Source organism: Thamnophis sirtalis, unplaced genomic scaffold (genome assembly GCF_051295495.1).
Source record: "Thamnophis sirtalis isolate CommonGarterSnake01/CBP01778 unplaced genomic scaffold, rThaSir2_p1.2 scaffold_1, whole genome shotgun sequence".
Lineage (NCBI taxonomy): Eukaryota > Metazoa > Chordata > Lepidosauria > Squamata > Natricidae > Thamnophis > Thamnophis sirtalis.
In genome coordinates, this window is record NW_028261381.1 from 172739539 (window position 1) to 172811197 (window position 71659).

At 47.8% G+C, this 71659-nt stretch overlaps 1 protein-coding gene across 2 annotated transcripts; it reads right to left on the reverse strand.

Moving 5' to 3' along the window:
• Positions 1-23006: 23006 nt before the first annotated feature.
• Positions 23007-54247, reverse strand: TLE5 (TLE family member 5, transcriptional modulator). 2 transcript variants are annotated; one of them, XM_087703314.1, is made up of 7 exons: positions 53742-54247; positions 44510-44607; positions 41914-41977; positions 34969-35013; positions 31585-31647; positions 30007-30081; positions 23007-23723 (listed from the first exon to the last, which is right to left on the reverse strand). In XM_087703314.1, the coding sequence occupies exons 1-7, from the start codon at positions 53766-53768 to the stop codon at positions 23505-23507; spliced, it is 591 nt and encodes a 196-aa protein (XP_087559440.1). In that variant the 5' UTR covers positions 53769-54247; the 3' UTR covers positions 23007-23504. The 2 variants fall into 2 exon arrangements, with proteins under 2 accessions (XP_087559440.1, XP_087559439.1); XM_087703313.1 differs by having other exon boundaries at positions 23007-23726.
• Between the last annotated feature and the right edge of the window lie 17412 nt (positions 54248-71659).

The window sequence follows — 71659 nt, forward strand, 5'->3', positions numbered from 1 at the left end:
GCAGTTCAGCGGTTCTAATCTCACCGGCTCAAAGTTGACTCAGCCTTCCATCCTTCCGAGGTGGGTGAAATGAGGACCCGGATTGTTGGGGGCGACATGCTGACTCTGTAAACCGCTTAGAGAGGGCTGAAAGCCCTATGAAGCGGTATATAAGTCTAACTGCTATTGCTATTGCTATTGCTATTGTTCTCCCTGTCAGGAAATGTTTCTTTATACAGCTGAAAGGCATGGCTGTCTAAATCCATCTAATGTGAGCCAGAACCCCCTTTTTGCGATGCCCCCCAATCACAAAAAAGGGGGTTCCGGCTCCTCTCCTATTTGATAGATTTAGCAGGAGGCGAAATTCCCCGAAAATGGAGCAAATGCAGGAGGTGAGAGAACAGAACGAGGAAAACTGCTATGGAGAACTACGCTCCCCACAAGCCCTTGCGCGGCTGGAGCCGTGCCCCCGCCCCTCTCCCCCTCCCCTCCTCCCCGCGCTCCGCCCTGTCAATCAAAGTAACGTGGGCTCCCAAGTCTGCTCGCTCCTGATTGGCCGCTGCCTCTAATTGCAACCCATTGATCTCACCTAGGCGAGGTTCTCCTGTTGGCCATCAATCAAGCATTAGCGGGGAAAGGAGGGGAGGGGGGAGGAAGAGAGGAGCGGGCGGGGGGGGAGAGCAGACGGGCTGCCGATCAAAAGCCGGCGCTCTCCAGGGCTGCCTTCCAAAAAAAAAAAAAAACCTGCTTGGCTTCGCTTCGCCCGGGCCTGAAAGCCCAGAAGCAGACGCCGTTTTTTGCAAAAGGCCGCCCGGGGAAGCTGCAAAGCGGCGGGCGATCAGCGTTGCCTCTGAGCATGGACAGAGGGAGCATCGGTCTCCCGGGAAGGGCCACAGGCTGTGCGGGCGCGACCCGCTTGGCGGCCAGTCCGAAGACAGCGGGTGGGGTGGGGGGGAAGACTCGGGGGAGAAAGGTGTACGTGATACCTAAACCCGGGTTAAGGAAACGGGAGGGCTGCGTTCACGGAAGAAGCGAGGCAAGCAAGAGGGAGATCGGGTGGATTCCCACAGAGGAAGCAGGAGCCGTGTAAATCCAGTATTTCTCAGCTTTTGCAATCTGAAAGTGGGGTGTGTGGATTTCAACTCCCAGGATTCCCCAGCTAGCATTAGTGGACTTCAACTCCCAGGATTCCCTAGCCAACGTTTGTGACTATTAGCATTTCCCCAGCCAAAATTTGTGGACTTCAACTCCCAGGATTCCCCAGCCAACGTTTGTGACTATTAGCATTTCCCCAGCCAAAATTTGTGGACTTCAACTCCCAGGATTCCCCAGCCAACGTTGGTGACTATTAGCATTTCCCCAGCCAAAATTTGTGGACTTCAACTCCCAGGATTCCCCAGCCAGCATTAGTGGACTTCAACTCCCAGGATTCCCCAGCCAACGTTTGTGACTATTAGCATTTCCCCAGCCAAAATTTGTGGACTTCAACTCCCAGGATTCCCCAGCCAACGTTTGTGACTATTAGCATTTCCCCAGCCAAAATTTGTGGACTTCAACTCCCAGGATTCCCCAGCCAGCATTAGTGGACTTCAAAGTCCCAGGATTCCCCAGTCCCTCCTGCCAGTTACCTCCCTGAGACCTATTAGATCGCACAGACTAGGCCTCCTCCGGATTCCATCTGCTGGCCCCTGTCGGCTGGCGACTCCCCGGGGCAGGGCCTTCTCTGTTGCTGCTCCGACACTATGGAACGATCTCCCCCGTTGAGATCCGGACTCTCACTACCCTTCCGGCCTTCCGCAAAGCGATTAAGACCTGGCTGTTCCGGCAGGCCTGGGGCTGTTGAATTATCCAGCCCCATCTTGTGTTACGAATGTTGTTGAATTTTTTCACTGTTGTTTTTTATTCTTATATTCCCCTTTCCCTTTTTATTGTAAGCCGCCCTCGTGGCACGACAAAACCGCGCCCGTCAAAATAGCGGTGATAAAATCGCGTCGCTAAAGCCGCGACGTCATCACCACGCGTCATCACCGCCGCGACAACAGCGCGGCAACAGAAGGGCGCTTTAAAACGGCGCCGCGGCAGAAAGCCGATTTCATTTAAGGTAAGGGTTAGGATTAGGTTTAGGGGTTTGTTTTAGGGTTAGGTTTAGGGCAGTGGTGGGTTTCAAAAAAGTTTGGAACCTCTTCTGTAGGTGTGGCCTGCTTTCCGGATCCACTGGTGGAACCTCTTCTAACCGGTTCGGTAGATTTGACGAACCGGTTCTACCGAATAGGTGCGAACTGGTAGGAACCCACCTCTGGTTTAGGGTTAGGTTTAGGGTTAGGTTTAGGGTACTGAGTGCTTGGGAATGCGCGGATTTGCCCTCCGCAATTATGTCATCGCGGTAGGGTCGCGTTTTTCCTTAGCGCTTCGAACGGCGCAAATTAGTCTTCGCGCTTATGTCTCCGCGGATAAGGGCTTTGCGGATTTGTGGTGGAACCAGCCACCCTGAGTCTTCCGAGAGTGGGCGGCATACAAGTTGATTAAATAATAATAATAATAAAAATAAATAATAAAAGCCCGCATTAGTGGACTTCAACTCCCAGGATTCTCCAGCCGACATTAGTGGACTTCAACTCCCAGGATTCCCCAGCCAACGTTTGTGACTATTAGCATTTCCCCAGCCAAAATTTGTGGACTTCAACTCCCACAATACTGTTGAGAGTTCAGAAAAACTAGAGAATGGACCATGGACCATGATCCACTACTGGGCGGCAGCCTGTTCGGAAACAAGCCGTGGAAGGGACAGCTGAGTGTGCGCGTGTGTGTGCACTTGTGTGAAGCTCCATTCATGCAAGCTGCATTTGCAAATGTGTGTGTGCACGCGCATATCCATTCTCCCTCCCCCCCCCACTTGCTGGTTTGCAAAGCCGGAAACATTGGGGACAGAGTAATAGTAGTCGTTGACTTACAATGATTTGTTTAGTGACGGTTCCGCATTATGACTGCACTGAAAAAAGTGACTTACGGCCAGTCCTCCTGCTTATGACTCTGGCAGGATCCCAAATGGTGGGATAACTCCAGCTCTTTGCAACCGGCTTATATATTCATTTCTGCTGCTACATCTCCAGGTCCTGTGTCTACCTCCCAGCCGGCTTCCGCAAGCAAAGTCAACAGAGAAAAAAGTTGCGTTTTGCTTAACAACCACTCCACTTAACGACTGCAGGGATTGGTTTGAGAACGGTGGTCAAAAAGAGAAAATGGGGGGCAGCGCAATAACAAGATAAATTCTGGACGTTAAGGACCACCTGTAGGGTGAAGAGAGAGAAAAAAATTACACCTATGAACTACATTGTGGTTTAATTACCGTATTTTTCAGATTATAAAATGCACCAGAGTATAAGACGCACCAAGATTTTGAAAAGGCAAATTAAAAAAAAAAAAGGTTTTGCACTTCAGACCTCCCAAAAACGGCCCGTTTTTCGCAAAAATGGGCCCAATTTTGTCAAAAAAAGGGCGTGCAATGCCTTTAGGAGGCTTATAGAGTGCTCCTGGGGGCTGGGGGAACAAAAACAAGCAAAAAATGGCCCTTTTTCGCTCATTTTTGCCCTCCCCAGCCCCCAGGAGCACTCTGGAAGCCTCCTAAAGGCTATGCACGGCCATTTTTGCAAAGGGGACGGGGTTTCAGGAGGCCAAAAATGCTGTATTCAGTGTATAAGATGCACCCAGATTTTCACCCTCTTTTTTGAGGGAAAAAAGGTGCGTTTTATACTCCGAAAAATACGGTAACCGTAGGCTTGTGAATTGAGCGGCTGGGTGCATTTGCATAACCCAGATAGGCAAGTCGTATTCAGCGGTGGGTTTCACATTTTGTTACCACAGGCATGCCCGGTGCACATGCCCACTCGCTTCGTGTGTCCGGGCACGCTGTGTAGGCGCATGCGCCCCTTCCACGCATGCACCTGGCCTTCCACTCTCTGCTCCTTTCACACATGTGCCAAGCCTCAAAAACGTGCCTAAATAAGGTTGGCATAGAGCCAGGGCTGCAATTTCCGCTACCGGTTCAGGCAAAATGCTCCGAACCGGCTGAATCCCACTTCTGGTCGTATTTCAGAAATGTACAGGTAGTCCTCGACATACAACAGTTCATTTAGTGACCGTTCAAGGATACAACATCACTGAAAAAAGTAACCGATGACTGTTTTCCGCACTGAAGACCATTGCAGCATTTTCCATGGTCTTGTGATTTATATTTGGATGCTTAACAACTGACTCACATTTATGACGGTGGCAGTATCCCGGAATCATGTGGATCCCCTTTTGCGACCTACTCACAAGCAACGTGCATGGGGAAACCAGATTTACTTAACAACCATGTTATTAATTTAACAGCTGCAGTGATTCACTTAGCAAGAAATGGGGTAAAATTCACTTAACAAATTTCTCACTTAGATAGCAACATGAATTTTGCGTTTCCCCGAGTTTTTAATTTACAAATGAGCATTAGAATTACAGGTGCAGCTGTCTTTGGGGGGGGGGAATATCACAGGAAACTATTTTTCCCCTCTATAAACCCGATTAAGGGATGAAATTACCACTTTTCCCCACAATTTGTTTAAAGGGGAAGGCTGAGATGAACTCAGCTATTTTTGTAAGGCACTCTCTAAACACGGTCGTTAAGTGAATCTTGCTTCCCCATTGACTTGGCTTGTCAGAAGGTCACAAAAAGGGATCATGTGACCCCGGGAACATTGCAGCCGTCATAAATATGAGTCAGTTGCCAAGTATCTGAATTTTGATCACGTCTTATCAACTGCCGTGATTCACTTAACAAGTGTGGCCAAAAGGGGGGGGGGAGGTGTGAAACTCACATAACGAATGCCTTACTTAGTGACAGAAATCTTGGCAGCAATTGTGGTCGTAAGTCGAAGATAACCTGTACATATGCTGCCTTGAGCCGAAGAAAATAAGGCCAGGTAAAAATGAAAAGAATATATGAAAATGACATTGGCAGTGGCCACTGCCTAATTTTTTATTTCATTTCATATTTTATTTTATTATTTTATTATTTTATTTTATGCTATTTTATTATTTTATTTTATTATTATTTTATTTCATTATTTCATTATTTTATTTTATTCTATTTTATTAGTTTATTTTATTATTTCATTATTTTATTTTATTATTTCTTTATTTTATTTTATTTTATTATTTCATTATTTTATTTTATTATTTCATTATTTTATTTTATTATTTCATTATTTTATTTTATTCTATTTTATTATTTTATTTTATTCTATTTTATTATTTTATTTTATTTTATTATTATTTTATTTTATTATTTCATTATTTTATTTTATTCTATTTTATTATTTTATTTTATTATTATTTTATTTTAATATTTCATTATTTTATTTTATTCTATTTTATTATTTTATTTTATTATTATTTTATTTTATTATTTCATTATTTTATTTTATTCTATTTTATTATTCTATTTTATTATTATTTTATTTTATTATTTTATTTTTTATTATTTTATTATTATTTATTATTATTTTATTATTATTTTTTATTTTTTATTTTATTTTATTATTTTATTTATTATTTTATTTATTATTTTATTATTTTATTTTTATTTTATTTTATTTTTATTTTATTATTTTATTTTATTTATTTTAATATTATTTTATTTCAATACCATTTTATTGATTATTTGCCCCCTTGTTCATTGCAGGATGAAAAAAATAATAGGGTTCCGAGGAAGCGGTGACAGCCACCATCTTGACCTTTTTGACCTGCCCTGCAGTCAGCCCTGCTGAATTTGCTTCCTTTGCCTGGAAGCAGCCTGAACCAACAGCACAGACGGCGGCCACACAACATGCTCGCTTGAAAACGGGTTGCCTGCCTTGGTGCAATTGTGGAAACACACACACACACACACACACACACACACACACACACACACACACAGAGACCCCTCCCTAAAAGCCAGTTGTCTGCATTCTCCAAAGCAGCTGCACGGGCTAAATATTTCATAGCTCGTGTTTCCTCCTAATCTTTTATTAATTCCGTTAGTTGCGGTTGCCAAAACTGGCAGCTCGCGTGGGAGGTGAGTGTATGAAAAAAAAAAAAAACGATCCCGAAAGCTCATCCCCCCTCCTCCCCCCCCCTCAAATCCAGGGGTGAAATCCAACAGGTTCTGACAGGTTCTGGAGAACCGGTAGCGGAAATTTTGAGTAGTTTGGAGAACCGGCAAATGCCACCTCTGGCTGGCACCAGAATGGGGCGGGAAAGGAGATTTTGCAGTATCTTTCCCTTGCCACGCACACCAAGCCACGCCCACAGAACCGGTAGTAAAAAAAAATTGAATTTCACCACTGCTTAAATCCTTCCCCCCACCCCCCATGGATCTGAGTATCTTGAGGTATGGACTTCAACTCCCAGAATCCCCTCAGGCAGCCGAGGAAGATGGCGCAGTTCGCCTCTTAGGGAATGGGGACTGTGCAGAATCATTTAAAAGCTGGAGTAGATGACTAGGAAAATCCGTCTCTTTCCAAGGCCAGATATCACACACACACACACGTTTCATATTTGCAAGTTTCATCTACATCGTTGTCCCCAAGGACTATGGGAAATCTTCGATGTACGACCAAGGTTGGAACCAGAATCTCTGTGGCTGAGCAAGGTCATTGTGCTCGATTTTCTAACCTTTTCTCGGCCACCATGAAGCGGATCACTGCAGGTGTTAAGCGAATCGTGCGGTCGTTAAACAAATCCAGCTTCCCTCACGGATCTTGCCTGTTGGAAGCTGGCTGGGGAGGTCGCAAACGGCAATCATGGGACAAACTGGGATGCTGCCACTGTCTCAAATACAGAGTGGAGTAGGTCCCCTGCTTGGGCAGGGGGTCAGACTAGATGACCTACAACAGTGATGGCGAACATTTTTTGGCTCGCGTGCCAAAAGTGGGGGGAGCCCAGAGGGGTTGTGCGCCGGCGTGCCACACCCGTAATGCTATGGGCACAACCCCAGTGCGTATGCACGCACGACCAGCCTTCCCCCCCCCCCATTTTTTGCATGCTTTTTTCACCCTCCCCAGGCTCCAGAGGCTTTATAGGAGCCTGGGAAGGGCGAAAACAGCCTCTCCCCCCCCACACACACTGAAGGTTCCTCTGGAGGCTTCAGGAGCTTCACTGGGCGAAAAACCGGCCGTACGGGCAAACCGGAAGTTCAGGAATGGACTTCCGGTTTGTTCGTAGGGCCGGTTTTGGCCCTATGGAGCCTTTAGGAGCCTTCCCTGAAGGCTCCGGAGGGCAAAAAACGGTGACCTGACAAAAGCGCACTGACAAAAGCGCGTCGCTAAAACCGCAACATCATCAACGCGCCGACAACAGCGTGTCGACAGAAGGGCGATTTAAGGACGATTTAAGTTAAGGTAAGCGCGTCGACAGAAGGGTGATTTAAGGGCGTTTTAAGTTAAGGTAAGGGTTAGGTTTAGGGTTAGGTTTAGGTTCACAGCGCACTTCTGTCGCCGCGCTGTTGTCGGCGCGATTCAGCGAGTTAAATCTGAGTTAAATGGAGGCTGGCAAGTGAGTGGCTTATTGAATGGTAGGCCTCAATTTATGACATATTGAGCCCAACATTTCTGTTGCTGAGACAGTTGCTAAGTGAGTTTTGCCCACTTTTACGACCTTTCTTGCCACAGTGGTTAATTGAATCGTTGCAGTTGTTAAGTTAGCAACACGGTCTTTACGTGAAGCTGGCTTCTCTCTTGACTTTGCTTGTCAGAAGGGCGCAAAAGGGGATCATATGTGACCCCCGGACACTGCAATGGTTATAAGTACGAGAAAGTTGCCAAGCATCTAAATTTTGATCATGTGGTTGCTGCAGCAGTTGTGGGTGTGGAAAACTGATCTTATGTCACTTTTTTCAGCGCCATTGTAACTTTGAACCAGGGGTGGGTTCCTGCCAGTTCTAACCTCTTCTATAGAAGAGGTTCCACAAATCTACCGTGCCATTTAGAACCGGTTCCAGCTCCCTCCCCCTCGGCCCGTCCGCACATCATCAAGATGAAGAGCGAGAGGAGGAATTCTGGGAGTTGAAGTCCACAAGTCTTAAAGCTGTCAAGTTTGAACACCCCTGGGGATTTTTTTCCTAAAGGGTTAGGGATGCAAGGGTCTTGTAACTTGACAGCTTTAAGACTTGCACACTTCAATGCCAGAGTTTCTGAGCCAACATTTTGGTTGCTAAGCAAGAGGGTTGTTAAGTGAGTTTCATCACATTTTACAAGTTGGCCACACCGACCCAGGCACATGGCTAGCAAGCCACTCCCACACGGTTACATGGCTGGCAAGCCACTCCCACACGGTCACATGGCTGGCAAGCCACTCCCACAAAGCACGCCACACCTACAGAAGAGGTTCTAAAAAAATTTGAAACCCACCACTGCTTTGAACGGTCACTAAATGAATCATCGTAAGTCGAGGACTACCTGTATTTATTTACTTGCATCCCACCTTTTTTATTTCTACAAATAATGCAAAACCTTTTTGCAACAATCACCACCAGTGCGCCTTGTTTAAATTTCAGGCGTTGTACAAATCCAGCCAGGAAAACCGACCCACTGCTGTTTTTAAGCCCCATACGTGGCTTGTGTTATTTGCAACTCCCCCTAACTTGGAGGTGCAATGCCTTGGGGTGACAGGGGTTCCCACATCAGGCTAAGTAACAACCCGCCTTCCCTGGTTTGTGCTTGGCAGGCGGTGGAAAGCAGCTGCTGTGGTTGATAAGCCTTCGTTTGTGGTTTCCCACAAGGAGACCTCCGGCCAAGGTCACCAGTGTTGTCCAACTCAAACCAACTGTGGTTTATCAACTGTGGAGATGGTTAGAGGCATCACATTTCTGGATGTGCAGCTAACAAGTAGGCTGGCTTGGCTGCTCAACATCGAGACGCTGGTGAAGTGGGCACAGCAACACGTGCATTTTCTGCAGCGCATGAGAAAAGCACCTCTTCGTCCCCCTGTCCTCACCACTTTCTATAGAGCAGGGATGTCAAACTCGATTTCATTGAGGACCACATCAGGGCTGTGTTTGATCTTGAGGGGTGGGTATGGCCAGGGTGGGCTTGCCCAGCTCGACGTTATTCGTGTCAGGGGGGTGCCTATGGTGGCACAAGTGCTCTGCCAGCGAAAATGGAGCTCTTTCCTTTGGTCCTTTGCTGTCTCAAGGGCAGCCCTACGGGCCTCATCTAAACACCCGTTGGCCAGTTTGACACACCTGCTGCAGAGGGACGATCGTGAGTATCCTGTCATATTGCATGACAGTCTGGTTTGGAAGCATTACTGCCTCGGACGGAAAGAGCAGAGAGTGGTGAGGACAGCAGAAAAGATCATTGGCAGTTCGCTCCCTTCTATCCAGGACGTGGCATATAAGCGATGCTTGAAGAGGGTCCACAGGATTGTCTGGGATGCTACACATCCTCTTCACGACCTGCTGACCTTCTGAGAGGAAGTACTTCGTGGTACCCGAAGCAGAATATCTAGAATTCAGTCACAGTTTTGTTCCATATACCATCCAACCTTGTGAACTCTCAAGTTTCCTCTTTCCACTATGCATTCAAGATGAACGCTGATTAACATTTATATGTTAGGATATAGTATATACATTAGGAGGGTAGCAGTTATCCCGTTTGCCTCACATGCGAAAGGTCCCAGCTTCAAACACTTTGGTTTTCCTGCTTGAGCAAGGGGCTAGACTAGAAGACCTCCAAGATCCCTTCCAACTCTTCTATTCTGTTCTGTTCTAATTCCTATTCCTATTCTATTTTATTCTATTTAACTATTCTACACCTGTGGCAAGAATAGAATTAGAATAGAATTAGAATATAATATAATAAGAATTAGAATAGAATTAAAATAAAATAAAATAGAATTAGAATAGAATAGAATAAGAATTAGAATAGAATTAGAATAAAATAAAATAGAATTAGGATAGAATAAAATTAGAATTAGAATAGAATTAGAATAAAATAGAATTAGAATAGAATTAGAATTAGAATAGAATTAGAATTAGAATAGAGTTAGAATAGAATTAGAATAGAATTAGAATTAGAATAGAATTAGAATAGAATTAGAGTAGAGCAGAGCAGAATAGAATAACAGAGTTTGAAGGGACCTTGGAGATCTTCTAGTCCAATCCTCTGCCTAGGCAGGAAACCCTAAACCACTTCAGACAAATGGTCATCCTCCAACATCATCTTAAAAACCTCCAGTGTTGGGGCATTCACAACTTCTGGAGGCAAGTTGTTCCACTGATTAATTGTTCCCACTGTCAGGAAATCTCTCCTCAGTTCTAAGTTGCTTCTCTCCTTGATTAGTTTCCACCCATTGCCTCTTCTCCTGCTCTCAGATGCTTTGGAGAATAGTCTGACTCCCCTATTCTTTGGAAAATTTATAAATCGGAGCAAAATCCGCTTACCAAATGTCTCACTTAGCAACATACATTTTGGGCTGAAATGTGGTCAAGGACCACCTGTATTTGCATAACAAAATAGTTCACAGGGAAAAAAACCCAATAAGAATGAACATATTCTATAAAAGCGCAAAAGTAATAAAAACAGTGAACAAGTGGTAAGAGAAAGACAAGATTGAAATCCCAAAACCTTATCTAAACCCACGGAAGAGCACTGGGCAAATCAACTGTAATACTCTTTTTCCGTGGATAACTTAGCAGCTCGGCAAAATTTAAGAGTTTGCAACAAAAGGGGACAGAAGGAGATAGAAGCTTGGGGGCGATGTTTTGCTTAGTCCTAATAATTCTGTGCCCATATATCTTTTTTCTATTTTTAAATCCCCTCCATTTGAAAGACTCCAAGAAGTCTGCTGGTAAAATATTGCAATATTATCTCAATCTCTGAGAAGGCTGGTGCCTGGCGTTCCAGCCAAACTTGCATCCCCCTGGACATTTCGATTTAATCCCCTCTCCAAATCTGCTTCTCCTTGATTAGAAATCAATTTTCTAAGTCACCAAGTGTGCTGAGCCTATATTGTGTGTGTGTGTGTGTGTGTGTGTGTGTGTGTGTGTGTATGTATGTATGTATGTATGTATGTATGTGGGTATATATATTTAAAGTCACAAATACAACATATATATGTGTGTGTGTGTGTGTGTGTTGTATTTGTGCTGATAAATAAATAAAGGGAGACTAGTATAGATCTATTTCAAGCTATTTAGCTCTCATCAGCTAGCCATACCCTTACTGGGATTCGAACCTGGGCTGTATTACATATTAGGCAGATGTGTTAACCACTAAGCCACAGGCTCTCCTCCGTTATCAGCTGAGCCAGGGAGAAAGGTATATATTTAAAGTCACAACCCCTGGTATGCCCAAATATATATATATATAACTTTTTCCTCTCCCTTTTAAAAAGATTTCTCTAGTTGCTGGAAATCTGTTCCTCCAAATGAGCACTCACCAACTGGTGGTCCACAAGAAAATTTTGGTGGTCTGCAGAAAAATTATTTGCATTTTTTATATTGCACTAAATCAGGGCTCCTCAAATTACGACCGATGGGATGGATGCATGCAATGAACGCTTGGGTGGCTGCAGAGAGTCTCCCCCTTTGGGGTCTTTTTGTGCGGGGGGGTGGTGGTGGTGGCAGAAATTCTGACTTGGGCTCTGCTTCAACCTCCTGGTGGGGGGGGGGCTTTGGGCGAAGGCTGGAGGGAGGCGCCGCTGATGGAAAAGAGCCGGAGGGCCTCGTTCCAGTGGGACTGCATCATGGGCTGGAACTGGCTGACCATCTCAGCCTGCTGATCCTCCAGGTGCCCGTAGTTGGCCTTGCACTCCCGCAGGTTTTCCCTCTGCTTGGAAACCATATGCTCCTAGTCCTCAGTGAGGTGCTTCTGCTGAGCCTCCTTCTTGGTTAGATCCAATTTGAACTCAGCTGTTTTGCCAACTCTTTCTCGTGGGGGCTGCTTAGCTCCAGCAACTGCTTCCTGTTGGGACCTTAAGGAGCCCAGGAGGGCAGGTGAGAAGTGGCTGGGAGGGGAGGGGCGAGTAGAGACTGGCAAGGCGCCGCTCGACGTGAGTGACATTGAGTTGGCCACACCCATCCAGTCACATGCCCATCTAGCCACGCCCACCCAGCCGGTCATTAGGCAGATCGTATTAGTGCTCTGCGGAATTTGAAATTTGAATTCAGTGGTCCCTGAGATCTGAAAGGTTGGGGATCCCTGGACTAGAAGACCTCCAAGGTCCAGTAGTGGATTCTGGGCAGTACGGTCCGGTACGGGTGTACCAGTAGCCGCTGGGAGCAACGGCCACCGTACCGAAACGATGACTCGTTGGGCCCACCTGCCCGCTCATGTTCCTTACTGGTTTTTGGAGAGAAACGGGCCAATTGCGCATGAGTGCATAGCGTACGGCGCCTGTGCGACCTCGCCAAGCAGCTGGGGCATCGCAAGGCAGTGGCGTGCGCGTGCGTGCGCATGCCCGAGGTGGACGTCTGGCCCCATCGCAGCATACCAATTGCGATAGGATCCAGAACCCACAACTGCCAAGGTCCCTTCCAACTCTGTTATTCCGTCTCTTCCTGATTTGACACTCATAACAAATGCTCCTTTCCCCAAAGAACTGCGCAGGGAAATCCTTCCTGGCGGGCCGGGAAGACACAACCCAGATCTGGTCCTTTATCCACCGACGCCAGCCGAAAAGCCGGCCGTGAATCTTGCCGGCGTGCCTAAGCTTCCTTGCCGGCGTACCTAAAGCAGTGGCTCGGCCTTCGGAGATGCCATGGGCCTGCCTGCTTGTGCCGAGGATAGATTTGCGAAAATTGTTCACAACGCTTGAGAGAGAGGCTGGCTCGGCGCCCGTCAGGAGTCCTGCTCCCGAGTTGGCAAAGGCAATTGGCAATTTATCTTGCCTCGCTCCCCACCTCGGCGCTGCTGCGAAGGCCTCTTGAGTGGGGTTTCAATTATTGATGATCCCTGCCTTGCTGCCTCCCCCCCCCCTCCCCGTTTTTCCCCAGCCAGCATTTGCATTAGCCACGTTGGGAGAGAGGAAGGAAACGAGGCCGGCCTGCGTTTATTTCAAGCCAAAGTTCCCCCCGTCGCCTTGCTTCCAGAAATGCCCCCCCTCACTCCCCCCCCCCCACATCAAGCCATCAAGGCAGGGCACAAATCCAGGAGGAAGAAAATATTTTGCAAGCGGCTGGATAGTTTTCAGATGTGCATCCTTGGTCCAAGAGGGATAGCCGAGCCTTTGTCTTCATGGCCTTCCTAGGGCCCAGAGACCTGTGCTTGGCTACACTTTGTGTCAAAATAGCAATAGCAATAGCAGTAGACTTATATACCGCTTCATAGGCCTTTCAGGCCTCTCTAAGCGGTTTACAGAGAGTCAGCATATTGCCCCCAACAATCCGGGTCCTCATTTTACCCACCTCGGAAGGATGGAAGGCTGAGTCAACCCTGAGCCGGTGAGATTTGAACCGCTGACCTGCTGATCTAGCAGTAGCCTGCAGTGCTGCATTTAACCACTGCGCCACCTTGGCTCTTGGGGTCACCCTTGCAGACAAATGCTGGGATCATTGCTTGCTTGGATCAATCACAAAGGGGTTTTTCTTTCCCTGATGATTTTTGTTACGATTTTTTTGTCCGACTGTTGTTACTTTAGAAGTTACTCGAGGTGGTAAATGTGCTATAATACTCCTTCCTCCTCCTCTAGAGCCGAGGTGGCGCAGTGGTTAGGGTGCAGTACTGCAGGCCACTTCAGCTGACTGCTATCTGCAGTTCGGTGGTTCAAATCTCACCGGCTCAAGGTTGACTCAGCCTTCCATCCTTCCATGAAGGTGGGTAAAATGAGGACCCAGACTGTGGGGGCGATATGCTGACTCTGTAAACCGCTTAGAGAGGGCTGAAAGCCCTATGAAGCAGTATATAAGTCTAACTGCTATTGCTATTGCTCTTTTCCCCATAACAACAATCTTGCCAGTAGGGTTGGGCTGGGAGAGAGAGGGATTGGCCCAAAGTCGCCCAACCAGCTTTCATGGCTAAGGAAGGATTAGAACTCCCAGTCTCCTAGTGATTGGCCCAAAGACTCAGGCCAGCTTCCATGCTTAAAGTGGGACTAGAACTCCCAGTCTCCTGGCAATTCGCCCAAAGTCACTAACTGGTTTTCATGCCTACAGTCGGATTTGAACTCACCATCTCCTGTGATTTGGCCCAAAATCACCCCACTGGTTTTCATGTCTACGATGGGACTAGAACTCCCAGTCTCCTGGCGATTGGCCCAAAGTCATTAACTGGTTTTCATGCCTAAGGTGGGGCTAGAACTCACCGTCACCTGGTGAGTGGCCCAAAGACACCCAATTGGTTTTCATGCCTGCGGTGGGACTAGAACTCCCAGTCTCCTGGCAATTGGCCCAAAGTCATTAACTGGTTTTCATGCCTAAAGTGAGACTATATAATTCACCGTCACCTGGTGATTGGCCCAAAGACATCAGGCCAGCTTTCATACCTAATGTAGAACTAGAACTCCTGGTCTCCTGGCGATTGGCCCAAAGACATCAGGCCAGCTTTCATACCCAAGGTAGGACTAGAACTCTCGTTCTCCTGGCGATTGGCCAAAGATATCAGGCCAGCTTTCATGCCTAAAGTGGGACTAAAACTTCCAGTCTCCTGGCAATTCTCCCAAAGCCATTAAATGGTTTTCATACTTAAGATGGGACTGGAACTCACCATCGCTTGGTGATTGGTTCAACGTCACCCAACTGGTTTTCATGCCTACGGTGGGACTACAACTCCCAGTTCTCCTGGTGATTGGCCCAAAGACATCAGGCCAGCTTTCATACCCAAGGTAGGACTAGAACTCTCGGTCTCCTGGCGATTGGCCCAAAGACATCAGGCCAGCTTTCATGCCTAAAGTGGGACTAGTACTCCCAATCTCCTGGCAATTCTCCCAAAGCCATTAACTGGTTTCCATCCTTAAGGTTGGGCTGGAACTCACCATCGCTTGGTGATTGGTTCAAAGTCACCCAGCTGGTTTTCATGCCTACGGTGGGACTACAACTCCCAGCTCTCCTGGTGATTGGCCCAAAGACATCAGGCCAGCTTTCATACACAAGGTAGGACTAGAACTCTCGGTCTCCTGGCGATTGGCCCAAAGACATCAGGCCAGCTTTCATGCCTAAAGTGGGACTAGAACTCCCAATCTCCTGGCAATTCTCCCAAAGCCATTAACTGGTTTCCATCCTTAAGGTGGGACTGGAACTCACCATCGCTTGGTGATTGGTTCAAAGTCACCCAGCTGGTTTTCATGCCTACGGTGGGACTACAACTCCCAGTTCTCCTGGTGATTGGCCCAAAGACATCAGGCCGGCTTCCAAGACTAAAACAAAAATTTGAACACACCATCTCTCGGTTTCTAGGTTAGCCGCTTAAGCTGTACAACTAATTCATTGATTTCACAGCTTCTTTGGTCTACCCCGGCAAGCATTTTAAATATTCCTGACAAAATTGGGCTGCGGGGGAGCAGAAAATGTTAAAAATAACTGGAACGCTAAGACGCAATTAATGAATAATGAAATTTTGCCTTTAGTCTCCGTCTGAAGGGACAACTCTTGAATTGATTATTATTCCCTAAGTCCCTCTTGACCTTCTCTCCCCTAAGCAGGATTGCTGGAAACAGATTCTCTTGAGCTGTAGGCAGATGAAAACTATAGCATGATAGAGCCAAGGTGGCACAGTGGTTAGGGTGGAGTACTGCAGGGCCACTTCAGCTGACTGTTATCTGCAGTTCAGCGGTTCAAATCTCACTGGCTCAGGGTTGACTCAGCCTTCCATCCTTCCGAGGTGGGTGAAATGAGGACCCAGACTGTGGGGGCAATATGCTGACTCTGTAAACCGCTTAGAGAGGGCTGAAAGCCCTATGAAGCAGTATATAAGTCTAACTGCTATTGCTATTGCTATCTTTAGGTAGGAGAATATAGGTACTCAAGTTATAGCCACCTTTCTTGGGCCTCAGGCTGATTTTTGACCAAAACAGGACACAGAATTCCAGATGTAGCCTCACTAGTGCAACATAGACCAAATTAACAGAGTTGGAAGGGACCTTCAAGGTCATCTAGTCGAACCCCCTGCCCAAGCAGGAGACCCTATACCAGTGTTTCTCAACCTTGGAGACTTGAAGTCCTGTGGACTTCAACTCCCAGAATCCCCCAGCCAGCTGAAGCTGTGCTGGCTGGGGGATTCTGGGAGTTGAAGTCCACAGGACTTCAAGTCTCCAAGGTTGAGAAACACTGCCCTATACCAATTCTGACAGGTGGAAGTCCTGTCTCTTCTTGAAAGTCTCTGACAACTTCCGAAGGCCACTTCTGTTCCATGGGTTGATTGTTCCTTGTCAGAAAATTTCTTATTTCTAGGTTGAATCTCTCCTTGACCAGTTTCCATCCATTATTCCTTCTCTGGCCTTCAGGGGCTTTGGAAAATAGCTTGAGCCCCCTCCTCTCTGGGGCAGCCTCTCAGACCAGTACTATCGTTTACTAACTCATGCCCTCGTGACCTCAAGACTGGACTACTGCAACGCGCTCTACATGGGGCAGCCCTTGAAGAGTATTCGGAGACTCCAGCTCGTCCAGAATGCAGCCGCGCGAACGATTGTGGGTGCACCTCGGTACACCCACGTTACACCTATCCTCCGCGAGCTGCACTGGTTACTGATTGGTCTCCGGATACGCTTCAAGGCGCTAGTCGTCACTTATAAAGCCCTTCATGGTATTGGACCTGGGTACTTGAGAGACCGCCTGCTGCCAATTACCTCCCAAAGACCCATTAGATCCCACAGATTAGGCCTCCTCCGGGTTCCATCTACTGGCCAATGTCATCTGGCTACTACCCGGGGGAGGGCCTTCTCTGTGGCAGCTCCGGCCCTTTGGAATGAACTCCCCGCAGAGATTCGGACCCTCACCTCTCTCCAGGCCTTCCGAAAAGCCGTTAAAACCTGGCTGTGTCGGCAGGCCTGGGTCAATGAGTTCCCTTCCCCTCTCGAATCGTGTGGCTGTTGGTTGTTTTTAAATGCCCTGTACTTCTGTAGTTTTTGTGTTTTTCCCTTCCCCTCCTTGAGTTTGTGCGCCGCCCTGAGTCCCGCCGGGAATAGGGCGGCATATAAATAAAATGAAACTCGAAAGTCGTTTCCTGTTACTCTGGAACTACCCCTTTGTTGATGCAATCTAGGATTAGCATTAGCTTTTTATTTGAGGCCTCTAGCATATTGCTGGCTCATATTTAAGCAGGGCTTCACTAGGACTAGGGGACGCAGTGGCTCAGTGGCTAAGCTTGTCGATCACAAGGTCGGCAGTTCGAATCCCTAGCGCCACGTAATTGCGTGAGCTCCTGTGACTTGTCCCAGCTTCTAGCAGTTCAAAAGCATGTAAAAATGCAAGTAGAAAAATAGGGACCACCTTTGGTGGGAAGGTAACAGCGTTCCGTGCGCCTTCGGCGTTGAGTCATGGCGGCCACGTGACCACAGAGATATCTTCGGACAGCGCTGGCTCTTCGGCTTTGAAACAGAGATGAGCATCGCCCCCTAGAATCGAGAACGACTAGCACCTCTATGCGAGGGAAACATTTACCTGTACCTGCTACATTTCTGAGTTACTATAGTTGAGCTAGGTACCACATATAATGTACCTGTGCTTTTGGTTATTCTTCCCCAAGTGTAAAACCTGACTTTTCTAACCACCAAATTTCATTTTGCTGGATAAGAGTCCAGCGTTCAAGTCTGTTGAGATCCATCTAAATCTTCTGGGGTGTTGGGTGTCCCTGCCAGGATGGTGTCTGCAAATTTGATGATTTCTTCTATCCCCTCAACTAAATTGTTTATGAAGGTGATGAGTAGTGGGCCTGAGACAGAATTTTGCTTCTTTCTATGTAGATATTGTTGTGGACAACCATTTAAATATGAGCCAGCTGTGTACAGCAGCTGCCAAAAAAGCCAACACAGTTCTAAGCTGCATAAACAAAACTGCATCCAGTTTTGCTCGCCACAATGTAAAAAAGATGTGGAGACTCTAGAAAGAGTGCAGAGAAGAGCAACAAAGATGATTTAGGGAGTGGAGGCTGAACCACAATGTAAAAAAGATGTGGAGACTCTAGAAAGAGTGCAGAGATGAGCAACAAAGAGGATTAGGGGACTGGAGGCTGAAACATATGAAGAACGGTTGCAGGAACTGGGTATGTCTAGTTTAATAGAAAGAAGGACTAGGGGAGACATGATAGCAGGGTTCCAATATCTCAGGGGCTGCCACAAAGAAGAGGGAGTCCAGGCTTCAGACCCGGTTACAGCACTGAAACCGCTTTGGTCGCATTGACTGATGATCTCTGGAGAGCCAGAGATGGAGGACATTCCTCCATCCTGGTTCTCCTTGACCTCTCAGCGGCTTTCGATACCATCGACCATGGTATCCTTCTGCGACGACTGCGGGAGGTGGGGGTGGGAGGCACCGTGTTGCGGTGGTTCTCTTCCTACCTCTCGGACAGGTCGCAGTCGGTGTTAGTGGGGGGGCAGAGATCGTCCCCTAGGCCCCTAACATATGGGGTGCCTCAGGGTTCGGTCTTATCCCCCCTACTATTCAACATCTACATGAAACCGCTGGGAGAGATCATCCGCAGGCACGGGATCAGATACCATCAATATGCGGACGATACCCAACTGTATCTGTCCGCCCCGTGCCAACTCAATGAAGCGGCAGACGTGATGAACCGGGGCCTGGAGGCGGTTATGGACTGGATGAGGGCTAACAAGCTTGTGCTCAACCCAGAAAAGACCGAGTGGCTGTTGTGTTTCCCTCCCAAGGACTCCACCAATATTCCATCTCTCAGGCTGGGGGGGTCAAACTCTATACCCCTCAGAGAGGGTCCGCAACTTGGGAGTCCTCCTAGATCCACAGCTATCATTCGACCACCATTTGACGGCTGTGGCTAGGGGGGCATTCGCCCAGGTACGCCTGGTGCGCCAGTTGCGACCCTACCTGAATCGGGAGGCACTCACAACAGTCACTCGGGCCCTCGTGACCTCTAGGCTGGAATACTGCAATGTGCTCTACATGGGGCTGCCCTTGAAGAGCATCCGGCGTCTTCAGCTAGTACAGAACGCAGCCGCGCGAGCGATTGTGGGTGCACCGCGGTTCACCCACATTACACCTATCCTCCGCGAGCTGCGCTGGCTACCTGTCGATTTCCGGATGCGCTTCAAGGTGCTGTTAATCACCCATAAAGCCCTACATGGCAGTGGATCTGGATACTTGAGAGACCGCCTTCTGCCAATTACCTCCCTGCGACCAATAAGATCACACAGATTGGGCCTCCTCCGTATTCCATCGGCCAGCCAGTGTCGGCTGGCAACTACAAGGAGGAGGGCCTTCTCAGTAGTCGCCCCGACCCTTTGGAACGAACTCCCCGTGGAGATTCGTACCCTCACCACCGTCCAGGCCTTCCGCACAGCCTTGAAGAACTGGCTAGCCCGTCAGGCCTGGGGATGAAGATAGTTGCCCCTCCCGAATGATGAATGCATGTTGGTTACTGTTTTTTATTATATGTGTCTTTGTTATTGTCTGTATTTTCCCTTCCCCGATTTTGTGTGAGCCGCCCTGAGTCCCCTCAGGGAAAAGGGCGGCCTACAAATCTCAATAAAATCACAAAATCACAAAAACTATTCTCCAGGGCACCTGAGGGTAGAATAAGAAGCAATGGGTGGAAACTAATCAAGGAGAGAAGCAACTTAGAACTGAGGAGAAACTTCCAAACATTGAGGACAATTAACCAGTGGAAGTTTGTAAATGCTCCAACACTGGAGGTTTTCAAGATGTTGGATAACCATTTGTCTGAAATGGTGCAGGGTTTCCTGCCTGAGCAGGGGGTTGGACTAGAAGACCTCCAAGGCCCCTTCCAACTCTGTTATTGAAAGATGTAGTTCCATCGAGGACTAGTTATCCCAAGTGAAAAGTTTGATGTGTGGAACAAACCTGGTTAGACCTGTTGTCTATAAAACTACGAACCCCATTGGCTCTTTGGTACCACCCGACCACTGATCTGACTGCAGTACCAGCCCCTGCCAACAGAGGCACTCACACAGAACACGTGCTAAAGCCACAGTGCCCTCTAATGGTGTCAATAGTCATAGAGGATTCCAAACACTGGATCTTTATGCGAGTTTTTTCTTCCACTGGAGACTTTTAACCGATATATTTCAACCATCATTTTTATTTTCAGCCGCAGAGGGTTTTGCGTGCTGTGGCCAAAGTAAACAAAACCGAAGGAAATGAAGGAATCTACAAAGGCAATAATGAAGCGGCCACAGTTTAACCAACAATCTGATTTCTTTTATTTGAAAAGGCACAGCTATTACATTTTCAATACAGAATTTGTCTCAGTTCCTCTTAATATAGGGTCAAGTGATTAATAAACACACGGAGCCAACAAGATTTTTCTCTTCTCTCTTCTCTATCTCTAAAGGAATATATACAAACACGAAAAAAAAAACAATTCTCTTTGTCGTAAAATTTTATTCGGGGAATCGGAGGGGTGGGGGAAGAAGTCGAGAACTAGCATTACGGAAAGATAGAATAGCTGCAGGATCCTTGGGGGGGGGGGTTGTTTTTAAGAAATGGGAAGGGGCATCCAGGAGCCCCCTTCACATCCTTTTCCACCACCCTCCACCCCCTCAACCCCCTGAATTTCAAACCATCCGGCTGAGAAAAAAGGGAGCCGAGCCATCGTTGGGAGATAAAAAAGTTTCCAAATTCCAGGTTTTCTTAACCCGAAAAAAAATTAAAAAGGGCAGGGAAAGGAAACAGCAAGGCAGGTTAAAAAAACAACACGCCATTGAGAGGTTCACCCAGAGGCAGAGATACCCAACTAATATATTTATATATTTATATATATTTATATATATATGTATATATATAAAATTTTTGCTTCTGTGCTACCTTAAAAACGAGACATGCATAATGACAAAGGTGCTTGCTTAGCTAAAACAGTGCTGGTGGGAGCAGAGGAGGGCCAGCGAGAGAGGAGTCGAGCGGGGCGGGAGTTGGGGGGCTGGGGGGGGGGGGCTTTGCAAAGCCCAGATGCTGCTTGCTAGTGTTTGGGGGGCGGGGGGGTGTCAGTGGCGATATGGAGCAAATTTAAAGCAAAAAAGTTCTGTAGAGAAGGAGTCATCCCCCCACAAATCGGCAGATGTGAGCTAAGTGCCGCCAAGGAGGGAGAAAAGCAAATGAAAATTACCGACGTGGAATCCGGTGGGATCTGGCGGTTTGCAAATTATCCAATGCGGAGGTAGTCCGACAGGGTCGGCCCCAACCAGAACCCTTGTAACCCCCCAAGGAATCAATCGGGCTTGCTTTTCAAGGGAAGTATCGGTGGGACGTTATCCATTCACGTCTAGCTGCTTATGTGACCGCCCCAAATTCAAAACAGAGAACCTTGCAGTGCGGGACAAGTGTTTTAAAAGGTTTATCCCATTGAGCGCAGGTGGTACGTACGGCCACAATGGAGGACAGAACTTCCACAGCTAAGTGAGACAGGGAGGGGTTAAGGGGGGGGGACGCACCCCATGTTATTTACCCGTTTGCCGTTGTTGTTAAGCAAATCACCGCGGGGTTCTTAAGCGAATCCGGCTTTCCTTATTGGGTTTGCTGGTCGGATGTCAGCTGGGAAGGTCGCAAACGGGGATCACGTGATCCCCGTGGGCGCTGCAAACTTCATAAATACACGCCCGTTAACACAGCGCCCGGATTCTGATCACGTGACCACAGGGATGGCTGCGATGGCGGTTGTGAGTGGGAGGGCTGGTTAGGTTAAGTTTTTCCAGTGCCGTTGCCATTCGGAATGGTCACTAAATGAACGATTTTAAGTCGAGGACCAGCTGTAATATGAGTTTCCTGGCTGGACGTAGCTGCTGAGGACTTGCAAGTAAGGGTGAGTTAATGGATCTAGATTTTGCTTTTGTTAAAGAGGGGGGGGGGGTCACAAGGGGTCTAATCCACATGGGGAAGTTGTGCTGTTGGGCGAGTGAGCTTGGCCCTTTATGGGACCTCCGCTAGAATACAGGTAGTCCTCGACTTGCGATGGTAATTGAGTTCCGCATTTGTTGTTAAGTGAGACATTTGTTACATGAGGCCTGCCCCATTTTACGACCTTTCCTAGCCACACTGCAACTGTCAGAAATACGAACCAGTTGCCAAGCGCCTAAATTTTCATCACGTGACGTTGGAGATGCCGCAGCGGTTGTTAACTGTGAAAAATGGCCATAAGCCACTTTTTTCCCAATGCTGCTATACCTTCAAACGGTCACTAAATGAACTGTTGTAATTCGAGGACTACCTGAAGATTGGGGAACGGAAATGTGGGGGTGGGGAGACCTTTGTTCTTTGCATTTCAGCCATTTCTCTCTGTTTGGGGGGCATTTTTAAGAGGTTGGCAGGTATCAGAAAGTTTGCCAACCCATTTTGTACCTCGCTCTGTCGGAGTGCCCTCCGCCAATGGGGTCTGGCCTTGCCCACTGGGAGAGGGCTGCCCTCCATGAGCACAAAACTGTGGTGCCGCCGTGCCAGGGAGCTGAAATCAGACGGGGAAGGTCAGAATTATGGTTTTCTTGGCGCTGTTTTTCAACGGCAGCCATTTTAAGACGTGCGGACTTCAACTCCCAGCATTCCCCCCCCCTCCAGCGGTGACTGGATTAGCAGCCGCGGGGCAAAACAGTTCATCAGGCGCGAGTCACTTAGCAAAGGGACATTGGATCCATCAGTCGACAAAAACCTGTACACAACCATCTTAACAACCTCCACACTATCCACCTAGGGGGGTCACGATTGAGTCAAGGGAGGGATTCTGGGAGTTGAAGTCCACCCGTTTTAAAGCAGCTGGGAGGGTGCCAGTGACTGGTCCTCCCCCAGCTGTGGATGAAAACTTTCCAGCTGTTGGATGGGGATTTTCCAGGATCTCTGGTTTTCCCACAAATCTAGGATCGGGCAAACCCACATCCTTTCTTCCCCCCCCCTTGGATAACTAACCCAGTTTGTTAGTTTTTTGTGCGACAGGGCCAAGCAATCGCAAAAAAAAAAAGCCTGGGAAAGGATGGATGGATGGATGCACGGAGGGGAGGAACCCAGTTTAACAATGCATCGTGGATATTCTGATGCTGGCTTAACCCTTTGGAATTAATTTAAAGGGAAGAGGGGAGATAGAAGAGGGTGGGGGAGGTCAAACCCCTTCCTCACCTGAACCCCCCTCCCCAACATGCATGCAAAAGGCCCCCCCAATTGCTTGGGGAAAACCGTTCCTGCCTGCTATCGAGCTGGAATGAAGGAAGGGCAGGAAAAGAGGGGGGGGCTAAAATGTTATTGCTGCAATTTTGTCTCGCCCCTCGTGCCCCACTGAAGAACCATGGTTTGCCTGCCAGCCCCGGAATTGGATTAAATGCGGCATCTTCTGCCCCCACCGCCAGGATCGCCTCCCGCTGCACCCCCCCCCCCCCAACCCGAGATCCACCTAGTCGGATTTTTCCCCGTCGTCTTCTTGGTGGGCGTCTCCGTCGTGACCGTTCTTGTCTTCCTTGCAGAGGTGGGCCTGGGAGCCCAGCGCCGAGAGGGAGAGCAGGCCGGTACTGGCGCTCACGGCGGGCAGGGAGGGGGCCTGCAGGCCCACGGAGAGCGGGGTGAGGGGCAAGGCCAGTGCCTGCAGCTGAGAGAGCTGGTGGGCTTGGAGTTGCTGCTGTAGGGGAAACCCGGGAGAGAAAAAACAGACGAGAAATAAAAATAAGACACTTCCATTCCCCACCTAGGCAGTCCTCGACTTACGACCGTTTGTTAAGTGGCCGTATGGTTACAACGGTACTGAAAATAGCAACAGGAATAGCACTTGTATACCATTTCACAAGGCTTTACATCCCTCCTCTCTTAAGCGGTTTACAGAGTCAGCCTCTTACCCCTAAGAATATGGGTCCTCATTTTACCGACCTTGGAAGGCTGAGTCAACCCTGAGCCAGTCAGGATCGAACTGATGGCAGTGGGCAGTCACCCTGCAATATTGCATTCTCACCACTGTGCCATCATGATCCGTCCTTCCTTCCTTCCCTCCCCCCCTCCCACTTAACACTTATTTTACAGCCCTCTCTACAGAGTCATCCTATTGCCCCCAACAATCTGGGTCCTCATTTTACCGACCTCGGAGGGACAAAAGGCTGAGTCAATCTTGAGCCTGGTGAGATCCGAACTGCCAAATTGCAGGCAGCCAGCAGCCAGAAATAGCCTGCAGTAGTGCACTCTAACCACTGCGCCACATGGCTCATAGAAAGTGTGACATAACGACCGTTTTTCATACTTATGACTGTTGCAGCAACCCCAATCCTCAAAATTCAAGTCCACATCTTAAAAGCACTTAAAGGTAGTCCTTGACTTACAACAGTTCATTTAGTGACCATTCAAAGTAAAAGCAACCCCACAACAGAGAAACATCCACCGGCTGCTTAAGATCGAACGCTTAACCTTCTGAGTGCGAGGTTGAGTGTCTTCAATTCTAGGCCAACACACTACTCAATATCGAAATACATATAATTATATAATATACAATTATTAAGTTTGCATGCTCAGATGTGGTTCTTGCCCAGTAAAGTAATATATTTGTTGATATGGCTGGACACATCAATCAAATTAAATTTGGAGTTTCCCACCTAATCACCCGCTTCCATCCAATTCTGTTCTCCGTTTTTAAATACCGTGTTTCTCTAACAAGCATATATTTTAATTTTAATTTTCTCTCTCTCTTTTTCCTTCCGGAAAATCCACAACTGCGTCTGTTTCTCATCTTGTCGCCCATTGTTCGCCTTAGAGAAGCTGTGTCTGGCCATGATCATAATATGGATTACTTCTCTTTGTAAAATTGGGAGAGGAGTTCAAATCCTGTATGGAGAACTCCAGAAATTAGGAGACAGGAGACAGGCCTAGATTTTTATCTAACAAGCATATATTTTAATTTTCTCTCTCTCTTTTTTTCCTTCCAGTATTACGAGATGTCCTATGGCCTCAACATCGAAATGCATAAGCAGGTGAAATTTTAAGATTATTCTTCTTTCTTCTGGGGGCTTTTAAGGCCGCCTCACACAGGTAGTCCTCGACTTACGACCACAATTGAGCCCAAGAACTCTGTTGCCAAATGAGACATTTGTTAAGTGAGTTTGACCCCACTTTACGACCTTTCTTGCCACTGTTGTTAAGCGAATCGCTGCCATTGTTAAACTAGTCGGTGGCTCAATGAATCTAACTCCCCCCCATTGACTTTGCTAGTCAGAAAGTCGCAAAAAGGGATCGCGTGACCCCAGGACACTGCAGCTGTCATAAATATGAGTCAGTTACCAAACGTCTTCGGTTTTGATCACGTGACCATGGAGATGTGGTCGTTAAGTGGGGGAAAGGACCGTAAGTCACTTGGCCTTATTTTCGGGGAGGTCTTATTTTAACGCATGCGCTCAAAAGCCCGAATGGGCTTATTATCCAGGGAGGTCTTATTTTCGGGGAAACAGGGTAGGCACTGCTGAACATAAAACTCCCTTTTTCCTCCACGGAGAAATTCAACAGCATTCCCGATTCTTTGCTATCGTGCTCACAACAGCCCTGTAAAGTAGGCCAATCCACGCAGGAAAGCATTCTGATTTGGAGGTCAGCAAGATGCTGTCAGTATTTCTCAATCTCGAGTCCTTTAAAACAGGGGTCTCCAACCTTGGCAACTTTAAGGCCTGTGGACTTCAACTCCCAGAATTCCTCAGCCAGCTTTGAGGGCCACAGGCCTTGAAAGTTGCCAAGGTTGGAGACCCCTGCTTTAAAAAATGCGCGGACTTCAATTTTCTCCCTTAGTCCGGGGGAATTCTGGGAATTGAAGTCCACACATCTTAAAGCCGACAAATCTATGGAGACTCTCAGTCATCCAGGTCATGGGTTTTCTCAAAGATGCTGCCAACTTCGAATTGGATTGGGCCTGCTGCAGCCATTTTCCTCCGTTTTTCAGCTTGTCCCACTTTTGTGGGGGGAAAGGGAGTTTAGGAATGTCAGACCAGATATCAACAACTAACTATCTCGTGGGAACCAAGGTCATCCCACCAGGTGCTGGCCAGAGATTGGAAGCAGTTACCAAGGAGATGCAAAAAACACCTAATTGGACAAAGTGACTTGCGACGATAGAGGGAGGAAGGGAGGGAGCTATATAATCTTTAATTTACAATGGCAGAGTTGGAAGGGACCTTGGAGGTCTTCTAGTCCAACCCCCTGCCCAGGCAGGAAAACCTATACCGTTTCAGACAAATGGCTATCCAACATCTTCTTAAAGACTTCCAGTGTTGGGGCATTCACAACTTCTGGAGGCAACTTCTGTTCCACTGATTAATTGTTTTAACTGTCAGGAAATTCCTCCTCAGTTCCAAGTTGCTTCTCTCCTTGGTTAGTTTCCACCCATTGCTTCTTGTTCTACCCTCAGGTGCCTTGGAGAATAGTTTGTCTCACAACTCTTCTTTGTGGCAACCCCTGAGATATTGGAAGACTGCTATCATGTCTCTCCTAGTCCTTCTTTTCATTAAACTAGACATACCCAGTTCCTGCAACCGTTCTTCATATGTTTGAGCCTCCAGTCCCCTAATCCAGTCCCCTGAGTCCCCTTCGGGGAAAAGGGTGGCATATAAATGTAATCAATCAATCAATCCTCTTTGTTGCTCTTCTCTGCACTCTTTCTAGAGTCTCCACATCTTTTCTACATCGTGGCGACCAAAACTGGATGCCGTATTCCAAGTGTGGCCTTACCAAAGCCTTATAAAGTGGCATTAACCCTTCATGTGATCTTGATTCTACTCCTCTGTTTATGCAGCCTAGAACTGTGTTGGCTTTTTGGCAGCTGCTGCACACTGCTAAAATTTGTCAAAACCATATTTTTAAAAAGAAAAATATACTTGGCTTTTAATTACACTGAAAAAGTGGGGGAAATAGCCAGAGCTGGGTTACATGTCAAATGTGCTGAAGAGATGTATTCAATAAAGTAGTTATTTGAGAAAGCCGAAAGTCTCAAGAGTTGCTGGGATTGGTTTGGGTTCATTACGTGATAGGTGCTTTTTCAAAATGGACACCTAAAAGTGACATCAAAAATCCACGACAAAGAATGTTTTTTCTGCGCCAACTCAGGAAGCTCAAATTGCCCAACAGAGCTGCTGATTCTGTTCCACGGAGGAATTATTATTGCACCTCTATAACTGTTTGGTTTGGTTCTGCAACCCAACAAGACAGACACTGACTTCAACGGATAATCAGAACTGCAGAAAAAACAATGGCTACCAACCTGCCTTCCACTGAGGACATGTATATTTGCACGAGTTAAAAAGAGGGCTGTGAAAATATTTATAGACCCCCTCGCATCCTGGACATAAATTGTTTCAACTCCTACCCTCAAAACGACTGCACACCAAGACAACTAGACACAAGGACAGTTTTTTTCCCCCAACGCCATGACTCTACTAAACAAAAAAAATTCCCTCGCCACTGTCAAACTATTCACTAAGCCTGCGTTACTATTACTATTAATCTTCTCATCGTTCCTATCACCCATCTCCTCCCACTTATGACTGTAACTTCTTTGCTTGTATCCTCACAATTTATATTGTTTCCTAGTATGATTTGATTGCTTATTTGTACCCTATGACTATCATTAAGCGTTGTATCTTATGATTCGTGACAAATGTATATTTTCTTTTATGTACACTGAGAGCTTATGCACCAAAGACAAATTCCTTGTGTGTCCAATCACTTGGCCAATAAAGAATTCTATTCTATTCTATTTGTTTTTTCCTTATCAGATATTTCGCTTCTCATCCAAGAAGCTTCTTCAGTTCTTACTGAGTGGTGGAAGTTGGAAGGACTATTTCTTGCAGTCACCTGGCCATTATCACTCTTTCTGAGTGTCGTTGAGGTCACTTGGGACGTTCACTTGTGCCCTCGAGATCACCTGAGTAGTGCAAATGGATGTGGAGCCTTCTTGGAACTGGTCTGTGTTGTAAACAGGAGAATCCCTCCCCCTCTGTGGAGAGAGGGCTGTTGACCTCTTTCAAACCAGTGGTCATCTCTGTCCAGAATATGACTTTGTCTACCTTGAAAGAGGAGTCAAGAGGCCCTCTATGTCAAAATTGACTAGCCCTCCCTCAACAGAGGGGGAGGGATATGACACCACCTTAGCAATAGCCCTTAGACTTTTATAATACAATACAATAGCAGAGTTGGGATATTGGAGGTCTTCTAGTCCAACCCCCTGCCTAGGCAGGAAACCCTATACCGTTCCAGACAAATGGCTATCCAACATCTTCTTAAAGACTTCCAGTGTTGGGGCCTTCACAACTTCTGGAGGCAACTTCTGTTCCACTGATTGTTCTAAATGTCAGGAAATTTCTCCTCAGTTCTAAGTTGCTTCTCTCCTTGATTAGTTTCCACCCATTGCTTCTTGTTCTACCCTCAGGAGCCTCGAAGAATAGTTTGACTCCCTCTTCTTTGTGGCAGCCACTGAGATATTGGAAGACTGCTATCATGTCTCCCCTAGTCCTTCTTTTCATTAAACTAGACATACCCAATTCCTGCAACCGTTCTTCATATGTTTTAGTCTCCAGTCCCCTAATCATTTTTGTTGCTCTTCTCTGCACTCTTTCTAGAGTCTCCACATATTTTCTACATCGTGGCAACCAAAACTGGATGCCGTATTCCAAGTGTGGCCTTACCAAGGCATTATAAAGTATTAACACTTCCCGTGATCTTGATTCTATCCCTGTTTATGTAGCCTAGAACTGTGTTGACTTTTTTGCAGCTGCTGCACATGGCTGGCTCATATTTAAATGGTTGTCCACTAGGACTCCAAGATCCCTCTCACAGTTACTACTACTGAACAAGGTACCACCTACACTGTACCTGTGCATTTCGTTTTTCTTGCCTAAATGTAGAACCGTACTCTTTCCACCATTGAATTTAATTTTATTAGATAGTGCCCAATGTTCAAGTTTGTCAAGATCCTTCTGTACCTTAAGCCTGCCTTCTGGAGTGTTGGCTATTCCTGCCAGCTTGGTGTCATCTGCAAATTTGATGAGTTCCCCATTTATTCCCTCATCCACATCATTGATGTTGAAGAGTACTGGGCCCAAAACAGAGCCTTGGGGTACTCCACTGCATACTTCCCTCCATGTAGATGCAGTTCCGTTGAGGACTACATGTTGAGTGCGGTTGGTCAGCCAGTTACGAATCCATCTGGTGGTGTTGTTGTCTAACCTGTCTAAGTGCTTTACAGCTCTTTCTAAGCGGTTTAGAGTCAACCTATTGCCCCCAACAATCGGGTCCTCATTTTACCAAGGATAGAAGGCCGAGTCAACCTTGAGCCTGGTGAGACTTGAACTGCCAAATTGCAGGCAGGCAGAAGTCAGCAGAAGTAGCCTGCAGTACTGCACTCTAACCACTGCGCCACCAAGGCTTATCTCCTATTTACGACGTTCCCTATCGACTTGGCTTGTCAGAAGGTCACAAAAGGAGATCACATGATCCTGGGACATTGCAACCATCCTAAATACGCGTCGGTTGTCAATCATCCGAATATAAATCACATGAGCATGGGGATGCTGTTAAAAGCTGCGTGAAAAATGGTCGCAAGGCACTGTTTTCAGCGCTGTTGTAACCTCGGTCACTAAGCGAACTGTTGTTAAGTCGAGGACTATCTATACACAAGGGGGTCTCCAAACGTGGCTACTTTTAAGACTTGCGGGCTTCAACTTCCAGAATTCCACACTGGCTGGGGACTTCTGGGAGTTGGAAGTCCACAAGTCTTATAAAGTGGCCAAGTTTGGTTCTCCCCCCCCCGCCGCTCTAAATTAACAAAGCCACGTGCCCATCAAACTTAAAAGATGTATGAAAATGGGGAGCGCTCCTAATGGTTATATGCCCAAGACCCCCCCCCTCCCATCAATTCTAACAAAAAGAGCATCACAGACCCGGATGATGGAATTCAGTTCGGGGGCTGTCACTTGTTTGGCCCGCTCAATGGCTCCCAGGACCTGCTGTTGGTGCTGGGGGGGCAAAGGAGGGGGGGGAGGGGAAGGAGGAGAAAAAGAAGAAAATTAGAAGATGATACGAACCAATCTGCAGGAGGATGAACGACAGGGTGGGGAGGGGGAGAAGGCAGTGCGGTTAGATGAGCCAATTTGTGCCAGAAAACGTCATTTCCATTATTATAAGATGTTATCCAGATGTTCGGACTGGATTTGGCACTTTTGGTCCACCTCTGGAGTCCTTCCCCAAGGACCTGGGATAGGCAGATGGGGAATGTTGGATGGTGTTGAAAGTCGGATGTTTCGCAATTGACAGATGGGGATGTTGTCAATGCCGATGATGGTCAAGAGATATTCCGGGATGCATCCAAAATGGTAGGTCCTATCTTTGCTTTGTAGCATTATTATTCTGCCAATTCTCCCTTGCTCACCTCCACCAGAAGGTCCCAGGAAGCACCATTATCTTTGGTCCTCAAGAGGGACCCTGCTTGAACCCACCTCCCAAAACGCCTGCCATTATAATCCGAGAACTTCTCAACTTCACACCCTACACTCCTCACCTGAAGCAGGGAATGTGGGAGGATCTGAAGGGGTGAAGGTTCAGATAGTGGGGCAAACAAGTCCCTCAATCAAGGCAAGCAGAGATACCTGGTTTTTCAAAGCCAAATTAGGCATGAAAGGTGGCTGGGTGATGCTGAGCCAATCGCCAGGAGACCGTGAATTCTAGTTTCACCTTAGGCATTAAAGCCAGCTGGGTGATTTTGGACTGTCCACCTGGAAATAGTGAGTTCTAGTTCTACACTTAGGCATGAAAGCCAGCTGGGTTATTTTGTACTGTCCACCAGGAGAGAGTGAGTTCTAGTTCCACATTTAGGCATTAAAGCCAGCTGGGTGATTTTGGACAGTCCACCTGGAAATAGTGAGTTCTAGTTCCACATTTAGGCATGAAAGCCACCTGGGTCTCTTTGAGCCAATCATTAGGAGTCTGTGAGTTCTAGTCCTGCCTTAAGCCATGAAAGCTGCTGGGTGAAGTTAGGCTAATCGCCGGGAGAAGGTGAATTCTAGTGCCGCCTTAGGCATGAAAGCTGCTGGGTGACTTTAGGCCAATCATTGGAAAACTGTGAGTCCTAGTACTGCCTTAGCATTAAAACTGGCTGGGTGACTTTAGGCCGTTCAGTAGGAGACAGTGAATTCTAGTCCTCTGCCTTAGGCATGAATGCCCACTGGGTGATTCTGGCCCGATCACCAGGAGACTGTGAGTTCTAGGCATGAGAGCCCATTGGGTGGCTTTGAGCCAATCATTAGGAGACTGAATTCTAATCCCGCCTTAGGCATGAAAGGCAGGGTGAACTTGGGACACTCATGTTTCCTGTTTTGGGGAAAACCAAAAGAAGGAGGGATGCTGGATATTTTTGCTGCCTTGAGTTATTTGTAAAAACAATGAAGACGGGGTGTAAATGAATAAAAATCAAAGGAATAAAAGGAAAAGTTCCAGAGGAAAGGAAAGGGAATTTACCGTACCTCTTGCGACAGATAGGGCAAAACCTGGGCGCAAATGCCATTCAACCGCTTGACAATTTCAGCCTGAAATGGAAGATTACACACAAGGTTAACCCGGAGAAGTGTACTCCAATCAGCAGCTTGGCAAGAGGAGACAAAAACACGATGTGCAAGTGCGTTTATGTGGTAGCAACCACCCAAACTCCAAAGCCAATTACATCACTGCAGCCTTTTGCCAGGGACATCATTAACAGGCTGCAAATGACCCAAAAAATGTGCATCTTTTGCATGGTGCGAAGGTGACACACGCTTCCTGCCCGAACGTTGGACAACGTTTCTGCCTTAGTACACTGTTCAAAGACGCATCAGGGGGATTCATCGGATTTGTGGTTTTCACACAATACTTCGAGCTATCACCCAATTCGCAGAGGCTGGATTGTGTGAATGCATGCAGGCCCGTGGGCTATGTGGTCTGTTGTGGCCCAGCAGGCGCCGTTGGAGCTGCTGATGGACTCCGATAGCGAGGACTCCTATGAGTCTGCTATGGAAGATGTGGAGGACCCTGGGCAGGGTTCAGACTCAGAGCAGGGACCAGAGAGGCTGGTTGGCCACCAGGAGGGGCCTGAGGCATGGAGCAGTGGGGAAGATCAAAGGGAGTTTGTCCCTGATGCCAGGCAACAGTGGGCAGAGAAACGGAGGCAACAGTTACGGAGACAGACTCGTAAGAGATAATCAAGCCCAGGTGGTTGTGGCTTGGCCCCTCCCAAGAGAGTATATAAGAGGAGACTTTGGGAGGAGTCCTTTTGCAGGACACAACCGTTCGTAATAATCTGGAGAACTCCTTGTCTGGTCTGCCTTGTGTTCCCGTGTCTGTTGGGAGTCTGGGTTGCTGCCAACGTCTTGTCAGTGAGCCGTGTTTGGGCTTTCAGCCAACAGGATTATAATTGCTGTGAATAAAGAGTGGCAAACAGCTAAGCCTGTGTCTGCGTTCATTACCGGATGGAGGGGAGCCAGAACAGTGGACCACGCCAGTTTTAAACCGAATGAAAACAACTGGAGGTAAAAATGAGCAAAAGCCAAAGAAAAGGTGGGAATTATGTAGCCATTCTCAAATTGGTGGTTTTAAGATGGGTGGACTAACTCCCAGAATCACAGTCAGCCATTTTGGCCAGGGAATTCTGGGAGCTGAAGTCCAGCTACTTTTAAGGCATACCAGCTCGGGCATTTTGGGAATTGAAATCCCCCCATTTTAAAGCATACTCGCTGGGGAGTTCTGGGAGTTGAAGTCCACCCATCTTAAAGTCACCATTTTGAAAAACACTGATGCAGTTAATGACAAGTGTAATTTGCCAGCGTTCCCAATGAAAAGGGGAAATGAGTCTTTGGGGGATTCTGGTTCTCCTAAGAATGGGGTATGGGAATTGTAATTGTTACTTCACACAAATTCAACTTCACGGTAATTTCTCAAAAAAAAATATGCAGTCAGCTTCGTGGTTTAACAACAGATGTTACAAGAGCTGGCAGAAGTTTACTAGGCTACACCAGTTGTGGGTAACTATGGCCCTTTCACAAGTAATGAGCATAACTCCCAGAATTCCTGAGCCAGCACGATGTGGACTTCAACTCCCAGAATTCCTGAGCCAGCACGATGTGGACTTCAACTCCCAGAATTCCTGAGCCAGCATGATGTGGACTTCAACTCCCAGAATTCCTGAGCCAGCATGATGTGGACTTCAACTCCCAGAATTCCTGAGCCAGCATGATGTGGACTTCAACTCCCAGAATTCCTGAGCCAGCATGATGTGGACTTCAACTCCCAGAATTCCTGAGCCAGCATGATGTGGACTTCAACTCCCAGAATTCCTGAGCCAGCATGATGTGGACTTCAACTCCCAGAATTCCTGAGCCAGCATGGCTGACTCAGGAATTCTGGGAGTTGAAGTCCAGAGGTCTTAAAGGAGCCATAGTTAATCATCCTGGAGCTGCACAGTAGCCTAAAATTGCATTTCAATCAAAATAATAACAATATTAAGACAAGAATAAGGAAACGAGCTGGGTGGAGCTAATAAACCTGGCTTTTAATTAAATTTGTTTGCCTTTAGCACGGCATCTTGACAAGAACCAGGTGCGGCCTGCAGAGTTTTTGCAAAAGGAAGTCAGAACAGGTAGATGATGAACACGCAGGAGGAACAAATCGGATTAAGCTGCAATTTAATTTAAATGTCGTTTAAATGAAATTTCAATTATATTTAGCGAGTGTCTGGCAGACACGCCCGATTGCTTGTAAGGGCTCTGCTTGGTGGAAGGGGTGGGGCAGCGGCCCTGGATATAATCTAAAACAGCCCGTAGCGGATGACCTGAAATGCTCCTCGAAGCATAAGGTAAGAAAAACCCACTCCGGCTTCAGCTCCAGGTACAGAAGTGGTGGGTTGCAGGCGGTACACCCCGGTACGGGCCTACCGGAGCCTGCCCGTAGCAACGGGTACCGTTCCAGTACGGTGCTCCGGAGGGCCCACCCGCCCGCCCTTCTTACCTGTCGTTTAAAGCCTTTGGTGCTTCCGCGCACGCCGTGCACGGCGTCCATGCAACGCTCCGCTGAGCAGCTGGAGCGTCGCGGAGGCGCCAGTGGCAGGTTATGACGCATGCACGCTTTCGTGTGGAGGACGCCGGGCCCCGTTGCAACCGATCCGGAACCCACCCCTGAGATACAGGCAGTCCTCGACTTACAACAGTTTATTTTATAGGAGCCGAGGTGGCGCAGGGGTTAGGGTGCAGTACTGCAGGCCACTTCAGCTATCTGCAGTTCAGCGGTTCTAATCTCACCGGCTCAAGGTTGATTCAGCCTTTCATCCTTCCGAGGTGGGTAAAATGAGGACCCGGATTGTTGTTGGGGGCAATATGCTGACTCTGTAAACCGCTTAGAGAGGGCTGAAAGCCCTATGAAGCGGTATATAAGTCTAACTGCTATTGCTATTGCTATTTAATGACCGTTCAGAATTACCACGGTATTGAAAAAAAAAAAAGCGACTTACGGCCCCTTTTTCCCACTTAACGACCACATCTCCATGATCACGTGATCAAAACTGAAGACGTTTGGTAACTGACTCGTATTTATGACAACTGCAGTGTCCTGGGGTCACGTGATCCCTTTTTGCGACCTTCTGACTAGCAAAGTCAATGGGGGAGTTAGATTCATTTTGCCACTGGTTGACTAGTTTAACAACGGCAGCGATTCGCTTAACAACAGTGGCAAGAAAGGTCGTAAAATGGGGGCAAACTCACTTAACAAATGTCTCATCTGGCAACAGAGTTCTTGGGCTCAATTGTGGTCGTAAGTCGAGGACCACCTGTGTGAGGCACCCTTAAAAGCCCCCAGAAGAAAGAATAATAATCTTGAAATCTCACCTGCTTATGCATTTCGATGTTGAGGCCATAGGACATCTCGTAATACTGGAAGGAAAAAAAGAGAGAGAGAAAATTAAAATATATGCTTGTTAGATGAAATCTAGGCCTGTCTCCTGTCTCCTAATTTCTGGAGTTCTCCATGCAGGATTTGAACTCATCTCCCAATTTTACAAAGAGAAATAATCCATATTATGATCATGGCCAGACACAGCTTCTCGAAGGCGAACAATGGCCCCCTGCGCGACAAGATTAGAAACAGACGCAGTTGTGGATTTTCCGTCTCCGGAGGATTTTAAGATTCCATGATTGCAAAGGGCTAGAGTAGATGACCCTTGGTGGTCCCTTCCCAGTTCCCAATTCTGACAGTAACCATCTTTCCTGCTCATTGCAAAGGGGTGGATTAGATGACCCTTGGAAGCCCCTTCACAATTCTTGACAGGACACTTTCTGATTTTCCTGCCCGTTGGCAAAGCGGTGGAATATAGATGACCTTTAGGGGTCCCTTCCCATTCCACAATTCTGGCACTAACTGGTTTTCCTGCCCACTGCAAAGGGCTGGACTAGATGGCCCTTGGAAGTCCCTTCCCACTCCACCATTCTGGAGCTAACTGGTTTTCCAGGCCACTGGCAAAGGGCTGGACTAGATGGCCCTTGGAAGTCCCTTCCCACTCCACCATTCTGATGCTAACTGGTTTTCCAGCCCACTGGCAAAGGGCTGGACTAGATGAACCTTGGAAGTCCCTTCCCACTCCACCATTCTGACGCTAACTGGTTTTCCAGCCCACTGGCAAAGGGCTGGACTAGATGACTCTTGGAAGTCCCTTCCTACTTAATGATTCTATGATTCTAAGCAACATGAAACAAAACACCACCTTTTGAATTTTGGAAGAGTAACAGCACACAATACAATTTCTCTGCCCTTTCTACACGCCTGCAATTTTGCCACACCCACAATTAAAATTCCTTCCTGGCACGGGATTTAAATCAAAGCTCCCCAGTGTGGCCAGCAAATTATTATTATTATTAAAATAGTTTTACTGTAAAGAGCGTCGGGGCAAGAGAGGATGCGGAAGTGGGAAAAGGAGAAACAAGATTTACGAGGAAAAGAAATGGGTGAACCAAAAAATAATAATTGCCTAGTTAATCCTCACAACAGTTCATTTAAAGTTTCAGCTGCATTGAAAAAAGGGACCGTTTCTCACACTTACGACTAGCACCCCTGTTTTCATGTGATAAAAATTAGTGTGCTTAGCAACTGGCATGTATTTTATCTTTGCAGGGGCCCAAGGACATAGATGGCAAATCTAGACAGCCTACTAAAAACCAGAGACATCTCCCTGCCAACAAAAGTGTGTCTAGTCGAGGCTCTGGTTTTCCCAGTTGCAATGGATGGCTGTGGAAGTTGGACCATAAAGAAGGCTGAACGCCAAAGAATGGAGGCCTTTCAACTCTGGTGCTGGAGAAGAAGACTTCTGCTCTGAGTCCCTCGGACTGCAAGGCCATCCAACCAGTCAGTCCTAGAGGAGATCAACCCTGACGGCTCTTTAGAAGGCCAGATCCTGAAGAGGAAACGCAAAGACTTTGGCCACCTAATGAGAAGGAAGGACTCCCTGAAGAAGAGCCTCATGCTGGGAACAATGGAGGGCAAAAGAAGAAGGGGACGACAGAGAATTAGGAGGCTGGATGGAGTCACTGAAGCAGTCGGCCTGAGCTAAAATGGACTCCAGAGGACGGTGGAGGACAGGAAGGCCTGGAGGAACGTTGTCCATGGGGTTGCAATGGGTCGGAAATGACTTCACAACTAACAATTATAAGGGACGTGATCATCAGTCAGATTTACTTAAAAGCCACGTTACTAACTTAATAACTGCAGTGATTCACTTAACAACTGTGGCAAGAAGGATCATAAAACGGGGCAAAATTCACTTAACAAACTATCTTGTTTACCAACAGAAATCTTGGGCTTGATTGTGGTGGTAAGTCAAGGATAACCTGTATATAATGCGTGCATTATTGATTTTGGCCACACTGGCTCCTGGCCCCACCCACTTTGACTTTGGCCCCACCCACTTTGACCCCACCCACAAGCCAGCTTTTGCTTTAAGAGAAGGCAATTTCCTCCTTTCTCCCAAAATTGCATTTGGGAAAGGGAATTAAGATGTCAAGATCACGTGTTAATATCACTTTATAATGCCTTGGTAAGGCCACGCTTGGAATACTGCATTCAGTTTTGGTCGCCACGATGTAGAAAAGATGTGGAGACTCTAGAAAGAGTGCAGAGAAGAGCAACAAAGAGGATTAGGGGACTGGAGAATAAAACATATGAAGAACGGTTGCAGGAACTGGGTATGTCTAGTTTAATGAAAAGAAGGACAAGGGGAGACATGACAGCAGTCTTCCAATATCTCAGAGGTTTCCACCATGAAGAGGGAGTCCAGCTATTCTCCAAAGCACCTGAAGGCGGGAGAAAAAGCAATGGGTGGAAACTAATCAAGGAGAGAAGCAACTTAGAACTAAGGAGAAATTTCCTGAGTGCTAGAACAATGAATCAGTGGAACAGCTTGCCTCCAGAAGTTGTAAATGCTCCAACACTGGAAGTTTTTAAGAAGATATTTTATAACTATTTGTCTGAAATGGTGTGGGGGTTCCTGCCTAGGCAGGGGGTTGGACTAGAAGACCTCCAAGGCCCCTCCCAACTCTGTTATTCTATATGTTCTATACATAATTTTGCAGATCCTGCCGGAGGGCTTCCAACCAAGTTAAGACCAAGCCATGATTTTAGACACAACCAGGATGAATTCGGTTTGATCATATCTCTGCCTTCCAAAGCAAACCAAAAAGAAATTTAAGTCATTAAAAAAAACCTTTTCTCTACCCAAAACCTCTGTTGCATTCATTTACTGAGAATATTTTCTCTGCTTTCCATTAAATCGTTCCTTGCACAACCTACACATTTAAGCAAGAAAACAAAATCACCAGCAACAGATGATCAAAATTCACATACCACTAGTCCTTGACTTATGTCCACTCACAGTGACTATTCAGGCCCCCCCGCAACCAGGCTGAATTTATGGCCATTTGTAGCCTCCTGGGCTCACACAACTATTTCTTGTGACGTTTTTGGCAAAACACCGCATTTTCTTCTGATTTTTGGCAAAACCAAAAACCAGAGTGAATCATTAGTTCCTTTCATGACTGTGACCTTCATTTAATGACTGCAGTGCTTCGCTTAATGACATCACAGGAAAGGTGTTGAAATCATGAAATAACACAACCCATTTGTTTTACTGCCACAAGTTATGACTGTGGTGGGCAAGCTCCATTAGTACAGAATAGCATTTATTGTCATTGTGTATCACGTATACGATGAAATTGCTTACAATTTCATTACCATCGCAACTCAAGGGGTTGCCTTCACGGTCGTAGATCACATGGAGAAATATTAATTCCAAAATCTTGTGCCCAGAAAATTCAGGTTTTGTAGTCGAAAAGCTTGAATAGCAATAGCAGTTAGACTTATATACCGCTTCATAGGGCTTTCAGCCCTCTCTAAGCGGTTTACAGAGTCAGCATATCGCCCCCACAGTCTGGGTCCTCATTTCACCCACCTCGGAAGGATGGAAGGCTGAGTCAACCTTGAGCCGGTGAGATTTGAACCGCCGAACTGCAGATAGCAGTCATGAATGTATCCCTTCTACAGGTAAGTCCTCAACTTACAACTATTTGCTTAGTGACCATTCAAAATTAAGACACCACTGAAAAAAAGTAATTTATGAGATTTTCACCCTTAAAGCTAACATCCCCGCGGGAACTTGGCAACTGACTCGCATTTATGACAGCTGCAGAGTCCCTGGGTCATATATGATCCCCTTTTGCGACCTTCTGACAAGCAAAGTCAATGGGGAAACCAGATTCATTTAACAACCATGTTACTAACTTAACAACTGCAGTGATTCACTTAACTCTGGCCAGAAAGGTCAACTGTCTTGTTTAGCAACGGAAATTTTGGGTTTGACGGTGATCGTAAATAGAGGACCAACTTAGTAGATTGGTGTTTGTTATATGGTTTGAGGAGCCCGGAACAGCTCCCAAAATTCATTTTTTGCGGGGGGGGGGGGGGGGGGCACAAAGTTAAAATGGTTTGCTGGATATTAAAAATATTGTAAAAATATTAAATGTCATCAGCCTTTTCATTGGTTTTTTTTAAAAACTAATGGGTTTTTTTCACGAGAAATATTTTATTGATGCCAACCTCCAATGAGTTTCATATTTGTAGTTTTAAGCCGATTCAATAAATAGTTTTTCTACAAATGGGTCCATTTAAATTTTTAATACTGTAAATATAGCCTATGCCAACAAAAGCTCTGTTTGGGGTCCTCCATGACTTTCAAAATTGGGAAGGGGGCCCAAGAGCAGAAACGCTGACCTAGATTAAAATTAAAACTGCAATCCCGCACATTTTAATCCTCTTAAGATCAGAGGGAGCCAAAATCTCTCTCTCTCCCCCTCCCCCCCCCCCCCCCCCCCGCTCCTTGCAACCACACACATTTATTTGAGTTGCCACCAGGCTGATTTGGAGCTTCTGGAATTATCTTGAGGAAGGGATAAAGGAAAACAAAAAACAAAAATGAATTCAATAATTCCGGCCCACTTTAACTGCTCTTGGAGGCCTCGGGAGAATTCAAAAACGCTCCTTGTTAAGGACTAGAAACTTGGCAAGGCGGAGGGCTTGGCTCCCTGGGGGGGTTCTGCCTTCTAAATGGAAGATGTGGGCGCCGGAGGTGGTTTGTGGCTTTCCTTGACTCTCACGAAAGGTTAGTATGTGCTTACAAGAACTTTTCTTTTCTTTTTTTTGCCCTTTTAATTTTAATTGAATTTCCTAGGAAATACAAAGCATTTTTATGCCTTATCGCTGTGCGCCAGAGGAGGTGCGGCAGCCTCTCTCTGGAAGGCCTGGGAACTGGTTTCACTCAAGGCCAACGACATCCATCACCTTGAATTTTGGCAACAGCGGCAACAGGCACAGCTGGCCACCTCCAACTGGCACGTCAAGGAGAACCAGCTGTGTCCTGATAAAAGCTAAATAAATAAATAAAAAATGAGCCAGGGACAAATGCAGCTGCCTGGGTGACTTATGCAAAACAGCCAAGCCTCGGTTTTTTTGCAAAAAAACCACCCCAAAACAAAACCACAAAAACAAACCCTAACACACACGATAAGAGGCTGTACGGAGGACACAAAAGGAATTCGTTCCAGAAGGCAGCAGAATCCTTGTTCTCGCTTTTGGGATCTCTACCTAGGGCGTCCTTAAGCTTCTAGTCCTCAAGAGAAAGGAAGGGAAGGAAAAAAGGAAGACGGAATGGGAACGGAGAAAGAAACAAAAAGAAAAAAGAAAGAAAGGAAAGAGAAGGAAGAAAGGAAGGATGGAGAGAAAGAAAGAAAGGATGGAAAGAAAGCAAGGATGGAAAGGAAGGAAGGAAGGAAGGAAGGAAGGAAGGAAGGAAGGAAGGAAGGAAGGAAGGAAGGAAGGAAGGAAGGAAGGGATCCCCAGAACTGCCCAATGATGAGATGGGGTAGTATCTAAATTTAATAAAGAAACAAAATTAAAATGGAATTGGGTTTTTGGATGGAGGGGAAGGAATCCAGAACCAGCATCCAACTGAGATGAACACCTTTTGAACGGTGTGAGAGAAGGAATGGATTTTCAGAGAAAAAAAAACTGCAGACTACAGAAACCAGGAGCACCACTCAGGTGACCGAGGACACAGAGAAACCTCCAAGTGCCCTCAACGACTCTCTCAAAGGATGCAAACGACCAGCTGTCTGCAAGGAGCATAAATCCTTCCTTTCCCCACCATCCCAGTCAGAGCTGAAGAAGCTTCTTGGAGGAGAAGGGAAACGTCTTCAAAAGAAAAAACAAGAAAGTCCAGTTGCCTCTTGAAAAAAAGAAAAAACACCTTTGGGACAACCATGAGCTGGAGGACTGAGAATCTCTACAGAATCCAACCAAGGCAGTAATTTGGGGATTTGATTGATTTATTATATTTGTATGCCGCCCTTTTCCCCCCGAAGGGGACTCAGGGTGGCTCACAATTCAAATCAGGGAAGGGGGTACAGACAAAAAAATAAAACAAAACGTAACAATGCATAATTTAAAAACACACAACAGTCATACCATTCGAGGAGGGGGGCAAAAGCTCTTTAGCCCCAGGCCTGTCGGAACAGCCAGGTTTTAAGGGCTTTGCGGAAGGCCTGGAGGGTGGTGAGGGTTCGAATCTCCACGGGGAGCTCGTTCCAGAGGGTCGGAGCAGCCACAGAGAAGGCTCTCCTCCGGGTAGTCGCCAGTCGGCATTGGCCGCCGGATGGAATTCGGAGGAGGCCTAATCTGTGGGATCTAATCGGTCTAGTGGAGGTGATTGGCAGCAGGCGGTCTCTCAAGTACCCAGGTCCAATACCATGAAGGGCTTTATAAGTGACGACTAGCGCCTTGAAGCGTATCCGGAGACCAATAGGCAGCCAGTGCAGCTCGCGGAGGATAGGTGTTACATGGGTGAACCAAGGTACACCCACGATCGCTCGCACGGCTGCATTCTGGACAAGCTGAAGTCTCCGAATGCTCTTCAAGGGCTGCCCCATGTAGAGCACGTTGCAGTAGTCCAGATTTGGGGGTGGGGGGGAAGAGTCGTTACTTCAAAGGATTTGATTCCTTGGGGTGGGGGAAATTTGGTTTATATAGCCTCGAGCTTCCTGTCATCTGCATTTGAACAGAGGGTCCTGTGCTCCGCTTTGGTTTACAACCGAGGGGACTGTCCCCCCCACCGCCTTGCCCCTTTTAATGTTTGGGAGGGTGCAGGGGGGGGGAGAACCATTTGCAGTTTTCCCTCACGGGACTCACTGCTCTTCTCGGGGGGAACCCCCCCCCCCGATCGCGAGTGCGAAACTTACCATCACGTAATGGCGCTGCATCTCCGACTTTTCGCTGGCCAGCTTGTCGCATTCCAACTTCAGGCTGTTAAAGAGAGAAGGAAATTGGGTCGGTGGGCATGGGGAGATGAATCGGGGCTGGGGGCTTCTCTGCCGTTGGAAACATTGCCCGGATTCTGTTCAGTGACCAAATTTAAAATAGCACTGGGGAAAAGTGCCTGGCAACGGAGTCCTCGCGCTTATGACCGTTGTAGCATCTGCCAGTCAGGTGATCGAAACCCGGGCACCTGTTGCTGAGCTTGAGATCTCACACCATCCTCTCTAAAAAAGTTATTTATAAAAAAAAACGGAATGCAGTTTATTAAATATGCCTCCGTTTCCAACTGCATCCAGGTTTTTAAAAATTTTAAGGATCAAAGAATGAAGATTTTCAGATGTTTAAGATTGTTGCAAAATAATGGTTGGGTTCTGCAGTCCTTCGCAAAATACATAGAAAAGGGATCTCAGAAAGAGAGGAGAGGCAGATCCGGAGATCAGACTGGATCTCTGAATGATCTTCAACAGACTGGCAAGCATGTTTGACTTCAAATGAGGACTGCCTCACGTGGCGACTTGTGGACTTCAACTCCCAGAATTCCAACTCCTGATTTAAAATAGCAAACCATAAGCTTGCTGGCTGATGAATTCTGGGAATTGAAGTCCACCCATCTTAAGGCATGTGTGCTGGCTGATGAATTCTGGGAATTGAAGTCCACCCATCTTAAGGCATGTGTGCTGACTGATGAATTCTGGGAATTGAATTCCACTCATCTTAAGGCATGTGTGCTGACTGAGGAATTCTGGGAATTGAATTCCACTCATCTTAAGGCATGTGTGCTGGCTGAGGAATTCTGGGAATTGAAGTCCACCCATCTTAAGGCATGTGTGCTGGCTGAGGAATTCTGGGAACTGAAGTCCACCCATCTTAAGGCATGTATGCTGGCTGAGGAATTCTGGGAATTGAAGTGCACCCATCTTAAGGCATGTATGCTGGCTGAGGAATTCTGGGAATTGAAGTCCACCCATCTTAAGGCATGTGTGCTGACTGAGGAATTCTGGGAATTGAAGTCCACCCATCTTAAGGCATGTGTGCTGACTGAGGAATTCTGGGAATTGAAGTCCACCCATCTTAAGGCATGTGTGCTGGCTGAGGAATTTTGGGAAATGAAGTCCACCCATCTTAAGGCATGTGTGCTGACTGATGAATTCTGGGAATTGAATTCCACCCATCTTAAGGCATGTGTGCAGGCTGAGGAATTCTGGGAATTGAAGTCCACCCATCTTAAGGCATGTGTGCTAGCTGAGGAATTCTGGGAAATGAAGTCCACCCATCTTAAGGCATGTGTGCTGACTGAGGAATTCTGGGAATTGAATTCCACTCATCTTAAGGCATGTGTGCTGACTGAGGAATTCTGGGAACTGAAGTCCACCCATCTTAAGGCATGTGTGCTGGCTGAGGAATTCTGGGAAATGAAGTCCACCCATCTTAAGGCATGTGTGCTGGCTGAGGAATTCTGGGAAATGAAGTCTTGCAGTTGCTGAGGGTGGGAAACACTATTGTATCGCAGCGGTCACCTAATGGTGATCCATGGACCTCTGTGGTCCGCTAGAAAATTTTGGTGGCCCACAGAAAAATTATTTGCATTTTTTATATTGCACTAAATTAGGGGTCCTCAAACTACAACCGATAGGATGGATACGTGCAATGAACACTTGTGTTGCTGCAGAGAGTCTCCCCCCCCCTTTGGGATCTTTTTGTGTGGGTCGGAGGGGGCAGAAATTCCGACTTGGGGTCTTCTTCAGACTCCTGATGGGGGGCTTTGGACGAAGGCTGGAGGGAAGCACGGCTGGTGACAAAGAGCTGGAGGGCCTCGTTCCAGTGGGACTGCATCCTGGCCTGGAACTGGCTGACCATCTCAGCCCACTGAGCCTCCAGGCGCCGGTACCTGGCCTTGAACTCCCACAGGTGTTCCCTATGCTTGGAAAGCCTGTGCTCCTAGTCCTCAGGGAGGTGCAGTCAGACCCAATTTGAACTGAGCTGTTTTTGCCAACTCTTTCTCATGGGGGCTGCTTAGCTCCAGCAACTGCTTCCTGTTGGGGCCCTAAGGAGCCCAGGTCGGCATGTGAGGAGTGGCTGGGAGGGGAGGGGCGAGTTGAGACCGTCGAGGAGGTGCCCCTCGACATGAGTGACATCAAGTTGGCCACGCCCACCCAGCCACATGACCACCTAGCCACGCCCACCCAGCCGGTCATTACGCAGATCCTATTCGTGGTTCCGCGGGATTTAAAATTATGAATTTAGTGGTCCCTGAAGTCCGAAAGGTTGGTAACCTCAAGAAATCCCGGTGATCAAGAAATCCCGGTGACATTTTAACACCGCTGCACCAGGACTGAACACTGCTGCGATCCTCATAAGCAAAAATTGTGCAAATACATGCTTCAGCGATCAATCACGCCGAGTGTTTCTTCCCATGGGATCCAACCTTCTTTTCGATTTCAGCAGCTCCCACATCCTGGCCTAGGAATCATCGTTCGCACAACCGCGGGCTAAAAACGAAGAGAAAACTGGGCGGTTTACCTGTGATACTGGGCCTGGAGCAACTGGAATTCATCTTTAATCCGGTCGCAGGAATCGGAAGTTGTGAACTTCAACTGCTGAGGCAGATGAGAAGAGGCCTGAAACAGAATTTGGGGATTGGGTTGGTTAGGGGGGTGGGTGGGAGAAGTATCCTTTTAGCCAATTAAAAACGACCCCAGGAGCCTGCTTTCAATTGTGCTTGATTTGGTACGTTGTTAACTGCCTGCTCAGGACGCTAGTCCTCAAGACTCCCCGAAGAAACCGTCCACTGCACTGTCAGGGAAACGGCATAAATGGTGGTTTAGGGGATACTGTGATCATGCTTACACCCTACCTTATGATGTGGTTTGCCTTGGTTTCATCTTAATGAGACTACTCAAACTATCATTCGACATAATCCAAGAATCAGTCCTCAATACATTTTACACAGAAAACATTTTAAGAACCGGTTTGGACTAATAATGAAGATTTTGAACTAGAAAACCAGGAGATTGGGATCTGGTGGATTTTAGGCCAATCCCTTTCTCAGTCTAGCCTACCTCAGAGGGTTGTTGTTATGGGGGAAACAGGAGGTGGGATTTGCCTTGAGTTACACAGATAAATCTCACAATAAAATAAAACGTTTTGGCTACCTGAAAAAGCAAGCGAACAAATAAAGAAATGCAGAATAAAATATAGATCCGAACTCGTGCCTAAAAGTGATCCCCCACATGCGACCACAATCGAGCCCAAAATTCATGCTGCTAAGTGAGAAATCCGTCAAGTGAGTTTTGCCCCATTTTACGTCTTTCCTTGCCACATTTGTTAAGTGAGTCACTGCAGTTGCTGAGCCTAATAACGACAGTTGTTAAGTGAGTCTGCCTTCCCTGTTGAATTTGCAAGAGATGTTCGTGAGACCCTGCAACCGTCATAAATGCGAGTCAGTTGCAAGTGCACCCCAAATGTAAACCGGGCGACCGTGGGGATGCTGCAACGGTCGTAAGAGTGAGAAATGGTCTTTTTTTTCCCAATTCCGTTGTAATTTCGGCCACAAAGTGAACTGTTGTAAGTCGAAGAACACCTGTATTCTGCATGTAACCATGGGATGTACCATTTCCGAGTTTGAGGGGGGGGAGGGAGTTGTTTGCAAGTTCAGAGAAAGAAACCCAACTTCTGAGTTTTTTCTTCCTCTTCATCAATGTCAGAAAATAAAGCCATTTTGGGACATGCCTTTTCTTTCTAAGAAATAAAATTTATACATGGGGTGAGCACTAAAATGGGAAAATTTGTACCTGCAGGGTGGACTGCATCTAATCAAATACAACTCATTCACCTGTTGTGTAAAGCGATGCATTTACATTATTGTGTATCCATCCGGGCTGCAATAATCTCTTGTGACCACCAGATGGCAGCAAAGAGACCCAGAAAGATCTCTTTGCTGCCCTCAAGTGGTTGGATTATTTCTAAATTTTATTGGTCCTTCCCAACTCCAATGGATTCTGGATGGCAGTACAAATAGCTCACCCCTTGTGAATATTTATTTCACAAATGTCTGTTACAACAATGGCTTATCACCGGTCCTCACACTTACGATTCTGTTGTAGTGTCCCAACAGGTCATGTGATTAAAATCCAATGGTTTGCCACCTGGTATATTTATGGGATCTGTATTTAGGGTGGTTTCAGATCCCTGGGGGATCATTTGTAACCCTCTCAGAGAGCAAAGTCCATGGAGGAAGCTGGATTCACTTAATAACTGCACAATTCACTTAATGACCACAATGATTTGTTTAGAGCCGAGGTGACGCAGTGGTTAAATGCAGCACTGCAGGCTACTTCAGCTGACTGCAGTTCTGCAGTTCAGCTGTTCAAATCTCACCGGCTCAAGGTTGCCTCAGCCTTCCATCCTTCCGAGGTGGGTAAAATGAGAACCCGGATTGTTGGGGGCAATATGCTGACTCTGTAAACCGCTCAGAGAGGGCTGAAAGCCCTATGAAGCGGTATATAAGTCTAACTGCTATTGCTATTGCTATTAACAATTGTGGCAAAAAGTTCATACAATAGGACGCAACTTGTTTCATGCCTGCACTGCTTAGTGACAGAAGTTTAATCCCAATTGTGGTCAGAAATTGAAGGCTACCTATACAGATCTGACAGAAATTTGGCTATTATTATTTCTTTTATTCATTAAACATAAAACTCAGTCAAGTGAACATTTAAAGATTTGTCGCAAATACCATTGATTGGTGCTAATGGTTAATATGGGTTGCTGCCAGCGTCCTAGGTATCAACCAAGTACCTTTTTAAAATATATGTTCCAAGTAGCTGTTTTTTGCAGTTCCTCTGGTGTTATTGCAGGAAGCTGCAATTAACTTGATGTGTTTTGTGAAATCTTGGACATGGTACTAAGTGCCCTGATGACAATGGGTATCACTGATTATTATTATTGTGTGGTTAATCTTTGGTGAGATTCACAGCCTTTGGGGCTGGTTGGTAGCTCAACAGCTCGAGTCCTAACCAAGGACCTAGGAACTGTTAAGGTAACGTCGGAGGATATAAGCTGTTCCAAGTAGGGTGGTTTTTTGTAGAATCAGAATGTTCAAGTCAGGTAAATTTAGAATTTCCAAATAGCGAGGTAGCCCTTGAGGTATTGCTCCAAGGGTTCCAATTACAATCGGGACAACACACAACTTCTTTTTCCACAGTCGCTCAACTTCAATTTGCAAGTCCCGGTACTTTGTGATTTTTTTTCTTGCTGTTTATCTTCAATTCGTGCATCTCCAGGTACTGCAATGTCAATGAACCATACTTTTTTCTTTTCAACTATTGTTATGTCAGGTGTGTTAGAATTAGAAGGTTTATTTATATGCCTCCCTTTTCCCTGAGGGGACTCAGGGCGGCTCACAATCCAAAGGAAGGGGGAAAAACAGACTTTTACATATAAGACAATACATGATTAAAACACAACATTCATACCATTCGGGCGGGTTACAATCTTTAGCCCCAGGCCTGACGGGATAGCCAGATTCTAAGGGCTGTGCGGAAGGTCTGGAGGGTGGTGAGGGTACGAATCTCCATGGGGAGATCGTTCCATTGGGTCGGAGCTACCACCGAGAAGGCTCTCCTCCGCGTGGTTGCCAGTCGGCATTGGCCAGCGGATGGAACTCGGAGGAGGCCTAATCGATGAGATCTAATAGGTCGTGTGGAGGTGATCGGCAGGAGGCGGTCTCTCAAGTACCCAGATCCACTACCATGGAGGGCTTTATGTGTTGTGGGCCAAGTGCCTGTCAGTCTGAATTCTGAAGTCCCACAAGATCTTGACTTTCTCATTCTCTAAAACCTTCTGAACCTGACGTTCCCACCTGTTTTTGCTGTACTCAAATCCAAACTTTTGGCACAATTTCCAGTGAATGATCTTAGTAACCCGGTCATGGCGTTGTAGGTAGTCAGTTTGTGAAATTTTGCTGCACCCACGGATCAAGTGGTCGACTGTCTCGTCTTCCTCATTACAGAGGCGACATTTGCTGTTGGTGGTAACATGTTGAACTTTTGCCTTCATGCAGTTTGTGGCTAAGGCTTGTTCTTGAGCTGCCAAAATAAAGCCTTCTGTTTCTTTTTTCAGTGCTCCTGATCTTAACCAGTTCCAAGTTAGTTATCGGTCAGCTTTGCCTTCAATACTTTTCAAGTATTGGCCTTGCATAGCTTTGCTTTTCCAATTTTCAGCTCACCTCTCAATTACTTCTTTCTTATATTCAGCTTTTGACTTAGTTGTCTTCAAAAGGCCTCCTTTATTTACTTCCTTAATCATTGGTTCTTCACTTTTCTGGATGTAATCATTCAAGATCTGTCTTTCTTCTTCCACAGTCTGTTTTACTTGTAGGAGTCCTCGACAACCCTCTGTCTTGGTAGATATAATCAGTCAACATCACTTTTAGAGTGCAAAGCATGATTCATTGTCATAAGCTTCCTTGTTTTTCTGGCCAAATTGCCCAACTCCATCTGGGTCCAGTCCATTATTCCTGCAGAGTATCAAATCACAGGTATAACCCATGTATTTATGGCTTTTATGATGTTTCCTCCACTCAGTTTGGACTTTAATATCTTGCGAATTCGTCGAATGTACTTGGCTGAGGTTAATTCCTTGACTTTATTATGCATTAAGTCAAAATCCCCAAGTAGCCTTCTTGTTTTACTGCCTTTATCTAATTTCTTCATCCTCAAGTTCTATTCCATCATCTTCTATGACCTTGCCTATTTTGGTTGCCATTGATGCACATTTGTCAATTCCAAACTGCATACGAATGTCTTGGCTAAATTATTATTAATATTATGTGGTTAATCGTTGGTGAGATTCACAGCCTTTGGGGCTGGTTGGTAGCTCAACAGCTCGAGTCCTAAGCAAGGACCTAGGAACCGTTAAGGTAACGTCGGAAGATATAAGCTGTTCCAAGTAGGGTGTTTTTTTGTAGAATCAGAATGTTCAAGTCTGATAAATTTAGAATTTCCAAATAGCGAGGTAGCCCTTGAGGTATTGCTCCAATTATTATTATTATTATACAATTGTATCACAGCGGCCAGTTGTTTCACCGGATTTGGCATTGGTTATTAGTCGGGCCCCACCCAGGGGCCTAGGACGTCGTAACGTATTTTCGTAATATGCGTGCAGATCCAAGCAGTGCGGCTTTTTGCATTTGACTGATGGTGATTTTGTCAATTTTTAACTGTTTTAAATATAATTCCAGTGCTTTTGGAATAGCACCCAGTGTGCCAATTACCACTGGAATTATCACTGCTGGTTTGTGCCATAGTCGTTGAATTTCGATTTTTAAGTCCTGGTATCTTGCGATTTTTTCATGTTCCTTCTTGGCAACCCTGCTATCACCTGGTATTGCGATGTCTATGATTGTGACCTTATTTTTCTCAACCAGTGTGATGTCTGGTGTATTATGCGCCAGTATTTTGTCCGTTTGTATACGGAAAACCCACAAGATCTTGACCATCTGATTTTCGGTGACTTTTTCAGGCTGATGTTCCAGTTTGTTGCTGTTTTAATATTATAATTTTTGCACAAATTCCAATGGATCATTTGTGCTACTGAATTGTACCACAATTTATAATCAGTCTGCGCGATTTTTTTACAGCAGCTGAGTATGATGATGATTATTATTATTATTATATACTTTATTCATTAAACATGAAACTCAGCCAATTGAACATTCAAAAATGCATTATAAACACCAGTGACTGGTGCTAATGGTTGATACGGTTTGCTGCCAGCATCCTAGGTATCAAGCAAGTACCTTCTTAAAATATAAGATGTTTCGAGTAGCGCAGTTTTTTGCAGTTCCGCTGGTGTTATTGCAGGAAGCTGCAATTTGTTGATGTATCTTGTAAAATTCCTGGATGTGGTGCCAAGTGCCCCAATGACAGTGGGTATCACTGTTACATGCTTCATCTATAGCCGTGTAATTTCAATGGCCAGGTCGCAATATTTTGTGATTTTTTTCTAGGTATTTTTCTTCGACTCTGGCCTCTCCAGAAACAGTGATATCAATAAACTGTACACTTCGGCCCTCTACAACTGTAACATCTGGCATGTTGTGCTCCAAATGACAATCCGTTTGTATTCGAAAGTCCCACAAGATCTTCACTTTCTCACTTTCGATAACTTTTTCCACTTTATGTTGCCATGACTTTCTGGATATGGGTAAATCATTTTTTAACATAATGACCAGCGGATTAATTTAGCAACTCGGTCATGTCTAGCTTTGTAATCAGTTTGTGCGATTTTGCTGCATTCACATATTAAATGTGAAACAGTTTCGACTTTGTTATTGCAAAGTCGGCAATTTGGGTTGTCAGTGGATTTTTGTATCTTCGCTTTCATGGCATTAATTTGTAGTGCTTGTTCTTGAGCAGCCAATATTAAACCTTCCGTCTTTTTCTTGATAGTTCCCATCTTAAGCCATGTCCATGTCAAGTTGTCATCTCATTTTCCTTCAATGTTTTTCAAGTGCTGTCCATGCAAAGCTTTGGTTTTCCATCCATTTAATCTGTCATCCAGCTGTTTTTCCTTATATTCTGCCTTTGTTTCTGTTGTTTTTATGCTGTTCTCCGTTTTCACAGCCTGCAGTAATTTTTCTGTACTTTGGTTCACATAATCATTCAAACTTCGTTTTTCTTCTTCTAGTTTGATGGATTTGTTTATTATTATTATTATTATTATTATTGTTGTTGTTATTATACAGGCAGCTGTCCATCCACAGGTGGCTACTTAAAACGCTCACCACATTGCCAGGAAATATCTGAGGCCTTTTAATATCCTGAAAACTACGTTTCCCAACTTCCAGACAGGTGGACTTCAACTCCCGTAATTCTCCACCATTGGCCACGCTGGGTGGGGGATTAGTGGAACAGAAGTCTCACCCCTGCCAATGGCTCAGGCTGGAAAACCTTTGGTTGAAGGACCTTTTAAAGGTAGCCAACTCACAATCATTCCTTCAGTGACCATTCAAAGTTACACTCATGGAACTTTTCACCCTTATGACCATTTTGGGAGTTTGGCAACTGATTCGTATTTATGACGGTTGCCGTGTCCAAGTAGGGGTGGGAGGGGGGTTCATGTGACCCCCCCATTGGTGACCTTCCCAGCCAGTTTCCGACAAGCCAAGTCAAAAGGGGGCGAGCCAGATTCGCTTAAGGACCACATGATTCACTTAAGAATGGCGGCAAAAAAGGTTGAAAAATGGGGCAAACCTCACTTAACAACGGCCATGCTTAGCAACAGGTATTTTGGCTTCAATTGTGTTCTTAAATTAAGAACTACACTGTAATTTGATTTGTTTTGATATAACACAGGTCCACCTGGATACATTAGTTTTATATCTGGACAGCTGCAAACGGATGTTTTAAAGGAAGCATCAGATTTCAGCAATCCAGCTATTCCATCTGCCTTTAGCAATTGCAACAATTAGTGGTTTGGGGGGGGGCATCGGTGCGTCTCCTGTTTTGGGTGGTGAACACCAGTATTACATCTAGTCCTCGATTTACGACCACAATTGAGCCCAATGTTTATGTTCTTAAGTGAGAAATCTCTCAAGTGAGATTTGTCCCATTTTACGACTTTCCTTGTCGCATTTAAGTGAAAATCATGACAGTTGTTAAGTTAGTAACACAACTTAACGTTAAGTGAATCGGCATTTCCATTGACTTTGCTTGTCGGAAGGTCGCAAAAGGAGATCACGAGATGCCACCGTCATAAATACGAACCCTTTGCCAAACATCCAAAGGTAAAATGATGTGACTATGGGGATGCTGCAACGGTCGTAAGTGTGAAAAATGGTCACGGGTCCCTTTTTCCAGCGCTGTTGTAACTTCGAACAGTCACTAAACGATAAGTCGTAAATCGAGGACTACTTGCATTTTTTTTCTCATCTACCCCCATTCACTGTTTCAGGCCTCCTGGTAATCCACAGGTTGTTTTAACACAAATTTGTTAAATTAGTCACAATTGGAGTGTCCAAACATCACCCACAGTTAAGTTGTGACACAGTGCAAATCACAAGGTTATTGGAAAGGGGGAAAAACCCCATTATGGCTAAATAGGATGTGGACATCGCCAATTCCAAACACATCTATGAATGCTACACATACATTAATTTCATTTATTTAATGCATCAATTTTGGTGCCTGCAAAACTTTTATTTTTGAGGCGTTCTTCAATCATGTCTACAAAATCTCTTTGGGGGGGGGAAAAAAAAATCTCTTCAGTCTCCAAGTCAGCTCTTCCTTCCTTCCTGGTTTTTCTACACAAAATTAGCCAGCACAACCTGGAGACGGAGACTTGCAATCTTTTTCCATGTTTGTTGACCTGGGGCTTGGTACAAGGAAAGTTTTGAGTGGGTGGGACACAAACCAAGAGTTGGCTTCCGGTTGAAGTCTGGGCCTTCTCATTTGGAAGAGCAGAATTAAAACCTGCTTTCCTGTAATCGGAAATCCGGTGACCTCCCCCCCCCCCCAAATCATTCTATTCTTTTACATCCTATAAAAATTGGCTCCCCCCCCCCTTTCCTGCAGAGGCTTATTTCCCACCAAGCAGAGGGCAAGGCAGCCTGTTTTTTTTTTTGGGGGGGGGGGGTTTCATTGTAAGGGGGAGATCCTGTTTTCCTTTCATCTATTTTTCAACCCATAGATATAAGAGTGCAAAGTAGGGGAATGGGGGGGAGAAACTGAGTTTAATTTATTTATATAGCCCCTTCCGGTTCCCCCCCTATTTTGCAAATCCCGTCATTTCTTCTAACCCAATTCCACTTTTCCTATTCTCAAACCCATCTGACCCCCCCCTATTATTCACGGACTTTCCGCGGGCGCTCCCAAGCCCACCTTCTCACCCCCAACTGGAACTCCCCTCCTCAATGAGGACTAGTTTCTTGACCCACACTCATCTTCTCCACTCATCCTGCCACCACTGGGGCTTCATGCACTTTTCTTGGAGTCCCCCTTCCATCCAGGCCTATCCCCCCCTGGAGGGGGGGGCATCACTGGGGTGCCCATTCCAGCCCCCTTCTCTCTCTCTCACCAGCCCCTTCCTTCTATGCCCCAATTCTTGGCTTTCCCTCCCCCACCCACCCACCCATTAAGAATTTTGTGTTTGTTTTTAGGAAGGGGGGGGGGAAATATCTCTTGCAAAAGGAACCCCCTTCCCCAGAAACCCTCTCCCTTCTGGCTGCACCTCCCGCACCTGGTTCCCCCAATCCTCTTTTCCCTCTTCCCCAGCGCCCCCCCTCCCTCTTGCATTTCCCCTTCCTTTATATGCCAAAGGCTCCTTTGCAAAACTATGGAGTGGGAGGTGGGGGGGGGAGTGAATCACGGCTTGCAATCTCCAATATATGCCCCCCACCCAGGCTTAATATTGGAGGGGGCTCTCCGAACTCTGGCCACCCCGATGCCCATGCTCCCCTGCCCCCTCCGCCTTTTTTCCCTCTGCCCCCCTTTTCTCCCCCCACTCGTGTTTTTTTTCCTTCCCACGATGGTCCGTGGCTTACCATCCGAGATTCCCCCCACCCCACCCCGAGGGTCCCCGATCCTCAAGGCACCCGGCGGTATTTGACCGCCCTCCCCCTCCTGCACCCAACCTCCCCCTCCCTCCCTCCCGCATTCCCACGACGCTCCTCCCCGGGCCCCGATCAAACAAACTCCCCCCCTCCGCCATGCAGCCCCCCTCCCAATCCTCCTCTTCCTCCCCCTCCTCTTACCGAGTGCCGGCTTTGCGGAAACATCATGCCAATCGGGCAGGCGAGCCGGAGGCAGGCAGCCGGCCGCTGCACCCGCCTGCAAGCCGCCCCCCCTCCCCGAGCGGGCAAAGGCGGCCGAGGAAGCGCAGGCGGCGGACTTCGCACCCGAGTGGCCTTTGTGGAGCTAAATCCCGCCGAGAGCCGGAGCTGGTGCTGTTGGTGCTGCTGCCGCCTCCCACGGAATCCCGGCCGGGAGAAAGCAGCGGCGGGCGGTGATTGCAAAAGCGGGGAGGCCCCGGCTGCGGAGGCTGCTGCTGGTTTGAGGGCCTGGCCGGGCTTTTCCCTTCTTTGCAAAGGCCGGAAGGACGGGAAGGGCAAAGCGGCGCAGTTTCCCCGGGCCTCGCCCGCGCTTCTCTCGCCCGCTGCTCCTGCCGCCGCCGCCGCTCCTATTGTCTAATGGCGGCTGCGGACCCCCGCGCTCGCTCCTGCGGCTGAGCGGCAGCACCACCTGCTGCTCCGCCGCTGCATTTCCCAGCGCGCCCCCCCCCGCCCCGCCCTTTGCACGCCGCCTCCCTCCCTCCCCCCCTCGCACGCGCCTCCCCCCCCCCAGGCCCCGCCTCCCCCTCCGCCCCGGGGCTGTGCGCGTTCCGGCAGGCGGATGCAAAAGAAAAAAAAAGGTGGGGGGGATTTAAAAGAGGGGGGGGAGAGAGAGAGAGAGGGAGCTGGAGAGCCGCCGCGTGGCTTGGCCTCGCGCCCCGCCCGCGTAAAGAGGAAAGCCTCTTTGCAAGGGTGCGTGGACGGGGTTCGATCCCGCGTATCCCCCCCCCTCCGCTGCCCTGTTAGAAACCCACGCGTGGATTGGGTCGGTCTCGCTCAGATAGTTTCCCCTTTCTACTATACACACACACACACACACGCCAGTCTTTGCACCAGTGCGTAAACGAGGTCGATCCCGGATGTCCTCCTCCCCCACTCTTTCCACCGACGGGGTCGATCATGGATACCCTCCCCCCCACAACTGTATGCAGCGACGCGTGGACAGGGTCGATCCCGGATATATTCCCTCCTATCCTCCCCCCCCCCACGGCCAGTTCTTTGCATCAGCGCACGGGGTCGATCCCAGGTATCCCCTCCCCCACCTTTTCCAACGACGGGATCCATCCCGGATATCATATCATTCCCCCCACTCTACCCTCCACGGACGCACCGATGCGCGGACGGGGTCGATCATGGATATACTCTCCCCCACTCTTTGCAAGGATGTGTGGAGGGGGTCGATCACGGGTATTCTATCACTTCCCCGCACTCCGCGGATGCACCGATGAGTGTGTGTGTGGGGGGGGTGGATCACGGATATCCCCTCCCCAGCTGTTTGCAACGGTGCGTGGACGGGGTCGATCCCGGATATCTCCCCCCGCTCCCCTCTTAGAAACCCACGCGTGGACGAGGTCGGTCTCACTCAGATAGTTCTACTCCCACCCACCCCGCCAGTCTTCGCACCAGTGGGTGAACGGGAGTCGATCCCGGATATTGCCTCCCCCACTTTCCACCGATGGGAGTCGATCGTGGATATCCTCCCCCACACTCTGCAATGGTGCGTGGAAGCGGTCGATCCCGGATCCTCTCCTCTTAGAAACCCACGCATGGACGGGGTCGGTCGGTCCCAGATCGTTTCCCCCTCCTACGCCCCCCCCCCGTCCTGGACGCACCGATGCGTGTACGGGGTCGATCCCGGCTATCCCTTCCTCCAGTATCATCGATATCACCCCATCCCCTCTTAAATACCCACGCGTGTACGGGTTTGGTCTCAGGTAATTTCCCCCCTTCTGCCCCCACCCCCCGGCCAATTTTGCATCAGTGCGTGGACGGGGTCGATCATAGTTACCCTCCCACACTCCACGGATGCGTGGACGGGGTCGATCCCGGATATCCCCTCCCCCACCCTTTCCACCGACGGGATCGATCCCGGATATATCGCTTCCCCCCCCCCAATGCCGTGCACGGACGCACCGATGCTTAGAGGGGGTCGGTCATGAATATACCCTCCCCCACTCTTTGCACCGACGCGTGGACGGGGTCTGTCCCAGATAGTCTCCCCCCCCACTCTGCCTCCCTCCTCCCCAGTCTTTGCACCCATGCGTGGACTAGGTCGGTCCAGGATATCCCCTCCCCCCACTCCTTGCACCGATGCGTGGACGGGGTCGATCACGGATACCCCCCCATCTGCCCTTCCCCCACTCGTTGCACCGATGCGTGGACGGGGTCGATCACGGATATCCCCCCCATCTGCCCTTCCCCCACTCCTTGCACCGATGCATGGACGGGGTCGATCACGGATATCCCCCCCATCTGCCCTTCCCCCACTCCTTGCACCGATGCGTGGACGGGGTTGATCCCGGATATCTCCCCCTCCCCACACTCTACCCCTCCCCCACCCCTTGCACCGATGCGTAGACGGGGTCGATCACGGATATTCCCCCCCCCATCTGCCCTTCCCCCACTCCTTGCACCGATGCGTAGACGGGGTCTATCCCGGATATCTCCCCCACACACTGCCCCTCCCCCACTCCTTGGACCGATGCGTGGACGGGGTTGATCCCGGATATCTGCCCCTCCCCACACTCTGCCCCTCCCCCACCCCTAGCACCGATGCGTGGACGGGGTCGATCACGGATACCCCCCATCTGCCCTTCCCCCACTCCTTGTACAGATGCGTGGACAGGGTCGATCACGGATATCTCCCCACAAACACACACTGTCCCTCCCCCACCCCTTGCACCGATGCGTAGACGGGGTCGATCCCGGATATCTCCCCCCCACACTGCCCCTCCCCCACTCCTTGCACCGATGCGTGGACGGGGTTGATCCCGGATATCTCCCCCTCCCCACACTCTGCCCCTCCCCCACCCCTTGCACCGATGCGTAGACGAGGTCGATCACGGATACCCCCCCATCTGCCCTTCCCCCACTCCTTGTACAGATGCGTGGACGGGGTCGATCACGGATATCTCCCCCCCCCCCCACACACACACTCTGTCCCTCCCCCACCCCTTGCACGGAAGCATGGACGGGGTTGATCCCGTATCGCGGAGAGAGACCGAGTGGGGGGAAGCGCCGGATCTTCCTTCCCTTCCCCGGGCAATGGTGCCAACTCGGTGGGGGGGAGGGCAAAGCGATGGCTTGGAGGTGACTGCACGAACCTCCCCTCCCCCCCCCCGCTTCTTTTTCAACCAAACTCCTGGGTGCGGCTGGCAGCTTGCAAGTGCGGGGGGGGGGGCAATCGGGTTGTGCAATTTGGGTTTTTGAATGGCAGGGAGACGCGAAAAGGAAGGGAGAGCAGCGATCGGGGTCTCCGAGCCTGCTGGGTGACGTCACTGGGGGTTGGCAGTGAAGTCATGGATGCCACCTTGATTTCCCCCTGCCCCCCCCTCTCCCTCCAAGCAAGCAGGCAGGGAAAATGTAAGAAATAAAGAGAGTGCACCTCACTTTGTATCCATTGTAAAGCATGGCTAAGCAGTGGAGCCCAACATTTATGTCGTTAAGCGAAGGCATTTGTTAAGTGAGTTTTGCCCCGTTTTACGACCACAATTGTTCAGTGAATCAGTGCAGTTGGTAAATTAGGAAGCATGGTTGTTAAGTGAGTTTGGCTTCCCCCACGGACTTTGCTTGCCAGAAGGTCGTGAAAGGGGATTTGCGTGACGCAGCCACCGTCGTAAATAGGAACCGGTTGCCCAGCGTCTGAATTTTGATCACGTGACCACGGGAAGGTGGTGTGAAAAACAGTCCTTAATCACTTTTCCCGCTTTTGCCGTTGTTACTTTGAATAGTCGCTAAATGCGATCTGCTTTTCCAAACATCTGACAAGCAATGGGGAAGCCAGGTTCACTTAACAACCGTGTTACTAATTAACAACCGCAGTGATTCACTTAACAACAGTCTCACTTGGCAACAGAAATTTTGGGCTCAATTGAGGTTGTAATTACTACCTGTAATACATGCAAAAACATGTTTTTTTATGATTGTTGTGAGCTGCCCAGTGTGACTGAGAGCTGGGCAGAACAGACGTTTAAGGCTAGAAATAGAGGCAGGTAGTCCTCGACTTACGACCACAATCGAAACCGTGTTTATATTACTATTACTGTATATCTTTTACTCTCTGCCATAACTCTGCTAAACAACTACTTCCCACAACACTGTAGGGATATATTATTATTATCCTTCCCATCTTTCTTAATATCTATCTCCTTATCTCATGGCTATAACATTGTTGCTTGTATCTTACGATTTATATTGTTTTATTTAGTATCCTAGTATGATTTCTGTTGATTGCTTATTTAGTATCCTATGACCTATCAGTGTTGTATCTCATGAGATCTTATGCACCCACAGTTAGCCAATAAAGATTCCTGTTCTATTTTGTTATTCTAACTCTATTCTATTCTATTCATTCTTTATTCCCGATTCTATTCTGTAATTCTATTCTATTCATTCTTTATTTTATTCCTTTATTTTCTATTCTATTCTTTCCCTTATCCTTTATCCTCTCCTCTCCTATCCTATATCCTATCCTATTTATTCTATCCTATTCCTTATCCCTTATCCCATCCTATCCTATTTATTCTATCCTATTCCTTATCCCTTATCCCATCCTATCCTATTTATTCTATCCTATTCCTTATCTCTTATCCCATCCTATCCTATTTATTCTATCCTATTCCTTATGCCTTATCCCATCCTATCCTATATATTCTATCCTATTCCTTATCCCTTATCCCATCCTATCCTATTTATTCTATCCTATTCCTTATTCCATCCTATCCTATTTATTCTATCCTATTCCTTATTCCATCCTATCCTATTTATTCTATCCTATTCCTTATTCCATCCTATCCTATTTATTCTATCCTATTCCTTATTCCATCCTATCCTATTTATTCTATCCTATTCCTTATCCCATCCTATCCTATTTATTCTATCCTATTCCTTACCGCTTACCCCATCCTACCCTATATATTCTATCCTATTGCTTATCCCTTATCCCTTATCCCATCCTATCCTATTTATTCTATCCTATCCCTTATCCCTTATCCCACCCTATCCTATTTATTCTGTCCTATCCCTTATCTCTTATCCTAGCCTATTCTAACTCTGCATTCCGTTCCCCATTCCATCCTCTGTTTTCTATCCTATCCTATCCCTATTCCATTCTATTCTTAATCCCTGGGAAAGATCCATTAGTCAAAAGTATCTAGTCTAGTTAGATGGAAGTACAGTACAGATAATTGATTTACCACCACAATTGAGCTCAACATTTCTGTTGCCAAGAGAGACAATTTGTTAAGTGAGTTTTGCACAATTTTATGACCTCTTTTGCTGTGCTTGTTAAGTGAATCACTGCCGGGGTTATGTTAGTAACACGGCTGCTAGGGTGAATCCTGGTTTCCCCACTGACTTTGCTTGTCAGAAGGTCGCAAAAGGGGATCGCATGGCCCCATGATGCTGTGACCGTCGTAAGTATGAGTCAGTCGTCAAGGATCTGAATGTTGATCCCGTGATCCTAGGAAGGCTGCAAGGGTTGTTAAGTGTGAAAAATTGTCATTTTTTGGGGGGTGCTGTTGCAACTTTGAATGGTGACTAAATGAACTGTTGTAAATCCTCTTTGTTGCTCTTCTCTGCCCTCTTTCTAGAGTCTCCGCATCTTTTTTACATCGTGGCGACCAAAACTGAATGCAAGTGTGGCCTTACCAAGGCCTTATAAAGTGATATTAACACTTCACATGATCTAGATCAGTGTTTCTCAACCTTGGCCACTTGAAGATGTCCGGACTTCAACTCCCAGAATTCCCCAGCCAGCATTCGCTGGCTGGAGAATTCTGGGAGTTGAAGTCCGGACATCTTCAAGTGGCCAAGGTTGAGAAACACTGATCTAGATTCTATCTTGATTCTATCAGAAATCTGGGAGTTGAAGTCCACACATCTTAAACAGTTTCCAAAGTTGAAAGTCTGTAGAGAGATTCTCAGTCATTCAGGTTGTCCCAAAAGGTGCTTTTTCAAGGACTTTCTTGCTTTTTTTCTTTTATTTTGAAGACATTTCACTTCTCATCCAAGACACTTCTTCAGTCCTGGCCATGACCTGGATGACTGAGAATCTCTACAGACTTTTAGCCATACAATTTGGGATCAGCGCCCTTGGAATGGCGTAGGAGTAGGACTGGATTTTCAGAGGAAAAAATTGCAGAGTACAGGAACCAGGAGTACCGCTCAAGTGACCCAGAGGCAGTGGTGGGATTCAGCCGGTTCGCACCTATTCGGGAGAACCGGTTGGTAACTTTCTAAGCAGTTCGGAGAACCGGTTGTTGGAAGAAATCTCCTTTTGTTTTTTTTCCACTTTACAGGGCTAATCCTGTAAGGAAGGCAGGAAGGAAACATTCTGGTGTTGTTTCTAGCCTAATCTTGATTGCCCTGCTTACAGAAACGGCCTCTCCGGTTAACCCTTATTACCATTGTAACAACTAAGGCCCATTGACCTGAGTGACATTGACTTGGCCACGCCCACATGATCACATGACCACCATCAAATTTTTGTAGTCCAGATCCTTCCTTCCTTCCTTCCTTCCTTCCTTCCTTCCTTCCTTCCTTCCTTCCTTCCTTCCTTCTATTCTCCCTCTCTCCCTTCCCTTCCATCCCTATAACCACAACATCTGTCTGTCTTTATCTCTATCTCTGCCACTCCTTCCTTCCTTCCTTCCTTCCTTCCTTCCTTCCTTCCTTCCTTCCCATCTATGTATCCATGAACCCATGCATCCATCCAGTCACCCACCCACCCACCCTCCTTCCTTCCCTCCCTCCCTCCTTCCTTCCTTCCTTTTATTCTCCCTCTCTCCCTTCCTTTCCATCCACGTACCCATGCATCCATTCACCCTTCCTTCCTTATTTCCTTCCTTCCTTCCTTCCTTCCTTCCTTCCTTCCTTCCTTCCTTCCCTTCTTTCCCTCCCTCCAATCCGTGCAGGCACCCAAAATATCCCGTCTACCCAGCTGGTCATTAGGGCAGAGAACTGGTTGGTAAATTATTTGAATCCCACCACTGCCCTGAGGATACAGATAAAGTACTTCAAGGACCCTCTCAAAGGATGCAAATGACCAGCTGTCTGCAAGGGATAGAAATCCTTCCATCCTCCACCATCCTGTCAGAGCTGAAGAAGCTTCTTGGATGAGAAGTGAAATGTCTTCAGGTCCAGTGGCATCCTGGAAAAAAAAGCACCTTTGGAATTTCTTTGGGAAGAGCTGAGGTGGCGCAGTGGTTAGGGTGCAGTACTGCAGGCCACATCAGCTGACTGTTATCTGCAGTTCGGCGGTTCAAATCTCACCGGCTCAAGGTTGACTCAGCCTTCCATCCTTCCGAGGTGGGTGAAATGAGGACCCGGATTGTTGTTGGGGGCGATATGCTGACTCTGTAAACCGCTTAGAGAGGCCTGAAAGCCCTATGAAGTGGTATATAAGTCTAACTGCTATTGCTATTTCCAAAGTCGAGAAACACCGCCGTCATCTATTCCAGCCGCTTCCTGTCCCGCTTTCCCAAGGGAAGATGGCAGGGAGGACATCCTTTGGTGGGGCAGGAAGAGAGTGTAGCCTAGCAGAAAAAGTAAGGACATTTTTGCTCATGGGAAGGAGGAGGATGAGGGGGGGGGACGTCACCTCACAACAGGAAGTGCTGAGAATAGGGGACGAAAAAAATCTCTTTGCAGGAAATTGGCCAGTTCCCACTGGAACCGTCTGGAAGAGATTTTATTTTTCCCCTTGTAGCAAAGCTGTGGAAATCTAGACAGCATCCTAAAAAGCAGCGATATCATCACCCTGCCAACAAAAGTGTGTATAATCAAGGCTCTGGTTTCCCCAGTTGCAATGTATGACTGTGAAGGTTGGACCATAAGGAAGGCTGAGCGCCAAAGAATGGAGGCCTTTGAACTCTGGTGCTGGAGAAGAAGACGCCTGCTCTGAGTCCCTTCGACTGCAAGGCCATCCAACCGGTCAGTCCTAGAGGAGATCAACCCTGACTGCTCTTTAGAAGGTCCTAAATCCTGAAGAGGAAACTCAAGTACTTTGGCCACCTGATGAGAAGGAAGGACTCCCTGGAGAAGAGCCTCATGCAGGGAACGATGGAGGGCAAAAGAAGAAAGGGATGATGGAGAATGAAGTGGCTGGATGGAGTCACTGAAGCAGTCGGCGTGAGCTTAAATGGACTCCAGAGGATGGTAGAGGACAGGAAGGCCTGGAGGAACGTTGTCCATGGCGTTGCGATGGGTCGGACATGACTTCACAACTAACAATTACAAGGGACACGTGATCATCAGTCAGATTTACTTAAAAGCCACGTTACTAACTTAACAACTGCAGTGATTCACTTTAACAACTGTGGCAAGAAGGATCATAACACGGGGCAACATTCACTTAACAAACTATCTTGTTTACAAACAGAAATCTTGGGCTTGATTGTGGTGGTAAGTCAAGGATTACCTGTATATAATGAGTGCGTTATTGATTTTGGCCACACTGGCTCCTGCTTCTGGCCCCACCCACTTTGACTTTGGCCCCACCCACTGATTTTGGCCCCGCCCACAAGCCAGCTTTTGCTTGAAGAGAAGGCAATTTCCTCCTTTCTCCCAAATTGGGATTCCAGTCTGCCCCATGTTGTGTGGATCTGGTTTGTGGTCTGAACATCAGGGTGCCTCACAAAGGCTGCGAGCGCGGCTTCGCGCACCAACAGCATCACACCTTGGCTCAGCTATGAACGTATCATTAACCCAGATTTCCGTGTCTCGGATGGATTCAGCCTGGCTGATTTAATTTGCTTCGTCACCCTACACAAACACACCCAATATAGCAATAGCAATATAGCAGTAGACTTATATACCGCTTCATAGGGCTTTCAGCCCTCTCTAAGCGGTTTACAGAGAGTCAGCATATTGCCCCCAACAATCTGGGTCCTCATTTTACCCACCTCGGGAGGATGGAAGGCTGAGTCAACCCTGAGCCGGTGGGATTTGAACCGCTGAACTGCTGATCTAGCAGTAGCTTGCAGTGCTGCATTTAACCACTGCGCCACCTTGGCTCAATGGTGTGCGGGTGAGCGGCTCGCTACCTTGCGTGACAAAAAAACTGGAGGATCGCCCCAGTGCTGTTCTAAAGTCGGTTACTGGTTAAAAACCAGGTTTATAAGGCCTAATGTTATAGATCAGTGTTTCTCAACCTTGGCGACTTTAAGTCCTGTGGACTTCAACTCCCAGAATTCCCCAGCCAGCATAGCTGGCTGGGGAATTCCGGGAGTTGAAGTCCACAGGACTTAAAGTCACCCTGGTTGAGAAACACTGTTATAGATTATAGCTTTATTGATTAGCCTCTGGCAAGTGTCCAGCCTGGAACATGTGTGCATGTGTGATGTGTGTGTGTTGGAGCACCAGAAACCTGAAGATCAGCTGACTGGCACACGCATGCCTGTTATTTGGTCATTTGCGGTGCTGTTTATAGGCCGTTTTTCGAGCCGTTTATAATCCGGAAAACGTCCTGGGTTTTTTTTGGCTGTTTTTCAAGTTGTTTTTGGTCCAAAAAAACAGCCTGAAAATGACCCGAAAACAGCTCCATGCGTGCCAAAAAACAGAAGAGCAGCTGGCGAAAGGCACGCGTGCTCACACAGAGGGCTCTGTGTGCTACTTCTGGCACGCGTGCCATAGGTTTGCCATCACAAGAGCCGAGGTGGCACAGTGGTTAGGGTGCAGTTCTGCAGGCCACTTCAGCTGACTGCTATCTGCAGTTCGGCAGTTCAAATCTCACCGGCTCCAGGTTGATTCAGCCTTCCATCCTTCCGAGGTGGGTGAAATGAGGACCCAGACTGTGGGGGCCATATGCTGACTCTGTAAACCGCTTAGAGAGGGCTGAAAGCCCTATGAAGCGGTATATAAGTCTAACTGCTATTGCTATTGCTATGTTAACTCTGCCTACACCAAGGAGTTCGATCCTGACCGGCTCAGGGTTGACTCAGCCTTCCATCCTTCCGAGGTGGGTGAAATGAGGACCCAGACTGTGGGGGCGATATGCTGACTCTGTAAACCGCTTAGAGAGGGCTGAAAGCCCTATGAAGCGGTATATAAGTCTAACTGCTATTGCTCTCACGGCTAGAGGCCATATCAAAGCACAAGGCCTAAAGTGAATGCGTGGTTTTAACACCCCAGCAAAATTTTAAGCAACTTCTTTGTTTTAATTCTTTTGCTTTTCAGCCAAGAAGCACATTCTCTCTCCCCCCACCTCCCACCCCATCCCGGCTCAGAGATTGGGGAAGGGGCTAGACTTTTAGGAATGAGGTACTTGGGCACAAACAAGAGATATCATGTCTGGCTCAACTTGTTAAACCAGTTTGGGCCCCTGACTGGAGTTCAAATCTTTGATCGGTTTGGCTTCCTTTTCACGCTTTGCAAATGCAAAGAGAGGAAGCCGAATTCCCTTCCCCCCCCCCCCCCCCCTGTTGGGTCTGTCTGGTATACTGCTTCGGGATATGGAGGTTTGCTTTGGCATGCTGTTTATTTTTGGCTGATGAGCACCAGGATGGTATCTCTCATCATCCAGTGTTTTTTTTAGCTTTGCCAACTTTTTTTTAAAGACGTGTGGACTTCGGCTCCCAGAATTCCTCAAGCCGGCCTGCGTTGGAAGTCCTCTTAGGGTGGCTAAAGTGAGAAAACGCCCATCTAATTTGTCATTCTATTTTTTATCCAACGTATAATGCCGGTGCCACTGTTATTGCTGCACTGGTTAATATTAATAACGAATTAATATTAATAACAGCAGAGCCGTGGTGGCGCAGTGGTCAGGATGGAGTATTGCAGGCTGGCTCTTCCCACTGCCAGGAGTTTGATCCTGACTGGCTCATGGTGGACTCAGCCTTCCATCCTTCCGAGGCCAATAAAACGAGGACCCAAACAGTTGGGGGGGTCATAGGCTGACCCTGTAAACTGCTTAGAGAGCGCTGTAAAGCACTGGGAAGCGGTATATAAGTGCGAGGGAGGGAGGGAGGGAGGGAGGGAGGAAGGAAGGAAGGAAGGAAGGAAGGAAGGAAGGAAGGAAGGAAGGAAGGAAGGAAGGAAGGAAGGAAGGAAGGAAGGACCATAGTGGCACAATGGTGAAAATACAGCATTGCATGGTGACTCTGCTCACTGCCAGGAGTTTGATCCTGATCAGCTCAAGGTTGATTCAGCCTTCCATCTTTCCAAGGTCGGTAAAATGAGGACCCCAGATTGTTGGTGGCGAGAGGCTGACTCTGTAAACTGCTGAGAGAGGTCTGTAAAAGCACTATGAAACGGTATATAAGTCTAAGTGCTATTGCTATTAATAAATAATTTGCCCACTCACTCACCCATCCACCCTCCTCCTTTCCATCCATCCATGTACCCATAAATCCATGCATCCATTCCCTTCCCTTGCATCCCTATAACTACAACATCTGTCTGTCTTTATCTCTATCTCTGCCACTCCTTCCTTCCTTCCCATCTACGTACCCATAAACCCATGCATCCATCTATTCACCCTCCCTCCCTCCCTCCCTCCCTCCCTCATTCCTTCCTTTCTTCCTTCCTTCCTTCCTTCCTTCCTTCCTTCCTTCCTTCCTTCTATTCTCCCTCTCTCCCTTTCCATCCATATACCCATGCATCCATCCATTCACCCTCCCTCCTTCCCTCCCTTCTTCCTTCCTTCCTTCCTATCCATCTATGTACCCATAAACCCATGCATCCATCTATTCACCCTCCCTCCTTCCCTCCCTTCTTTCTTTCTTTCTTTCTTTCTTTCTTTCTTTCTTTCTTTCTTTCTTTCTTCTTTCTTCCTTCCTTCCTTCCTTCCTTCTATTCTCCCTCTCTCCCTTTCCTTCCATCCCTATAACCACAACATCTGTCTGTCTTTATCTCTATCTCTGCCACTCCTTCCTTCCTTCCTTCCTTCCTTCCTTCCTTCCTTCCTTCTTTCCTTCCTTCCTTTCTATCTATTTATGTACCCATGAACCCATGCATTCATCCAGTCACCCACCCACCCTCCTTCCTTCCTTCCTTCCCTCCCTTCCTCCCTTCCTCCCTCCTTCCTTCCTTTTATTCTCCCTCTCTCCCTTCCTTTCCATCCATGTACCCATGCATCCATTCACCCCTCCTTCCTTCCTTCCTTCCTTCCTTCCTTCCTTCCTTCCTTCCTTCCTTCCTTCCTTCCCTTCTTTCCCTCCCTCCAATCCGTGCATGCACCCAAAATATCCAGTACATTTCCTCGAAGCATCTGGACTACAAAAATTTGAGCACATCTAGCAACAACAAATTTGTGTACTCTTGACGCCCCTGCGTGCCAGGTGATGATCACGAGGATGCTGCGTGCAGCCGAGATTTGATACCTACAAACGCAATCAATTCCTGCTTTATCCTGCCTCATCCGTTCTAGGAAAACCCCTCTCTCTCCTCCCCACCCCACCCCCGGCTCTTTCTCCAGCAGCCAGAAGGACTTTTCCGGGATAATGAGGACAAGGCGGGGATGAACTCGAACACGGAATCCCCTTCTTTCCCCCCCCCCTCGAATTTCAGAGATCGAAGCCCAGCCTGGAAAAGGGTTTGATGCTTAGGGATTTCTAATGAAGCCCCTTCAGAGGTCTGTCTTCTTCCTTGCTAAAGAAAAGAAGAAGGGGGGGGAAAACGCAGAGGAAGCTGCCAAAAATATAGCCAATTTAATGAAGGGCCTTGGTAAATTATTCAGAGGTTCTCTCTCTCTCTCTCTCTCTCTCTCTCTCTCTCTCTCTCTCTCTCTCTCTCTCTCTCTCTCCTCTCTCTCTCCTCTCTCTCCCTCTCTCTCTCCTCTTTAATACCAACTAACGTGGAGGCAGGTTGGGGAAAGAGAAAAAAGAGATTTGCTTTGCATAAAAGTGGGAAATCATTCTTTCTTGCCCACGGGGAAGATAATAAAGCTTGTTGGGGGGTCTCTTGGCTCTCCTCCCCACCCCATGGAGATTTCTGGGAAGAAAAATGGCCTACAAATTGAATGCCTCAGCAGGGAAGCTTTTGCCGCTGGCAAATTCCTGGGGACTGTCCAGACTGGGAATTAAAAAGAGAGAAGGGGAGGGAATCCCAAAAGGAAACCCTTTTTAGGATTGCAACAGAGCTGCATCCCCAGGTCCACGTTCAAAGAGACCTGGGGCGGGGGGGGGGGGGGAGGGAGGTGTCCCCCATGAGGGCAGGGTGAAGATTTCCACCTGAGTTTCCCCTTGTTTTCAAAAGCCCATCCCTCCTTCCCTTTCCAAGGTGCGTTAAGCGCGACCGAGACATCGCACAACCAACGGTGCGATTGAACCAAGGGGTGCGATTGAAAATTTTTAGCAAACAATTGTCTGCCCAGTTGCTGGGTGGGCGTGGCCATGGTGGGGGTGGCCCACCTGCACCACGGCGGCGGGAGGGGGCCCTCCAGAGGCCGGAAACAGGCCTATTTTGGGGCTTACGGGAGGCCCATTTTTAGCCCTCTCCTGTCTCCGGAGGCTTTCCCCGAACCACCAGGAGGGTGAAAACAGCCTCCCCCAGTCTAAAGAGGCCGTCCAGAGGCCAGAAACAGGCCCATTTTTGGGACTTCCAGTTATTCTGGTATGCCCATATTTGCCCTCCCCTAGTGCCGCAGGCTTTTCCCGAGTCTCCGGGAGGGCGAAAACGGCCTTCCCGTTCATTGGAGGCACACCGGAGGCATGAAACGGGCCCATTTTTAGCTTCCGGTTAGTCCAGCAGGCCTGTTTTTTGGTCTCCCCTGCCCCAAAGGATTTTCCCGAGACTCCAGGAGGGTGAAAACTGACTCTTCCAGGCTCCAGAGGACGGAAACAGGAACGTTTTCAGACTTCCGGTAATTCTGGTAGGAACAGTTTTAGCCCTCCCCATGCTCTGGAAGTTTTTCCTGAGCCTCCCAGGAGGATGAAAACGGCCTCCCCGGGCTCTGGAGGCCCTCTGGAGGGCAGGAAATGGCCCATTTTCAGATTCCAGGAGGCCCGTTTTTCGCCTTCCCAGAGCCTCCGCGCAGGCCCTGTATGCCAGGTAACTGGCATAACAAACGGTCCGCATGGAGACTCCTGGGATGGGGTGGGATACGGGCCAGCCATTCCTTGCAACAACCAGTTCAACGAACCGGCTGCAAAATTAATATCCGGTTCGCCCGAACCAGTGCGAACCGGCTCAATCCATCCCCCTGACCCAACCAAAGCTTCCACTGCAACCCCCATAGCCGCCATCTTGACTTTTTTGCTCAGAGGATTCACAGTTACGTTTCTCGCCTAGCTCAAGCCAAGGAGACGGAATCTTCTGGATTGACCCAGAATGCAATTGGGGGGGCTATAGGGAGTCCTCGACTTACGAACCACAGTTTCCGTTGCAAAGCGAGACCGTCGCTAAGTGGGTTTTGCCCCATTTTACAACGGCTAAGTGAATTGCTGCAGTTGCTAAGTCGTTGTTAAGTGAGTCTGAACTCCTGGTCGACTTCGCCTATGGGAAGGTTGCAAAGGGGATCACAAGACCGGGGGTATTGCAGCCGTCATAAGTATGAGTCAGTTGTCAAGCATCTGGATTTTGATCACATGGCCATGGGGTTTTGTACAACAGTTGTGTGAAAAACAGTCCTAAGTCACTTTCTTCACCTTTGTAACTTTGAACCGTCAAAAGTATTGTAAGTGAAGGAATTGCTGTATTTATTTCATGTGTACAAGAAATACATTGCTTTAAATGTCTGCTGCCCCCTGGTGGACAATGACAATACAATCCTAGGCATAGCCAACACAGTAACAACAAGCAATAAACAATAACAGCCCAATAATTGTAATAATAAAGCCCCAGACCCCAATATCCTCCCAAAATACTGATTTGGGGAAACAAAATCCAAAATAGATATTCCTTTAGTTTCATATAACACATCTTTTCAATAACCATCTTAGTACTAAGCGTTTTTCCCTCTTTTAAAAGTGAACAGATTTTAATCTCTCCATTCTTCATTAATAATTCCTGGGGAAAACATTCCTTTATTCTAATAAAGAGAATCCTCAGTTTACAGCCATTTATTTAATATTATGGTTTTGGTTTTATTATGGTTTTATTGACATTTGTAGGCCGCCCTTTTCCCTGAGGGGACTCAGGGCGGCTCACAGAAACCAAGGGAGGGGGAATACAGCATTAAGACGACAACGTATAATAAAATCAACACCATACATTCAATATTCGGGCGGGGTAACGGTCCTTATCCCCAGGCCTGACGGGCGAGCCAGTTCTTCAAGGCTGTGCGGAAGGCTTGGACGGTGGAGAGGGTACGAATCTCCACGGGGAGCTCGTTCCAAAGGGTCGGGGCGACTGCTGAAAAGGCCCTCCTCCTTGTAGTTGCCAGCCGACACTGGCTGGCCGATGGAATGCGGAGGAGGCCCAGTCTATGCGATCTTATAGGTCGTAGGGAGGTAATCGGCAGAAGGCGGTCTCTCAGGTATCCAGATCCACTGCCATGTAGGGCTTTATGGGTGAGTAAAAGCACCTTGAAGCGCATCCGGAGATCGACAGGTAGCCAGCGCAGCTCGCGGAGGATAGGTGTTATGCGGGTGAATCGGGGTGCACCCGCGATCACTCGCGCGGCCGCGTTCTGCACTAACTGAAGTCGCCGGATGCTCCTCAAGGGCAGCCCCATGTAGAGCACATTGCAGTATTCCAGCCTAGAGAGCACAAGGGCCCGAGTGACTGTTGTGAGTGCCTCCCGGTTCAGGTAGGGTCGCAACTGGCGCACCAGGCGTACCTGGGCGAATGCCCCCCTGGTCACAGCCGCTAAATGGTGGTCGAATGACAGCTGTGGATCTGAGGACTCCCAGATTGCGGACCCTCTCTGAGGGGTATAAAATTTGACCCCCCAGCCTGAGTGTTGGAATGTTGGCCAAATCTTTGGGAGGGAAACACAACAGCCACTCGGTCTTTTCTGGGTTGAGCACAAGCTTGTTAATCCTCATCCAGTCCATAACGGCCTCAAGACCCCGGCCCATCACGTCAACCGCTTCATTGATTTGGCACGGGGCGGACAGATACAATTGAGTATCGTCCGCATATTGATGGTATCTAATCCCGTGCCTGCGGATGATCTCTCCCAGCGGTTTCATGTAGATGTTGAATAGCAGGGGGGATAAGACCGAACCCTGCGGCACCCCATAATTTAGGGGCCTTGGGGACGATCTCTGCCCTCCCACTAACACCGACTGCGACCTGTCCGAGAGGTAGGAGGAGAACCACCGTAGCACGGTCCCTCCCACTCCCACCTCCCGCAGTCGTCGCAGAAGGATACCATGGTCGATGGTATCGAAAGCCGCTGAGAGGTCAAGGAGGACCAGGATGGAGGGATGTCCTTCATCTCTGGCTCTCCAAAGATCATCCATCAATGCGACCAAAGCGGTTTCTGTGCTGTAACCGGGTCTGAAGCCGGACTGGAAGGGGTCTAGATAGTTTGCTTCCTCCAAGGACCGTTGGAGCTGAAAGGCCACCACCTTCTCAACAACCTTCCCCAAAAAGGGGAGGTTGGAGACCGGGCGATAGCTGTTGAGAACAGCTGGATCCAAGGATGGTTTCTTCAGGAGGGGTCTCACCACCGCCTCTTTCAATGAGGCGGGGAAGTTCCCCTCCCGAAGGGAGGCGGTTACAACCGCCTGGATCCAGCCTCGTGTCACCTCACTGCAGTTAGCAACCAGCCATGAGGGACACGGATCCAGAACACAGGTGGAGGAACTTACAGCTCTCATGGCCTTGTCCACATCCCCGGGGATAACGTCCTGAAACTCAACCCAGAGCTGTTCTACTTGGTCCCCCTGTGCCTCGGCTGGAACTGCGGGTGTGGAGTCCAAGTCCGACCGAAACCGAGCAATTTTGTCCGCTAAGAATTGGGCATATTCTTCCGCTCTGCCCTGCAGGGGTTCCCCCGTCTCCCTTTTGTTTAATAGGGAGCGGGTTATCCTGAACAGGGCGGCTGGACGGGACTCAGCGGATGCAACCAGGGAGGCTATATATGATCTTTTAGCTGTCCTAAGTGCCCTAGTATATTCCCTGGTGCAGATGGTTACCATTGCTCGGTTCGATTCGGACTTATCGGACCTCCAACGGTGCTCTAGGCATCTCCTCCGGCGCTTCATTTCCCGGAGCTCCTCGGTGAACCAAGGAGGCCTCCGGGATCCGCCGCCTCGGAGGGGCCGCAGTGGCGCAATCCGGTCGAGGGCCTCTGACGCTGCCGAGTGCCACGCAGCAGCCAGAGTCTCCACCGGACTGTGGGCGAAAGTGTCAGGAATAACCCCAAGCTCTGTCTGGAACCTTGATGGCTCCATAAGACGCCTGGGGCGGAACCACCTGGTCGGTTCCTCCTCCCTACAGTGGGGGTTTGGCCTCCGGAAGTCGAGCCTCAGCAGGCAATGGTCTGACCACGACAGGGGTATGATGTCACTCCCCCTCAGACCAAGATCACAAATCCACTGCTCCGAGAGAAATACAAGGTCAAGCATGTGTCCCGCTGTATGGGTTGGGCCTCGAATTACTTGGGTCAAGCCCATGGCTGTCATGGAAGCCATGAACTCCCTCGTCCCATCAGAGTTTTCACCGAGCGACGGCAGATTAAAGTCCCCCAGGACCATCAGCCTAGGGAACTCAATCGCCAGCTCGGCTACCGACTCGAGGAGCGAGGGGAGGGCTGCTGCAACGCTGTTGGGAGGCAGGTACGTTAGCAGCAGACCCACTTGACCCTTGAGGTCCAACTTTAACAGCAAAGACTCACACCCGACAATCTCCGGAGCAGGGACCCTACGAGGAACTAACGACTCCCGGATAACGGCGGCCACACCCCCACCCCTTCCCTGAGCTCTCGGCTGATGCAGCACCTGAAATCCTGCTGG

Excerpts from the sequence above, each read along its gene's own strand:
- TLE5 (XM_087703313.1), bottom strand. The coding sequence starts at position 53,768 with ATGATGTTTCCGCAAAGCCGGCACTCG. Across the intron at positions 31,648-34,968 it reads ACATCGAAATGCATAAGCAG|GCTGAAATTGTCAAGCGGTT; the intron begins GTGAGATTTCAA and ends CTTCCATTTCAG. Across the intron at positions 30,082-31,584 it reads TGCCCTATCTGTCGCAAGAG|CACCAACAGCAGGTCCTGGG; the intron begins GTACGGTAAATT and ends TTGCCCCCCCAG.